We start from the raw sequence: 72,089 nt of genomic DNA on the forward strand, positions 1-72,089 counted from the left end.
CCGCCACAAAATTGTTGAATTCCTCCACTGTGGAATTCCAAAGCAACAACACGTCATCAATATATCTAATCCAGATACCTATTGATGAAGTCCAGTTGACAAATTTATCTCCAAAGACAACGGTCTCTTCCCACCAGCCAAGAAACTAGTTCGCATAAGTGGGACTCCCAATTGCTGTTCCACGTTGCTGGTGAAAAATACGGTCTTCAAAGATAAAAACATTCCTTTCCAAAACACAAAATGTAGTAATTGCCAAACAAGCTGATTATGAGCCACATATTGAGTACCCCTGGATTTTAGAAAATATTCCACTGCTTCACAGCCAAGTCTATGTGGAATGGAGGAATACAAGGCCTCTACATCTAAACTCGCCAGAAATGTATTTTGTTCCAATGTGATGCCCTCAATTTGTTTCAGAACATCCATAGTATCGCGTACATATGATGAAAGACCTAGCACAAATGGACGCAGCACCTGGTCTATATACGTACTCACATTCTGGGTTAGATTGTTAATACCTGACACAATGGTTCTACCACGCAGGGGAGGATAGCCTTTGTGGATTTTTGTCAGGCTATAAAAGCATGCCATAATGGGGAATTGTGGAAATAGAAAGTTAAATTCACTAGCACTGATCAAAGACCTGCTCTTTGCATCCCGTAGGATATCCAGAAGCTCTTTTTTGAACACTGCTGTGGGGTTCTCTTTTAGAATGGTGTAACAGTCAGGATTGAGCAAAATGTCCTCACACATTTTCTTATAGTCCTCTCGGCTCATTACCACAATGTTCCCACCTTTATCAGATGCTTTAAGAATGATATTCCGTCTTTTTCCAAAGTGGTAAGAGCTACACGTTCAGACCAGGACAGATTGTTATCCATGCCCCTCATATCCTGACTCAGGAAAGTGGGTAGACCTGTCCACGAGGGAGTGAGGCTCCTGGGATCAACTCTATAGGACAGTCATATGGACGATGAGGAGGAAGGACACCTGCCTCCTTCTTGCTGAAGACATCAGCGTAGCTGGCATACTGTGGAGGCAATCAACAGAGTGACTGAGGTAGTGGAGAAAGGGCGGTGAAGATATCTGGGTCCCCACTGAAGGACCTCTCCGGAATTCCAATCAAGGACTGGGGAGCCATGGTGCTGGCGGAGCCATGGCAATACCAGCAGCAGAGGGTTAATAGCTTTAGTGAAGACATAGAAGGCAATTAGCTCCGAATGAAGAACTCATATCTGTACTCTTAGTGGCTTAGTAATAGACAGAATAGGGTCCGGCAGGGGCTGTCCATCAACTGAAGCGACCGCCAGAGGTTTCTCCAGAGTGATAGAGGCCAACTGAACCCAGGGTCTTCACTAAAATCATCATAGTCCTGGCAGCAACACTCAGAATGCAAGGCATCCGTTTGTTCCAATACCTAGACAATTGTCTCCTTAGAGCTCCAACTGCACATCTTCTTTCGTTCCATCTAGCCACCACCCTCTCATGTCTAATGTCCATCAGCACATCCTGATCAACAGAAAGAAATCTCAGCTTGTTCCTTTTCAAAGATTAACTTACCTAGGGCTTCTGCTAGACACAAGGTCTTTTACCATCACTCTATCCAGAGAAAGAATCCTGAATATAAGACGATGTGTCAATTTTCTTTTACATCATTGGGAGGTCCCTCTAAGATCAGCAATGAGAGCCTTGGGCCACATGGCGTCGTCCATAGAAGCATTTCCCTGGGAGAGAATACACTTCAGATTTCTCCAGCCCAATATTCTGTCCCAGTGGAACAAACATCCCCAATCTCTGGACAATACAGTAAAGATTCTTCCACAAACCAAAATAGACTTAAGGTGATAGCTCAAGAAGATTATCAGTTCAGGCAGATCACTGGTCCCCCTTGTCCAGACAGTGGTAACCACAGATGCTTCAGCATCCGGTTGTGGAGCTTATCTCGGTACCCTTTGGATACAGAAAAATTGGTCTCCTATGAAGAGAGCAGTCTCATCCAACTTGAGAGCTCAGGGTGGTGAAAATAGCCCTTCAACATTTACAGTATCTCCACAAAGGGAAAGCTGTACTTATTCAGTCCGACAACTCTCCCACAGTTCTCTACATAAAGAAACAAGGGGCAACCAAGAGTGAACTTCTACTGAAGAAATGCTGAATCATCATGGCATGGACAGAGAAGAATGTGGCAGATCTCTCAGCCGTACGTATCAGAGGGGTCCTCACTCAATGGGCAGATTGGTTGAGCAGGAATTCTCTCCTACCGGGAGAATGGAGTTTAAATCGAGAGGTTTACTACAGCATAATCTCCCTTTGGGAGAATCCATCCATAGACATACCAGCCACAAGGAACAACAGGAAGACTTTGAAACTTGCATCTCTGAACCGTTTGGACTTCAACATTTCTAGACAGTCTCTTAGTTCCCTGGAGGCCCCCAGTTAGGACTCCTTTCCCTTTCTGGGATTTATCTATGGTCCTAAACCACCTTGCAGGCCCACTCTTTTTGAGTCACTGTCCAAAGTCCATTTAAAATTGGTGTCCTGGAAAACCTTACTCTTGGTCGCTATCTCTTCAGAAAGAGGGTGGCAGAACTTCAGGCTCTATCATGTAGAGAACCATATTTGAGGATTCTACCGCATTGTCTCATTATCCGAACTGTGCCATATTTCTTACCAAAAGTCTCTTCTGATAATAACATCAATCAGGAAATTCAGTCACCCACCATTTTTTCCAGATCCACAAAGTAAATAGGAGAGATTGCAACTTCTCGACGTAAAGAGGGCTGTTACTTCTGCTATAGTAAACATCATCATTGATCAACCCTATTAAGCTCCTTTTCTCAATAACAAAATTTGTCCAGGATTCATTCAAATTTACAAAAATAACCGATCGTGAGAGCTTGCACATGTACAGAAATCTAAAATGGCTGTGAACGGAACCTTTATTTATAGGTTCATGCTTTCATTTAATACACAACAACCAATCAGGTACTGACAAGTATACCATGTATACATTCAGTTAACACACATTAACCACTTAACGACGAAGGACGGATATATCCGTCCTCTGAAGCTGATAGTTCCCACAAAAGGACGGCTATATCCGTTCTCTGATCGCATGGGTACTGCCAGAGTACCAACGCGATCAGCGGCAGGAGCACAGCTGTGATACACAGCCTGGCTCCTGCCGCAACTGCTGGAATCGAAGCGCGCTCCGATTCTGGCAGTTTAACCCATTAGATGCCGCTGCCAATAGCAACAGCGACATCTAACGTGTTTGACTAAGGGAGGGAGCTCCCTCTGTCACCCCCATCGGCACCCCCGCAAAGAAATCACGGGGCACCGTCGGGTTTCCATGGCAGCCGGGGGCCTAACAAAGGCTCCCAGGTCTGCCTTCAGCAAATGTCTAATAGATTGCATGTCAGTTTTACACGGACAGGCAATAATGCTTTGGTATAGTAAGTATACCAAAGCATTATAAAAGCGATCAGCAGATCGCATGGTGAAGTCCCCTGGTGGGGCTACAAAAAAAATAAAATGAAAAGCAGTTAAATAAAGGTTTATGAAAAAAAAAAATATATATATATATATATATATATATATAGTATATAATTAGTCAAAATTAAATAAAACCACTTTCTTCCCCCAAAAAGTGGTTTTATTTAGTAAAAGTGTCAAAACAAAAAACACATACACATATATGATATCCCCGCGATCGTAACGACTCGAAAAAATAATTTAACACATTAAACCGCTGGATGAACGGCGTCCAAAAAAAAAAAAAAAAAAGCAAAAACCAACGGCTAAATTATGTTTTCCCCCATTCCCCCCATAAAAAATAAAAGTTCATCTAAGTCCTATGTACCCCAAAATAGTACTAAGGAAAACTACACCTTGGCCTGCAAAAATCAAGCCCACGTACGGCCACATTGACGGAAAAATGAAAAAGTTACGGCTCTTGGAATGCGGCGATGCAAAAACAAGTAATTTTTTTTCTTAAAAAGGTTTTTATTGTGCAAACGTAGGAAAACATAAAACCCTTACATATTTGGTATCCCCGTAATCGTGCCGACACAAAAAATAAAGGTAACATCTTATTTACGCTGCATAGTAAACAGCGTAAATTTATAACCTGAAAATCAGTGTTGGAAAAGCTGCTTATTTTCAATTCTCTCCTAAAATAAAGTTAATAAAATTTAATTGATATATCATATGCATCCAAAAATGGTGCAATTGCAAAATACAACTCATCCCGCAAAAAACAAGCCTTTATATGGCTATGTCGACTAAACAAAAGAAAAAAAGTTACTCTTGGAATGTGACCGTTAGAAAAGAAAAAATAATCCTTGGTCATTAACGCACAAAATGGCCTGGTCATTAAGGGGTTAACCAGAGGACGGCAAGTATACCATATGCACGTCCAATGTTACTTCTATACATTGTAAGGTTTCAACTAGGAAGCAAAGCGTTACGAACAGATCTGGGACATATCCAGTGTCGGACTGGGGTTCCTTGGGCTATGATTTTGAGGGCCCACCCTCCATCTACTATAGAACAGGTCTACTTTTTATTTCATCATAATCCTTGTTGTTATCATTGTACACAAAGGACAAACCATCAATAAGGTCTAATAGGTAATTTATGAATCAATGTATAAGAAATAAACACTAGTGGCAAGTGATTGCTCTAAAGTCACCTCCAAATGGGGTTGTCTTCTGCTGGACCTTTAAGGCCCATTACTGTGTTAGAGCCTGGGTCCACCAGAGGGTTCTCTGGTGGGCCAGTCCGGCTCTGTACATAGCATCGCCATACCCGATGAACAGTTTGAGGTATTTGACTTCAGTGGCACAAAATATTAGGTGTAGTTTCCAAAATAGGGTCACTTAGTTTGCTACCATGGATTACCTTTGTAACTGATCCTGCAGGATACGACAATTACGTTGGTCTTAGTTAGTACAACATAACTTATATGTACCTGGGTCTATGATTAAACGTTTTACATATTCTGGGTTCTTTCTACCTTCTGAGCACTTTATGTCCAGATCTTTTAATTATTCAACCTTTAGAAGTTAGGCTATGTTCACATGCTTGGCAAACTACATCTGTAAATACAGAGCTGTTTTCAAGAGAAAACAGCTCTTGATTTTCAGACGTTTTTGTAGCAACTCGCGTTTTTTGCAGTGTATTTTACGTCCGTTATTGGAGCTGTTTTTCAATGGAGACAATGAAAAGCGACTCGAAAAACGTCCCAAGAAGTGACATGTACTTTTTCGTAGGCGTCTTTTTACGCGCCGTATCTCGACAGTGACGCGTAAAATTATGCCTTGTGGGAACAGAACACCGTAAATCCCATTGCAAGCAATGGGCAGATGTTTGGAGGCGTAATAGAGCCGTTTTTTCAGACGTAATTCGAGGCGCAAACGGTCCAAATTACATCTGAAACCACTGCGTGTGAACATACCCTAAGGGCGGATGTACACGAGCGTGTGCGTTTTGCATGCGCAAAAGGCACTTAACAGCTCCGTGTGTCATCACATAGGATGTGCGGATGCGTGATTTTCGCGCAGCCGCCATCATTATGACACTGTTCGGATGTTTGTAAACAGAAAAGCACGTGGTGCTTTTGTGCACATTCATACTTTTGACTGCTGTTGCGCGATTCACGCGAATCTCACGGAAGTGCTTCTGTGTGGTGCGTGTGATTTTCACGCACCCATTGACTTCAATGGGTGCGTGATGCGCGGAAAACGCAGACATATAGGACCTGTCGTGAGTTTTACGCAGCGGACTCACACTGCGCAAAAATCAGACTGTCTGCACGGCCCCATAGACATTCGTGTAAATCCGCCCTATATATGCCTATCTTACATAAAGTTTAAAATTTCAACTTCACTCACCTACTGGAATTGTATACAGTGAGGACTTCTAATGTTTTACAATGTCACGTTGGCGTTTTATATGTCATATTGGTGGTGATTATATATTATTGCTGTATTTCTCAGCTATGCTCATATCTCTCATGCTATTACCCAATAAAAAATTATTTTCACAAAATGGGGTCACTTCTTGGGGGTTTGTTTTAAGATTTGATATCAGAGCCCAACAATTGGCAGCCAATGCTGCATAAATCGCCAAAATGACCTCAAATGCACATGGTGCTTTTTCACTCCTAAACCCTGTCGCATGTCCAGGCAAAAGATTAGGGCAACATGTAGGTTATATCTAAAGCCAGGAACTATGGCATCGTAATTAGAGAGCTGTCTTTTCTTAGTGGCACAAGCTGGGTGCCACATATTGGCCACTGAATCTACATACTGTATCTGTGGAAAAAATTGCATATTTGCTTTGCACCATCCATTGTGCATTAGTTTAATATATACAAAAAAACCTCACCGGTGGTGTCAAAATTCTCACTACACCCCTTAAAAAATTGCCTTCAGGGGTGTTTCCAAAGTAATGTCACTTCTGGAAAGGGGGGGGGGGGGGGTTTGTTTCACTATTTGACCTGAGCCCTAAAATTGTGGGCCAATGCTGTGAAAAACACCAAAATGGGACTCAAATGCGCATGGTCCTTTCACTTCTGAGCCATGTCATATGTGCAAGCAAATGATAAATGCCTTGAGGGGTGTCGTTTCCAAAACAGGGGTCACTTCTCGGGGGTTTCCACTGTACTCTGGTACTTTAGGGGTTTTGCAAATGTGGCATGGCACTCCAACAGCCATCCAGGAAAATCTGAGCACCATATGGAACTCCCTTTCTGAGCCCTGGAATGTGCCCAAACAGCCATTTACAAACATATATAGAGTATTGTCACAGTTGGGAGATCGAGTAACACATTTTGGGGTGTTTTTTTTCTCCTATAATACCTTACGAAAAAGGAAAAATTGGGAGCTAAACCTAATTTTTTTTGGGGGGGAAATAAAAAAAAAAAAAAAGTCATTTTCACTGCCTAATTCTATTACAATCTAGGGACCACCCATGCGGTCAAAATGCACACAAACAAACGTTACGGTTATCTACATTGCAGCGCCAATCACATGCAATAGGAGATAGGGATTTGAGAATCTGGTGACAGAGCCTCTTTAAAGGGTTAAGAAACTTTCTAAATGCGGTTTTGAATATTTTGAGGGGTGCAGTTCTTTAAAATAGGTTGACTGATGGGGGCTTTCTAATATACAAATACTGAACCCTAAAGAAATTAGTTTTGGATATGTTCTTCAAAATGTGAGAAATCGCTGCTAAAGTTCTAAGCCTTGTAACGTCCTAGAAAAATAAAAAAGGATGTTCAAAAAACTATGTCAACATAAAGTAGACATATGGGAAATGTTAACTAGTAACTATTCTGTGTGGTATTACGATCAGTCTTAAGGGTATGTTCACACGCAGTAGTTTCACACGTAATTCGGGCGTCTTATGCCTCGAATTACGCCTACAAGCATCTGCCCATTGCCTGCAATGGGTTTTACGATGTTCTGTTCCCACGAGTTTATTTTACGCGTCGCTGTCAAGATACGGCGCGTAAAATGACAGCTCGTCAAAAGAAGTGCAGGACATACCCTTACAAGTAGATACATTTAAATTTATAAAAATGCAAATTCTCAGTGTTTTTTACAAATAAGCAATTAAATAAAAAAAAAAAAAAAACATCTACCAAATTTATCAGGGTACAATAGGTCACAAAAAAACAAATCTCTGAATCGCTTGGATAAGTAAAAGCATTGCAAAGTTATTTCCACATAAAGGGACGTCAGATATGAAAAAAACGGTCTGTGTCCTCAAGGGATTAAGAATCAATCAAGCAGCAAACAATGGTCACAGATTCTCAATAACAGTCTCACTTCCAGAAATATAAAGAACTTTATTATTTTTTTTCCTAGATTCTGCAAATGGTAAAACAGTAGTTATGAAAAAAACAAACTGGACGCAATTAAACAGGACCACTCTGGCCTATTCAGTATAGTCAGGAACTTTTTCCACTGTCCCATGACGCATTATAAAGGCCATACATATATTTTCATTTAAAAACAGGAGAGTGATTTCTATATTTCCTTACAATGCGCTAGAAGAAGTGAGCAAAATCATGATCTTACACTCCAGCCAGGAAAGGGGAAACTGACTTGTATTGCAATAAATCACTTCTTATTACAATGCAGCTTTTCTTTGGCAGGGCACATGAATACCCAATCTGCGGTGGTAAAAAGCTGCAACGCAAAAGCCACAGCAAAATCTACATATAAAATACATGCTTAAAGAAGTAGTCCCAGGAGATTGCTTCTATGGAAAAACCACATTAGCAGTAAAGCGGTGCTTTTTCCCCAGTGAAGTTATCGGACGCATTGTGTAATTTTTTTTTTTAAATCCTGTTCATTACAACGCAGCAGAAAAAGTTACCGCAGTGGTGAAAATGGAAAAACAGCACCGGTGGACGTACCCCTAGAACATGTAACTATCAGGGTATGTGCACACAAGAACTGTGTTTTACGTCTGAAAAGACAGACTGTTTTCAGGAGAAACCAGCTGCGTCGTTTCAGCCGTAAAAGCTCCTCCTCGCATTATGCGAGGCGTCTTTGACGCTCGTAATCTTGAGCTGCTCTTCATTGACTTCAATGAAGAACGGCTCAAATTACGTTGCAAAGAAGTGTCCTGCATATAATGTATATAAGTGTCCTGCACTTCTTTGCCGAGGCAGTCAATTTACGCGTCGTCGTTTGACAGCTGTCAAACGACGACACGTAAATAACAGGTCGTCGGCACAGTACGTCGGCAAATCCATTCAAATGAATGGGCAGATGTTTGCCGACGTATTGTAGCCCTATTTTCAGACGTAAAACGAGGCATAATACGCCTCATTTACGTCTGAAAATAGGTTGTGTGAACCCAGCCTCAAGCTGCATACGGAGCCCACCAGCGAAAAGATTGTGACATTGTGGTACAAACATGATGCTAGCCAAGTGCTATGGATCAAGAACTGGTTAAGAACTCAGGAAAAAAAAGTCAAAGATCTGTTGTTTTTAAAGGCATGAAAAACTCAAAGAAAAAAAAAAGGCACATTTTCTCCAAAACATGAAAATCAGTGGTGAAGTAGACAGACTTGAAGCCGTGAGGAAAAAAAAAAAAAAAATATAGCTCTGATAATCTTACCAGTTTACCATAGTTTAGCCCATTATAGTTGGCCCTAACACAGCTCCATACAAGAGCCATATCTAGCGTCAAGAGACAGATATCAGGATAAAAGTAGGGAAAGGTTTTCCAGCATTGTTTTGACAAGTTCCTATCACATTCCTGGTGCTTAATACGACTCCCATATGGAGCTGTAACACAATGATCTGAATGTGACCTCCACTGCAGCACTGTGTGCCGTATGCCTGGGCTGCAGAAATATTGTGCCATATGAATTCTTTACATTAGATGTCTATTGTATCGAAATGGATCCAGATGTTGACCCTTTTCTACAATTTCCAAAATGTTTATGTTCACTAACATTCCACTTGAGTACCCCCCCCCCCCCACTCCCTTTAAAGGATCATCCAAGCGAACTATCTTACGTACAGTTTGTGTTGAGTATGAAAGAAAGTCAATGTGGAGGTAGAGGAGGGACAGCCGCAGCAACTCTAAAAAAAAAGTTTACATTACGGACAGGAGATTTAAGTCGCAAAACTCATGAATAAGGCTGGAACAGAACATGAGACCTTATATTAGATTTGTAGTCTTAACAGAGCAAAAATTTATGGGGAGGTGTCCGGGCCATAGGAAGGCTCTGCAAAAAAAAAAATAGGCCATGTCCTATTTTTTGATTTTACAGACCGAGCTCCCATACTTTATAATAGAACCACCCGCAACTGCGGGTGACCGTCCACAGCCAGCCGTGGCCACAGACCAAGATTACGGCTATGGCCATGTGCGGGGGGCCTAATTGCTGCTCTACAGAATTCTGATTAAATGCCAATGTGCCGTAACGTGGCGCCATTTTAGCTCCTATATTACAGACGCAATGCCCAATCCTCCAACAGTTCTACTGAACTAACCATGAATCATAAAAGCATTTGAAGATAGGTTTGGCACAGTACAACCGGGGGGAGGTATTTTGGCTGTAATGCGAAGATAAAATGCAGCCATCTGAATCAGTACCTAAAACAGACACATCAGCTTGTAATGGAGCAGCCGGAAAGCCAACGAGTATTACAAATTCCTTGACTTGATCTAAATGTGTAATGTTAGATTAGGGAATTGCTGCTTGAAGTTTAAGGTCGTGATATATTTCCAGTAATGGAATTCCCTAAAGGCGGTTTAGGTACTACCAACAGTATGACGGCTTTCTTGTTTTTTTTTTTAGTAAACCAGAGCTCAGACCCTACATTACTGTGATCTATTAAGTTTCCTATAACCATTTTTTGGAGGCTTGGTTTCCCCTTGGAAAATGTTCTATGCTTTGGACAATCCTTGCTTGTTAGAAAGTTTCCTTGAAAATAAGCTGATCACAATGCGCTCCCCTGCGACCACATGTAATCTGTTGGGAAACCTGGCAGTAAGTGTTCTATTTCCCTGCAGTGCCACCACAGGTGAAATTAAGCATTACATAGCTCCCATTCAAATCAATGTGTTGTCTGCGTAATGCAGGACAGGAAAAGAGATGCTCTTTGCAACTGCTCCCCACTCTGGCCTAGAGATATGTGGATCCTGAACAGAGGGACCCCCGCACACCTCTATTAACTCAGAATTCTCTAACAAGGTATATCAAAATGGGTTTCTAAACTTTACAACCCTTTTATGTAACTCCCTAATAAATCACAAAAAAAAAAAAAAAAAAAAAAGGAGAAGATAGTCCATGGGCAACACCCTAGTCCTCCCATCCCTGTATGTGGGCTAATATAAAAACAAAGGCTATATTTTTATTTATTTTTTTAAAAGGGGGAGAGAGAGAAGATATACCGACCAGATAGTTATTGCATTTTACAGTTATTGATAAGTTATTTGTTTTCACAGTTAAATTATCTGAAGCGAAATAATTTTAAAACAGACACAATCTTATCAAAACCTTTTTTGGTGTATTTTCTTATCTTGGAATTAAAAAAAAAACAAAATAATAATTATTCCATTTAACAATCAGGCCGGTCATTGGTGGACTTCTATGTTGCCTCCACAAATGCTAGAACAATTTAACTGGCCTTTTGCTTTAAAGGGATGATGATGATAGCTGAATGACCTTGAAGCACAGAACATTGACAAGCAGGTTTTGTAACTATTTTTCCAGAAAAATTCTGTATCTTCCTGTGTACACCAAGAGTTAAATAAAACACAACAAACACACAAGGTGTCAAAAACTCTATCATTGCTCTGACAGGACAGAAATATACATCTGAATAAGTTGTTTTTTTTCTTTTCTTTGAGGAAAAAAAAAACCTAAACCAAAAATAAAGTTCAGTTTGTCTGAAACCATCAGGTGTCCATTACAAAAAAGTAATGTCAATAAATATGAGTGCCAACATAGATGGAGGATGTCACAGGGTTATAACTCGGTCTTCGCATTCTCTTCTGCAGATTTCTGTGCCGTTGAATCTGGCATATAGCGGAACCAAAGAAAATGGAGAGAGGAGTAAACAATTAGAATTACATGACCAGAGAGGACTGAAACCATATGACATTCATACGTTGTATATACGGCATACCTGCATTAAGGCCTTATACCATTCCCTGAATTACAAAATGTAAAGCCAGGCTATGTACACCTTTGGAAGGAATGTCTTTAATTAAAGCAATATGTTTTTATGGACTATATATTGTTATTATTTTACAGCTTCTATGTATCTTGTATACATAGAAGCTGTATCATTCTCTCTCAGCCTATTCAGTCAGTTCAGCTCAACCAACAGCTCAGCTGAGAGAGGGTCACGTGGGTCTGACACAGGATCCAGCTAATATCTATCAATATTAGCTAGATGCTGCGTGCAGAGACACAGGACCCACTCTCAGCTGAGCAGTAAGTTCAGTTGAACTGATAGAGAACGATACAGCTTCTCTCAGCCGATTCCATGTATACAGGATACATATAAGCTGCAAAGTAAAAAAAAAAAAAAAAGCACAAAAACTGTTTAACCCCTACCCGCACGAGGAAGTAACTATACGTTGTCGCGGGAGGTTACTTCCCGCACGACGACGTACAGTTACCGAGTTTTTCCCGGTGCACACGGTCGGCGACAGTGTGCACCGGGATCCGGGAGGTCAGCTGTCGCCGACAGCTGACACTCCTCTTGCCGACCAGCGGTCCTTTGCCGCTGATTTCGGCGAATTAACCCCTTATTCGGTTGCAATCGCCGAATTTTGGGGGTTTAACATATCGGCAGACCCCGGTCCGAAATCGCAGGGTTTGCGATAGCTAGTATAGCAAACAGAAGACAAACAAACAATGGCTTCTGTTTGCCATGGACGGAAGCCCATCAGGACCATCCGTCGGCTAGTCCTGATAGGGAGTCACTGTGTCGTTCCCGATGCACACTGTCGGCGACAGTGTGCATCGGGAACTTGGAGATCAGCTGTCGGGGACAGCTGATCTCCAGTGTTGCCGATCAGCAGCTCATCGCCACTGATTTAGGTAATTAACCCGTTACATGCGGAGATCGCTTGCAATCTCTGCATGTAGGGGGTTTGTAGCAAATCAGCAGCCCCCATGCAATTGTGGGGGCTGCCGATGCTTGTGATGGCACCCGGAGGCCAGGCAACGGCCTCCGGGAATGCCATGTATGGAAGCCTATGAGGACCAGCCTCTGCTGATCCTCGTAGACCAACTGTCAGAGTGACTGTGACGTCACACTGACAGTTGGAATACATTACACTACCTAGGTAGTGTAATGTATTCTAGCAGCGATCAAAGCTGCGTGTAAAAAAGATAAAGTGTAAAAAGTAAAAAAGTGTTAATAAAAATGTTTCATAAAAGTGTAAAAATAAAAAAGGTTTTGTTTTCCTATAATAAGTCATTTATAATAGGGAAAAAAATGAAGACGATGAAAAAAAAAAGTGCTCATATTTGGTATCACCGTGTTCGTAACGACCCAAAACTATATGTTCATTTTTCTGCACGGTGAACGCCGCAAGCAACATAAACGGAAAACTGTGAGCATCGCTATTTTTTGGTCACCGCCCATCCAAATATATAAAATAAAAAGTGATCAAAAAGTCGCATTTACCCCAAAATGGTACCAATAAAAACTACAACCCGTCCCGCAAAAAACAAGACCTCCCACAGCTTTTTTGACGAAAAAATAAAAAAGTTACGGCTCAGAAAATAAATTATTTTATAGAAACATAATTTTATCGTGCAAACGCTGCAAAACTTTAAAAAAAAACTATACACATATGGTATCGGCGTAATCGTACCGACCCGCAGAATAAAGTAAAACGTAATTTATTGCGCACGGTGAACGCTGTAAGAAATAAAGACTTTAAACCACCAAAAATCGCTGTTTTTTGGTCACCTTAGCTCTAAAAAAGATCATGTGGGGTCAAAATGCTCACTATACCCCTAGAAAAATTCCTTGAGGGGTGTAGATTCCAAAATATGGTCAATTTTGGGGGTTTCCACTGTTTTGGTCCCTCCGGGGCGTTGCAAACCCGACATGGCACTGAAAACCAATCCAGCAAAATCCACGCTCCAAAATCCAAAAGGCGCTCCTTCCCTTCTGAGTCCTGCTGTGGGTCCAAACATCAGTTTATTACCACATATTGGGTATTGCCGTAATCGGGAGAAATTGCTTTACAAATGTTGGGGTGCTTTTTCTCCTTCATTCCTTGTAAAAAGTGAAAAATTCTATGTTTCCACAGAAAAATAGGTGATTTTCATCTTCACAGACTAATTCCACTAAATTCTGCAAAAAAACTGTGGGGTCAAAATGCTAACTATACCCCTAGAAAAATGCCTTGAGAGGTGTAGTTTCCAAAATGGGGTCACTTTTTGGGGGTTTCGACTGTTTAGGTACCACAAGACCTCCTCAAACCTGACATGGTGCCTAAAATATATTCCTAAAAAAAAAAAAAAAAAAAAAAAAAAAAGAGGCCCCAAAATACACTAGGTTCTCCTTTGCTTCTGAGGCCGGTGTTTGTCCATTAGGACACTAGGGCCACATGTTGGATATTTCTAAAATCTGCAGAATCTGGGCAATAAGTATTGAGTTGCGTTCCTCTGGTACAACCTTCTGTGTTACAGATTTTTTTTTTTTTTTATTACAAATCAATGTCAAAAAAAAAATAAAAATGAAATTTGTAAATTTCACCTCTACTTTGCCTTAATTCCTGTGAAACGCCTAAAGGGTTAAAATACTTTCTGAATGTGGTTTTGATTACCTTGAAGGGTGCAGTTTTCAAAATGGGGTGATTTATGGGGTCTATCTAGTATATAAGGCCCTCAAAGCCACTTCAGAACTGAACTGGTCCCTGAAAAAATGGCCTATTGAAATTTTCTTGAAAATATGAGAAATTGCTAAAGTTCTAAGCCTTGTAACGTCCTAGAAAAATAAAAGGATGTGAAAAAAAAAATGATGCAAACAAAGTAGACATATGGGGGATGTTAACTAGTAACTATTTTGGGTGGTATTACTATCTGTTTTACAAGCAATTACATTTCAATTTATAAAAATGCAAATTTTTTCTAAAATTGGACGTTTTTCACAAATAAATATTGAATTTATCGACCAAATTTTTTCACTAACATAAAGTACAATATGTCACGAGAAAACAATCTCAGAATCGCTTGGATAGGTAAAAGCATTCTGGAGTTATTACCACATAAAGTGACACATGTCAGATTTGAAAAAATCATCTTTGTCCACAAGGCCAAAACAGGCTGTGTCCTAAAGGGGTTAATAAAAGTCAATTTGAAAGTTGCTGTAAACCACATAACTCACCGATTTAAAAAAAAAAAAAAATACCTGCCAAAAAAAGCGTAGCCTTTAATGCAAACAGACCTATTTCACGCCCCATGTGGGTCTTTAGATTTATACGGTAAATAGTCTGTACGAGAGCGGAAAGCAACAGTTACTTATGGAATAACCTGGACACAGGTTCCCCTGCTCCATTCACTGCGGATGCATGGCTACATAACATACATACTCACAATCTTACAATGTGACCAGAGAGCATTAAAATTCCTGTGCATGGCCCGGATTACCTGCTTCAGAACCTTCAAGCTCGAAAACCTTCTCTTCTGTTTGAGGTTCTTTTGCAGGCTCAGGTTCACTGGGTGGCTCTGCTTAAAATAAAAAAATTATGTAAATCTATATACTTATAAAAAGTCAGAGATAGACTGTTCACACTTACATTATTTCTTTTTGGCAAACTTCCATTGCTCTTGCAGCACTATTTTACACAGTTTAAAGGGAAAAAACAAACAAAATAACCCACACTAGAGAAACCCGATGAACCCATTATAAGTTAATGCGATCCAGAGACTGAACAAGAAGGGTGCTGTGGTAACACCTGCTTACCGTCTGTGCTATCTTTTATGGTTTTCTCAGCACTCTCGGTTGTATTCTTCTCATCATTGTCGGATTTTGTGGTGTTACTTTTCGGCTTGGGCTTAGGTTTGGGTTTGGAAAACTTTGCCTTGTTGAGCAGGTACTGAATTTCCCTGTCCAAAGCCGCTAGCTTTTGCTCGATATCTTTGGACAACAAGACTGGTTTTTCGGTGGCAGGTAACTTTGCTTGCTCTGCTAGAGTTTCATTTCTCCAGATCTGAGGACAAATTGTGGAAAGATTAAATTAAATGATAATTACTGCGCTAGCCCTTTACTATCTGCTCAACATTTTTAAATAGCAGGCTGACAAAGTTATGGGCTGCTTATTAAAGGGTAACTAAACTTTAAAAACCTTTGACATGCCATAGCAACACGACAAGTTTTGATCAGTGATCAGCTGATCAGAAAAGAAGTGGCACAGAGCTCACTCAAGCGCTTCTTCTGCTTTGTAATAGTGATCAGCGGCAGTCTTATTGCTTGGACCCCCACCGATCAAAACTTCTGACATGTCACTGACTCGTCAAGTGTTTTCTGGTGCTGCGGATGAGTCGTCGTCCGTCACGGCTGGAGGCGATGCAGTGACCGTCTTCTTGGAGTGCCGCTACAATGAAGGACCTGCGGCCAGAAGGGACAACACAGTGTGATCTCGCGATTGAATCGGAGATCACCTTGGGCTGTGAAGAAGAGACCTGTATGACGCTGATCAGACAGTGTTATACAGAAGATATTACACGCCCAGAGTGAAAACAAAATGTAACCTCCTATTTGGCTATTAGCCATGTATAAAAAAAAAAAATGAAGATAACTATAGTGTGATCAGTTTTAAAAAAACTTTAAAAGAAAATAAAAAATTTATCAGCATTAAAGCGCCCATTAGATTAGTTAGGAGATAGGGAATTAATAAACTGGTGACAGATCCTCTTTAAGCACTTCATCAATTTGTGTTGCACACCATAGAAGATACTACCACATCCCAATGCATGCCCAGGGATCATCTAAACCACTATGATGCACAGAAGCAGCTTGATCTAAGGCCTCATGCACACGACCGTGTTTTTGCGTCCGCAATTCCCCCGAAAATCCACGGGAGAATTGCGGCCCCATTCTTTTCTATGGGGCCGTGCACACGACCGTAGTTTTTGCGGTCCGTGCACGGCCCGGGAGCCCGGACCGCAGAAAGTACGGCCATGTCTTATTACGGTCCGGAGTTGCGGTCCGGGCTCATTGAAAACAATGGCCGCGGCCATGTGCATGTGCGGGCGGCCTGCGGCTGACAGTCCGCAGCCGGCCGACCCGAAAATCACGGCCGTGCACACGGCTACGGTCGGGCTACGGTCGTGTGCATGAGGCCTAAGACATAGATCAGGCCATGTTCGCAAAACGTGTTTTTTGCAGTGACTCACTGTATAGGAAAGAAGTCTGCTTTGCTTATCTATACAGTTCGGGGGGGGGGGGGAGAATGGAATGGAAGCTTATGGCTACGTTCAGCGTACGAGTCGTGAGCATTACCACCGCATAAGCCGTACATGTTCACAACGTGACAAGAGCCTGAGCTATACCTGTAATAAATACAAGAGTTTATGTACAAGCATCAGCCCTTAGGGATTGTTCAGCTTTGGCTGCCTTTAACGCAGTGACCGATAAGATATCCAAGGTGCTTGTGTACCTATAACCGGAAATTGCAAGTTATAAAAGAAAATCCGTCCACTGGAAAAAAATCCCATTGCTTTCTTATTAGAATTTCTTTAAAAATGTCATGAAAAGCCTCGCTCCCTGTGATAACGCTTATAGGATGCAGTTATACTATGTTATGTTGGAGACCGAAATGTTCTGCCTCACATTTATGCAATGCTCCTGTTCATTATGTTTACACTTGCTGCTGATGTATACCGCCATTAACCCCTTAAGGACGCAGCCTAGTTTGGGCCTTAAGGCTCAGAGCCCATTTTTGAAATCTGACATATTTCACTATGTGGTAATAACGTCGGAATGCTTAACTCCTTAACGCCGAAGGACGGATATATCCGTCCTCAGCAGCTGCTAGTTGGCGCAGGAGGAAGGATATATCCGTCCTATGATCGCGCGGGTACTGACAGTTTACCCATGCGATCAGCGGCAGGAGCCCGGCTGTTCTACACAGCCTGGCTCCTGCTGCAACTGCCGGAATCGAAGCGCGCTTCGATTCCGGCAGTTTAACCCATTAAATGCCGCTGTCAATAGTGACAGCGGCATTTAGTGTGTTTGACAGAGGGAGGGAGCTCCCTCTGTCACCCGATCGGCGCCCCCGCAAACAAAATCGCGGGTCGCCGTCGGGTTTCCATGACAGCCGGGGGTCTAACAAAGACCCCCAAGGTCTGTCTTCAGCAAATGCCTGTTAGGCGATGCCGGAGGCATGACCTAACAGGTTGCCTGTCAGTTTTACACTGACAGGCAATAATGCTTTGGTATACTAAGTATACCAAAGCACTATATATGCGATCAATAGATTGCATAGTGAAGTGTCCTGATGGGACTTTAAGAAAAAATGACAATCCGTTAAATAAAGTTTGTGGGAAAAAAAAAAAAAATAAATAAATTACAGTCAAAGTCAAATAAAACTACTTTTTAGGCCCAAAAAGTGGTTTTATTTAGTAAAACTGTCAAAACAAATCACACATACATGGTATCCCTGCGATCGTAACAACTTGACCAATAAAATGAACACATTAATTAAACCGCCGGATGAACGGCGTCCAAAGAAAACGCAAAAAACGGCAATTCTCTTTTCTCCCATTCCCCCCATAAAAAATAAAATTAAAGTTAATCTATAAGTCCTATGTACCCCAAAATAGTACTAATGAAAACTACACATTGTCCTGCAAAAATCAAGCCCACATACGGCCACATCGACTGAAAAATAAAAACGTTACGGCTCTTGGAACGCGGCGATGCAAAAACAAGTAATTTTTTCTAAAAGGGTTTTTATTGTGCAAACGTAGGAAAAACATAAAACCCTTACATATTTGGTATCCCCGTAACCGTGCCGAGCCATAGAATAAAGTTAACATGTTATTTACGCTGCATAGTAAACGGTGTAAATTTATAACGTGAAAATTAATGCTGGAATAGCTGCTTATTTTCAATTCTCTCCTAAAATAAAGTTAATAAAAGTTAATCAATATGTTATAAGCATCTAAAAATGGTACAATTACAAAATACAACTCGTCCCGCAAAAAACAAGCCCTTATACGGCTATGTCAACGCAATAAAAAAAAAGTTACGACTCTTGGAATGCGACCGTGAAAAAACTAAAAATAATCTTTGGTCATTAACGTGCAAAATGGCCCGGTCATTAAGGGGTTAAACCTATCCAAGCGATTCTGAGATTGTTTTCTCGTGACACATTGGGCTTCATGTTCGTGGTAAAATTTGGTCGATATATTCAGTGTTTATTGGTGAAAAATTGCAAAATTTAGAGAAAATTTAGAAAAAATAGCATTTTTCAGAATTTAAATGCATCTGCTTGTAAAACAGATGGTTATACCAGCCAAAATAGTTACTAGTTCACATTTCCCATGTGTCTACTTTAGATTGGCATCATTTCTTGAACATTCTTTTATTTTTCTTGGACGTTACAAGGCTTAGAACATAAACAGCAATTTCTCTTTTTTTTAAAGAAAATTTCAAAAGCCTTTTTTTTAAGGTACTTGTTCAGTTCTGAAGTGGCTTTGAGGGGCCTATGTATTAGAAACCCCGATAAAACACCCCATTTTAAAAACTAGACCCCTCAAAGTATTCAAAACAGCATTTAGAAAGTTTTTTAACCCTTCAGGCATTTCACAGGAATTAAAGCAAAGGGGAGGTGAAATTAGCAAATTTCATTTTTCTTGCTGAATTTCAATTTTATTAATTTTTTTTTTTTGTGTAACACGGAAGGTTTTACCAGAGAAACACTACAAAATATGTATTGTCCAGATTCTGCAGTTTTTAGAAATGTCCCACATGTGGCCCTACTGCGCTCGTGGACTAAAACACAAGCCCTAGAAGCAAAGAAGCACCTAGTGCATTTTGAGGCCTCTTTTTTGTTAGAATATATTTTAGGCAGCATGCCAGGTTTGAAGAGGTGTTGAGGTGCCAAAACAGTAGGAATCCCCCAATAGTGACCCCATTCTGGAAGCTACACCCCTCAAGGAATTAATTTATGGTTGTTATCATTTTGACCGCACAGTTTTTTCACAGCACCTATTTCAATTGGGCTGTGACATTAAAAAAAATTATTTTCCAATAAGATGTCATTTGTGATCAAAATTTCCTATTTTCACAGGGAACAAAATAACCCATTTTGTTGCCCAGTTTGTCCTGAGTGCGGCAATACCCCATTTGTGGTGATAAACTGCCGTTTGGGCCCATGGGAGGGCTCAGAAGGAAAGGAGCGCTATTTGTTCTTTGGAGTCCAGATTTTGCTGGATTGGTTTTCGGGTGCCATGTCGCATTTGCAGAGCCCCAGAGGAATCAAAGCAATGGAAACCCACCAGATGTGACCCCATTTTGGAAACTACACCCCTCAAGGAATTCATTTATGGTTATTTTGACCCCACAGTTTTTTCACAGAACTTGTTTGAATTGGGCTGGGAGTTAAAACAAAATAATTTTTTTCCAATAATATGTAGTTTTGGCTGAAAATTTCTTATTTTCACAAGAAATAAAATACCCCATTCTGTTGCTCAATTTGTCCTGAGTGCAGCAGTACCCCATTTGTGGTGATAAACTGCCGTTTGGGCCCATGGGAGGAGGAAAGGACCACCATTTGGCCTACTGGGGATTTTCTGGTGCTAAGTCATGTATGCAGAAGCCCCTGAGGTACCAGTACAGTTGAAACCCCCGAGAAGTGACCCCGTTTTAAAAACTACACCCTTAAGGCATTCATCTAGAGGTGTAGTGAGCATTTTTACCAGAGACATACACCCCATAAACTGTCATGTGGGTTCTCACGGGTACGTCAACCTACATGTGGCTGTTATCAGCTGCCTGGGCACGCAGCAGGGCTCAGAAGGGAAAGATGAGGGGGGGGGGATGAGCTGTGCGGAGTGCATCAGGGTAAGTAAAACTGGGGTAGATTAAAAATCAAGGGATGTATGATACATTTTGAACCACTCTTTCATACGAAGCCTTAGTTTTTCGGGACACGTGTCACATTGATATATTGTGTCCTTCCTTATCCCCCTCTTATAGCAGACTTTGTACCTCTTTTGTCTTTTTCCTTTCTTGCCAGTTTGGGGAACTTCTCCTGGAAAGTGTTGCCCTGGTACGATGCGTGTGGCCTCGCTTTCAGAAGTACCTGGTGCCCCCTCTTCTTGGTCCCTAAAAATTAGTTTCTTGATAACCACGTCTTGAAATTCCAGGAAAGTTCCCGTCTGGCCTGCACATCGATGTAGCACGTACACATTGTACAATGCCATCTGTATGATGTGCACGGCCAGCTTCTTATACCACACCGCATGGCGCTGTAGGGCTTCAGGACTTGATCTGACAAGTCCATCCCTCCCATGTACCTATTGTAGTCCAGGATGCAGTCTGGTTTGGGGGTCTCTGTACTGGTACCTCGTACAGGTACATGGGTACTGGTGTGACATCTCTTGTCCTTGACACACAATATGTTGCTGCTAGAATGTGCCCTGCGCTCACCCCTTCGGAGTGTTTGCCCAAGCAGAATCTTAGGGAGGCCTCTCAGATTTCTTCTAGCAGTGCCGCATGCCACAGTACTTCTGTAAGCGAGACACTTGAAGAGCGGGACGCCGGTATAAAAATTATCCAGGTAGAGGTGGTAACCCTGGTCCAGCAGTGGGTGCACCAAATCCCACACAATTTTTGCATTAACTCCCAGTAAGGGGGGGGGGGGGCATTTTGGGGGCTGAATACTGGTGTCCTTCCCTTCATATATCCTAAATTTGTAGGCATACCCTGATGCACTCTCACACAGCTTATACATCTTCACACCATACCTTGCCCTCTTACCCGGCCGGTACTGGCGGAATTGAAGCCTCCCTTTTAAAATCTACCAAGGACTCATCAATAGAAATACACTTCTCGGGGGTGTATGCTTGGGAAAACCGGGCACTGAAATGGTCTAATAGGGGTCTCCGTTTATACAAACGGTCAAAACTGGGGTCATCTCGGGGTGGGCACGGCTCATTATCAGTATAATGTAAGAAGCGAAGTATTGCCTCATTTATTTATTTTTTTAGGTTCTAGTTCAGTTCTGAAGTTGCTTTGAGGGGCCCATATATTAGAAACCCCCTATGAAACACCCCATTTTAGAAACTAGACCCCTCAAAGTATTCACAACAGCATTTAGAAAGTTTATGAACCCTTTAGGTGTTTCACGGGAATTTAGAGCAAAGTAGAGGTGAAATGTAAATTTTTTTTGTCAGAAAATCCTTTTTATACCATTTTTTTTTTTATAACACAAAAGAATTTATCAGAGAAACGCAACTTAATTCGTATTGCCCGGATTCTGCAGTTTTGAGAAATATCCCACATGTGGCCCTCGGGCGGTAATGGACTGAAGCACCGGCCTCAGAAGCAATGGAGCGCCTAGTGGATTTTGAGGCCTCCTTTTTATTAGGCAACATGTCCGGTTTGAAGAGGTCTTGTGGTGCCAAAACAGTGGAAACCCCCAAAAGTGACCCCATTTTGGAAACTAGACCCCTTGAGGAATCCATTGTAGTTTTCTTGGGGTGCATGCGGCTTTTTGATCAGTTTTTATTCTATTTTTAGGTGGCGTGGTGACTAAAAAACAGCAATTCTACTATTGTTTTTTTATTCTATTTTTTTTACAGCGTTCACCGTGCGCTATAACTGACATTCACTTTATTCTGCGGGGCGATACGATTACGGCGATACCAGATGTTTATAGTTATTTTATTGTGCAAACGCCATAAGACATAAAAGAAGTTTGTTAAAAAATCATTTACTTTTTGTTACCTTATTCTAAAAGCCATAACGTTTTTATTTTTCCATCAATAAAGCCGTGCGAGGACTTATTTTTTGCGTAACGAACTGTAGTTTCGATCAGTACCATTTTTCGGTAAATGCGACTTTTTGATCTCTTTTTATTCCATTTTTTGGGAGGTGAAGTGACCAAACAATTGTTATTGTGGTACGGTTTATTAATTATTTTCTTTTACGGCGTTCACTGCGCGGGATAAATAACGAAATCATTTTGTAGTTCAGGCCGTTACGGACGCGGCGATACCAATTATGTATAGTTTGTTTATATATTTTTATTAATAATAAAGGACTGATAAGGGAAAAGGGGGATTTTTACTTTTAAATCTTTTATTTTCTTATTTTTACACATCTTTTAACTTTTTTTTAACTTTATTACTTTGTCCCACTAGGGGACATGAGGGCAGGAGGCCCTGATCGCTAATCTAATACACTGCACTACATGCGTAGTGCAGTGTATTAGAGCTGTCAGCTACTCACTGACAGCAAGCATAGTGGGTCCTGACTTAGTCAGGACCCACTAGGCTTCCGTCGATGGCATAGCCGGACGCCATTGTTTGGTGTCCAGTTGACATAGTTACAATCGCCGGCCGCTATCGTATAGCAGGCTGGCGATTATAGCTTAACCCCTAAAAAGCCGTGATCGCTATTGAACGCGGCTTTTCAGGGATCAGCGGGGACACAGCGATCGTACGAGACAGCAGCTGTCACAGCTCCTGTATGTGTCGGGAGGACGGCCGAAATGGCCGTTACTCCCGCGACGTACTATTCCGTCGCTGAGCGCAAACGTATTGGTTAGCGCGACGGAATAGTACGTCGCTGAGCGTGAAGGGGTTAATTATGGGATGTGATGTCCATCCTCTTGTTTGGGCTTTGCCCTTGTTATTTTAATTTTCACTGCGTGGCGGCCCTCCCTCCAAAAGTGTTTTATACTTGGTTGTTTAAAAACCATTAAAAAAAAATATGGAAAAAAAAAAAAAAAGTCATGAAAATAAAAGCCCCATATGTCGTGTGTGGGGGGGTGTGGAGAATAATAAAAAAAAAATATATATATATATATATATATATATATATATATATATATATATATATATATATATCTCAGATAGTAAGCAAATTAAACCAGCACCAAGCAAAAAAAATTGATAAAAATCATGTCACTAAGTGAGAAAATGTAAATAAACAAAAACTTGCTCCTCTCTTACCCAGGTGTCATTGATGAGTTTTTCCAGTGTATTCAGCTCAACTTCTGTGAATATAGGATCATCTTCAGGGAGCATCCGAGCGCTCCTAAAGGCAACACAAATTAGGGATTTAGATAAAGAGACAGAATTAACAAATCAGATATAGCACTGTTCACACTATGCGATTCTGGCAACCAGTACAGCTATTCCATCTCCAACATTGATGTATGTGCTCCACCATGCAACACATGCCATACACAGGGAGCAATCAGATAATCACTGTGCTACTACTGCAAGCAGAGGACTACTTTAAAATGTCATACAACACAGCTGTACTACACGAGTGCACTGTCACTCAATTAGTTAAAGTTGTAAAGTTGCAGTACAGAAAGTCTCCATGTAGCCTCTACCTGAGGCTTCATGCACACGGCCGTACCCATAATTATGGCCAGCGATTGCGGGCACGGCCGGCAGCAGGCCTCATTTTCGTGCCTGTATAAAACAATAAGTAGGACATGCTCCAGAATTCCCGGCACGGACACCCATCCGTGGCTGTGAGGAAAGTTGTCCGTGGCCAATAGAACCGAGCGCCTCCGTAACTGCAGGCCCTATTACCGTCCGCAATTAGAGATTTTCTTTTTTTACGGTCGTATGCATGGGGCCTCACTTGGAACAATGACGAAACCACCTGGACACCAGCCACATCTGAACAGGTGTGTGCCATTATCTGAAAACTGCAAAACCCTCCCACAAATTTCAGCTCATTGTGTGGACATCTTAATGTTCGGCCGAATTCAGACAAACGTGTGGAAACGGACGTGAGAAACAGCCTTTTTTCGTGTACAGGTAAATTGCCCCCGGGTCCCATTTTCACGGATCCCCACAGACTTGAGTCTATCGATGGATGCGTGAAATTGGAACAAAACAGGAAGTGTTCTATTTTTCACCAGGCCCTTCACACGGTTAGTTGAAACACCCGTATGAACGGCCCCATTGAAATAAATGCGTCCGTATGACGGACGTATACCACAGTGGTCTGAATATAGCCATAGGGATGTCTAAATTGTTAAGACTGCTGAATGGGGATCACCTGTTAGCCAGAGCCACTGGATCGCAACCAAAAATAAATAAAAATAAAAGTGGTATTGCGCAGGGAATGTTTTAACATGGGAGTCTATAGGTGACATATGCCACTGCATGGCATAAGTCACTAATGTAGGATTAAAGTAAACATCATGGGCTATTAAATAGCCTTTCATGATGTATAGATTCAATGTATACAATTAGTGTCTAGGCTATAATCGTATCCTTTTAATGGATACAGCATGAGCGCTCATGACCCCAGTTTATGACGCACCCGTTTAAAGGAAACCATTGAAGTCTATGGTGCTGGAAGCCTCTGTTAGGCATCAGTCATAGCCTACATTTAACTTATAACTAGCCTAACATCTTCCAGGCTCGATCTTTAGACAGGGGAGCTGCACAATCACTTTACAATGTTTTTTGTATTCATGTCTCCCGTCCCATCCTCCAGCCTTATGAGCACTGCCCCTCTACGCTGGTATTTATTGGTCATAGAACCATACCGAAGGAAGAGAGCTATAACGTCTAAGTATACAAGAATATATAAATTTTATTAGTAGAAAACAACATACATTTAAAAACACATCATAAGAAGACTCTAGTACTAATACCGTGGTATACAATACAGCACAGGACAAAATTCAACAAAGAAGTGGTATAATAGGGCAGACCCAAAATCACTACCCATACAATAAAGTACATAGAATATCTCAATCAAGTGGGTCATATACTGCTAGTTCTCAATGTCCTAATGTTTATGTGGCAACAATGGATAAATACCTGGCCAAAATATAGTGACATAGGGAAACTCAGTACTTGTATGGTAATCAGTTATAGTGATGCCGTCTTACCCATTAAAAGGTGGGAGTCTCACGATATGTCCGTGCTGGAAGGTCCAAAGTACAACCCCAACGCGCGTTTCGCTATCTTTGGTTGCTTCCTCAGGGGGTACTGTGGACCTTCCAGCACGGACATATCGTGAGACTCCCACCTTTTAATGGGTAAGACGGCATCACTATAAACATTAGGACATTGAGAACTAGCAGTATATGACCCACTTGATTGAGATATTCTATGTACTTTATTGTATGGGTAGTGATTTTGGGTCTGCCCTATTATACCACTCCTCTGTCTAATTTTGTCCTGTGCTGTATTGTGTACCACGGTATTAGTACTAGAGTCTTCTTATGATGTGTTTTTAAATGTATGTTATTTTCTACTAATAAAATTTATATATTCTTGTATACTTAGACGCTATAGCTCTCTTCCTTCGGTATGGTTCTATAATTATGGAGCAGTCTATTTGATATAATATGGGGGGAAGTTGGTTCTCCAAACTTTACCTAGCCTGTAACCAACATATGCTTAGAGTTTATCTATCTATATTTATTGGTTATGTATTAATCTTTAGTATTTTCCTTCCACAGTACGAAGCCCACGGTATCATTCCACACAGCTCACGTACTTCAGAAATATAGAAGAGTGATTAAGCAAACTGTCCAGTGCCGCTAGTTTGTCTGGCCACTTTCTCCGCTCTTCAACCTTGAAAAATAAGGACTTGCACGCCTTCTTAAGTTCACTTAACTTCTCCTTGAGCTCCTGCAAGGAATAAGACAATGTAATGAACGGAAATAATTCTAGTTGACAAATTCCAACTTAGGTGACCACAAAAGATTTTAAAAGGGTTTGGGCACACAGGATCATTGCCCGTGTTCTTATAGGAATTGAAATGGGCCCGACTCACAGCCACATACTTCTGTTATTCTAGAAAAAACATGGCTGTGCAATTCCGTTTCAATATGACACAAATTAATGCATTATAATGACTGCCCAGACAGGTGCAAAATACATTACTAAAGAGGTGGGATTTTACATTTTAATTCTCATTAGAAAATTAAGACTTTACCAGAACATAAATCTACTCCCGCTTTGTAATCCGGTACCTTAGTGGTTGCTGAATATCCCTCATCTTCTAGCCAGGTTGAGGCTTGGGCAAGCTTGCTTGAGATCTCCTCCCTCTGTTCTTTTGTAGACACTTTACGGAATTCCCCTTGTTCTAGTTTATCCTATAAGAATAATTTAACACCGTGTATTGTGGGCCACTCGGTAAGAACCACATATATTGCTAGTATTAAATACTTCCCACAAATTTATGGCACAGTGGAGGGGGGGGGACACGGCGTTCTAGCTCCTGAGCCCACACCATCAGCAGCAGGTGTCAGCTGCCTTGGCTGCCAGGAACCAAAGACCTCCTGGTCTGCCATGGACTTGAACCTTTTAGGCTGGATTCACACGAGGTCATTACGTCCGTAATGGACGGAACGTATTTCGGGCGCAAGTCCCGCACCGAACACACTGCAGGGAGCCGGGCTCCTAGCATCATAGTTATGTACGACGCTAGGAGTCCCTGCCTCTCCATGGAACTACTGTCCCGTACTGAAAACATGATTACAGTATGGGACAGTTGTTCGGCAGCGAGGCAGGGACTCCTAGCATCGTACATAACTATGATGCTAGGAGCCCGGCTCCCTGCACTGTGTTCGGTCCGGGACTTGCGGCCGAAATACGTCCGTCCATTATGGACGTAATGTGCTCGAGTGAATCCAGCCTTACACCCTGCCTTAATAGGATGCCTGTCAGTTTTCCACTGAAAGGCATGATACACTGCAATACTTCTGTATAGTGTATTATAGAAGTCCCCTAGTGCGAGTTTAAAAAAAAAAAAAAGTACAAATTACACAAAAAATGGTATCGCCTCACACTTTTAACAACCCACACTATAAAACTGTCCAGTATTGAATGGATAGTATATGTATGCCAGTATTGACAAGTTATAAAAAAAGTTGCAGCTACAAATGGTGCCAATGAAAAAAAAAAAAAAACAATACAGGCCATGGACTAGTGGGGAGGGGGGTGCGCTTGCTTGGCTGTTTCATTAACTTCCATAGAAAAAAAAATAAAGAGCCATGAACCTCCCCCTCTTCCCTAGTCCCCACCTGGAATCTGCAGCCAGGAGAAATGCAGGACTATAGGACATTCATGGCAAACCCTAAATATCTGCTGTAAATGTTTAGGTTGGGAATACCCCTTTAAAGGTAAGGTGTCACGAAAAACAAATTTTTTTTATATGTTAATGCTTTTAATAGGTCATTAAAATAAATTTTATTTGTGTTTTTGTGTTGTACTTTTTACTTCTTTGGGGGCTGCCATTATTTTTTTTTTTCATCTCTCTATGTGTCGATTAACGGAGATGGAATATGGCACATACAGCCCCATAGAGAATGCGAACGGGAGCCGTTCCATTCACTATAGTGTACGCCGTCTGTGTGGGAACGGCGCAAGCGCCGCTCCCACACAGTCCAAAAGGAAGGTCTTCGGCAGAGCGACATCCGGCACCATTTTCATGTGGACCGGAAGCCGCGGCCAGACAGTAAGAGGACTACTTCCGGTCATATGTTCAGACGCAAGGACTAGGAGCGAGGCAGCAGCGGAGACAGGAGCAGGTAAGTTATGTTTGTGTTGTACTGTGTGATTACAACTGTATCTAATCCTCCTACACTGTGCATTCGCTCAAAAAAATGGCGCCACACAGTGTAGGAGGTTTGAACATTCAACTGCCTCCTTTCTCCTGGCACTAGCCAGGATAAAGGAGGGGAGATTGTTTGAGGACGCTAGAGCGAGTGTGTCTTCTCCAATTTTGCAGCATAAAGCAATGAGGTTGCATTACCACATGCCAAAGCTGCAATTTTGGGAATTGCTCCCTCTAGTGACCAGCAAATGGAAATGTTATAAATTAGGAAATATTATAAGATTCTGACTTGTGAAAAAAATTAGAACAATGTGTAATCATTTATATACTAACTGTTTAACTAAAAAAAATATATATATATATTTTTCGAGCGACATATTCCCTTTAAAGGGTAAAAACTCCCACAAACAATCATTTAAATGTGTAGGATACCTGCGTCTCAAATATGAAAGCTTCTAAGCTATTTGCAGCTTTTTCCCTCTCGTGTTTCTCCAGATCTCGTTCAGTGAGTTCCTGCAGCCTAAAAGGCAAGATAAGAGACAACTCTTAATATTCACATTCTGTTAAATTAAAAAAAACACAGTGCAAATACTCCTGTTCCCAGAATAAAACTTGGACAAGATTGTAAGTCTAGCCTGAAATATCTGACTTTACTAAACTAGCAACAAGATCGGTCCCAGAAACTGATCATAAAGATGGCTCCTATGGTTTACACAGACAAAATTAGACCACCACCTTGACACTGCCAACATTTGAGGCAGGTGATCAGTCCTCAGATCTTTATTTAAAAAGCTCACACAGAATTTAAAAAAGGTCATATCCACCTTCGCAACCAATTTACAATTTTTATCGCCAACGCATCTAAAGTTTAACAACTTTAAATCTTTATAAATAGAGTAAAAATTCCCCATAGTTTTGTTTCTAAAGCAGACCCGTGCGTCGCCATGGTTACAGACTACACACAAACCCTGTGCAGTCTGATCCTGCAGTCACACATTCTTCAATTTGTCCCCTACGTTTTGCTAGTCTACATTAGAGTAACAAGAAGTAATTGACAGCTGGAAGAAAGTATGGATGTAGAATCAGACTTGTTGTCTGTTACCCTAGAGATGCATAGGTCTGCATAACAGCTGTGGAAACAAAATAAGAAATTTGAATCAATTATAAGTTGCTTCATTTTAGACATTTGAGGGGGGGGCAACAACAATACCACCACATGAATAGGAACTTTGGACTCCCTACCATGGAAGGAAATCTGTTTACATCAGCGTTCAAATCATTGGTCAGTTTCAGGTCTGACCTGGCATTAGGAATGCACGATGCATCTAAACTTCGATACGGTTTCGATACTCTGCACAGCTCAGTGTTGTAACACATGAATGTATGAGAGTGGGGCTGCGGCTGTGTAATACAGCCAGTGCCCCGCTCCTGAGTCCTGATAACAAGTGCGCGGGTCAGGATGATACGATGCGGCGGGCACTGAAAACAGAACATGGCGGGCGCACTACAAAACACCCCTATGTTCTGTCTTCAGTGCCTGAACCGCCGCTCATTAGTACAGCGCCGGCCGTATCGCCTCATGCTGACCGCGCACGCACTTCCTGTCAGGAGCAGGGCAATGGCTGTATTACACTGCTGCAGCCCCGCTCTATAACCGCGGAGATCAGAGAAACCTCATCTCCGCCGTTATTCCCATGAATGCTGCAATCACAGCGGACTGCAGCATTCAGGGAAAAATGAGAAGGGGGGGATGCCCCTTGGATCGCGTCACAGGGAAATCCTGTGACGCGATTGAGGGCAATACCATATATGGGCAGACAGCCCAGGGTCCATTGAAGGACCCCAGGGCTGTCTTACCATATTTCCTGTTAGGTATCTCTTAACTGCCTGTGTACTAAGTATACCCTATCAGTACACAGGCTAATGTACTGTAATATAGATATATGCCAGTACATTAAAGTTTAAAAAATAAAGTAAAAACAAAGTAATGTGAAATAAAAAAAAAAAAAACAAACATACACCTTTTTTACAATAAACATAAAAAAAGTCTCAATACATAAAATACACATTCGGTATTGGCGCAGCCGTAATAACCTGCACAGCTATTTTATTGCTTCATTTATGATGTGTGCGCTGTAAAAAAATTAAATAAAAAAAAATGCTTTTTAATCACTTATTGTGAGGCACGAGGTGTGTTGATGAATTTAACCTCCCTGTGCCTCACATTAATAGTAATTAACCCCATCATGTACCTTACATATTAACTCATTATGACTGAGAAACATGGGGTTAATTACTAATAATGTGAGGCACATGGAGGTTAAATGCATCACACCTCGTGCCTCACATCAGAAAATGGAAGAACTTTTTTTTTTTTTTTATTACTGTTGGCAAAGTATCGAATTGGTATCGAAATCGCAATACTAAACGAAGTATCGGTATCGAAGTCCAAATCCTGATATCGTGACATCCCTACCTGGCACAGGATTATTTTTGTACTGTGCTGAATTAAGGATTCACGACGCAGTGCTCGAGGAAAAGTTACTCTACATGGATCTAGAGTGCACATTTTTTAGGACTTTTGCCAATTAACTTATATGCTCACTTTTTAACAGATCTCTTCACCATTTCTTCTGCGAGATCTGGTAGATCATTAATGGTCTGATCTGCTGCTATTTCGTCAACAAGTTTCTGCTTCTTGGGGGCAGCAGGTTTAGGCTCTTCTTCCGGTGGCTTTGAAGACTCTGCTTCTTTTGAAGTTTCTTCTTTTTCCTTAGTGTCCTACAGGAATCATAAGATTATAGAATTTAAACAACCCAGCGCCTGATCTTTACGGCTAAGGCTGGGTTCACACGACCAATTTTCAGACGTAAACGAGGCGTATTATGTCTCGTTTTACATCTGAAAATAGGGCTACAATACGTCGGCAAACATCTGCCCATTCATTTGAATGGGTTTGCCGACGTACTGTGCAGACGACCTGTCATTTACGCGTCGTTGTTTGACAGCTGTCAAACGACGACGCGTAAAAGGACTGCCTCGGCAAAGAAGTGCAGGACACTTCTTTGCAACGTAATTTGAGCCGTTCTTCATTCAAGTCAATGAAGAGCAGCTCAAGATTTACGAGCGTCAAAGACGCCTCGCATAATGCGAGGAGCTTTTACGTCTGAAACGAGGCAGCCGTTTTCTCCTGAAAAGTCTGTCTTTTCAGACGTAAAAGCCTGCTACCGTGTGCACATACCCCAACACCTCCATGAGCAGTATTAATCACTACATGTTGTGGGTTACCTGGTTTTCTACCTTTTCGTCCTCCTTTTTCTCTTCTGTTTTTTTGTCCTCCGCCTTAGTGTCCGAATCTTTCTGATCGCTAGCTTGCGCTGGAGACTCCGGATCATCCTCTTTTGTGGCCTCAGTGGGTACCTCCTCTTCTTCCTGCAAACAATTAACATGTTTATTAGGAGGTGCAATTGTAGTCTGGGGCTATGCTTTATGGTTTGAGGAAACTTTTTCCTGAGGGGAGGGGGGTTGGGGGGAGTATGGAGCTGGCTCTCATAGGATGAGCCACTACATACTACATGGGAGCTGGCTATGTGAAACAGCCGACACAGGTGGGATGCCGAGGTAGGTAAATAGCAACCGCAGCATCTTAGCTGTTAGAAAGGGGGGCGGCCACCTTAGACGTCCCATTGTCCGACTCCCGCCCGTGGAACTATCAAGGGGTGCCTGATCATTGTCATGGCAGCCTAGTGACCTACTAAAAGGGCCCCCGGGTCTGCTTTCTTTGTACGGTCAGCACCACAAGCAAGATCCACAACAAATGGTTGGTCAACTTTGATGTGAAAGAACTTGACTGTCCTGCACAGAGCTCTAACCTCAGTCTATCAAACAGCTGTGGGATGAAATCTAGAGTAACGATAGAGCCGGTTGTGATCACACAACATACATGTCGGACCCACAATATGCCCTCATGGTCTGATTGTAGTCCGATTCCCACAGCCATGTTCCAAGATCTGATGGAGAGCCTCCCATAAGAATGTAATGTTATTACAGCATATAAATGCCCATCATTCATTTTGTAAGAAGATGTTGAACAACTAGCTATGGATGGGACATTTGGGTGACGACATCTTACCTGGACACCGTCTGTGGCATTTTCGTTATTTTCTGCGGTGGAACTCCCTCCTCCGAATAAACTAGATATAGTATTTCCCAACTCTGCAGAGGGAAACGTCAGATTTAAAAAAAAACAATACTTTACAATATAATATTTAAAAAAAGTTTACCACTGCAAAAGTCTAACGTAGAAACAAGGACTACAAAAACAGCAAATGCAAGACCACAACCTGTTACTGGAGTAAACTATCCTGCCTGTAATCCAGGGAACCTGTGACCAAATATGAGGTTACACGACCTACATATCATGCGGTTTGGAACAAAAAAAAATAACAAAAATGCAGATCTAAAAAAGGACCACTGAATGTAGAAAATAAAAATGAACACTTCAAAGCAAGAGAATGGATTAAGGGAGGAATTACTGGGATTTTTGATCATATTCGGTTTCAAAACTGAGAAATACATAAGATTTTTTCTATATCTATCCTAGGTGAGTTTTGAAAGCTTGAGGTTGTACATTCACACAAGTGCAGAAAAAGGTGTGAGGAGAACGGATCCGATGTTCTCCAAGGCCGAATTCAGACTAATGCGGTATACGTCCTTGTGACGGCAGTTAACACAATGGCCGTCACATGGATGCGTGTATTTCAATGGGGCCGTTCACGCGGCTGTTTCAACGGACAATGTGAAGGGTCCAATGAAAAATAGAACATGTCCTATTTTGTTTAATTTTCATGGATCCCTCTATAGACGCAAGTCTACGGGGATCTGTAAAAACGGGACCCACACGGGGCAACTCCGACATGAAAGACGGCTGATTTTCACGTCCGAGTTTCCCTATGTTCGTCTGAACTCGGCCTAACACTCGGAGTTAGAAAACCAAAAGGCTCTGCAGAACAAAATGCCAAATGTTTGCAGAGGGTGAAGACGCCCCCCCAGATTATCAGGAGGAAGGCCTCCATAAGTGCACTACACACGGAATTTATCATTTTATCTAAAACCCATCCAGAAAGCCCGACATAAAATAGAGTGTGAAACATGAAACGGACCCTACTAAAGTGGGTACATTATTCCAAAGTGATTTTCAGGTGCCCGCCCACCCTGAGCTTTCAAGCCAGCAGGCCTCAGGACATACACTTGTTCGAAGTCAAATGATAGATAAGCCTGTGTCTCCAGAAATTGTGATCAAAGCAGCTGAACGTCCACATAATTCTGTTTCCCATACTCAGATTTATTTCTATGCAGAGAGTGGCCAACCCTTTGTATGGTGTTGGGCAAAATGAAGAATCCAAGATGTCTGACTTTCCAAAACATGCCACGAACAAGAAAAATAAATAAATAGGGAGGGGGGGGGGGGGGGGGGGGGAGTGGTTTGCCATGGGCAACATTTAAATAACAAACACATTCATATGGTCTGGGAGAAGTAGCTTCACTTACTTGTTAATGTTGATTCTTGCTCTGGCTTCTCTTCTACTACAGTCTCAAAAACAGCTTCCACCTTACCAATAAAACACATTTAAAAAAATATATAAAGACATAGTAAAAGGCTTCACTACCCCCGCAATTGTGTAGCTTCCTCAGGGTATGTTCACATGGGTCGTAAATGACACAAAAGCCAGACACAGATTAAAGGAAATTCACTTGTTTACTTGTGGATTTTGGATGCCAACTCCCAGTTTGATATGCTGCGATTCCGCACGAGGATTAGCCCAATTCAATGGGGCTTAGCCACACATTGAAATCTGCAGTTTTTTTCGCATGAAATTCAGACAAACATTGGTGGTCATAGCGTGGGTCGTACTGAAGAGTGACTTTAAACGTAGCCGTGTCCTAGAATACTACTTTTGTCACAAGTTAGTTTGTACAACTTCTGATCTGCCCTGGTGAACTGTAAGCGCCATTATTGGGAAGTGGTAGCATCGAGGAGTAACAGCTCAGCTACAAACACAGTTCTCCGGAGTGATGAATCAAGTTTCATTATCTGGAAGTCTGATGAATGAATCTGGGTTTGGCAGATGCCAGGAGAACACGGCCTATAGAATGGCTTAGGGCTCTCACAAAAACGTATGCCATTCATCTGACCCCAGGTGCTCTCTATTTGGTAAACACAAAATGCCCACACTCCCCTACAAACAACCACTTTCTAATCCAAGATAAGCAGATGTGGGCAAGAACCCAGACTTGCTATGGTGATCCTAAATTTCACACCTATATACCCAATCGTGATGTGGTCAAGAAATTCAAGACTAGTCTAGCGCTACCCTATGGCGGGCACATGGCATATATTAAAAAGGGAAAATACAAATTTCCAAAAGGAAAAAAAAACAAAATAAAAAAGGGAGCACTAGATCCACGCTGCTTTTACTCTTTTTTTCTCAGTACATAAGAAAAGTTTTATTGAATGGTGAGTGCTGTGGAATTTCCCTACCCATATGTATATATATTTAGGGGGGTTAACTGGTGAATTAAAATTGATGGCCTAAAAAGTGGGGGTGGGGGGCAGATTCTAGGCACCCCTGCCCATCAACTGTTTGAAGGGCAGCTCCGCATAGCACAATGCCACATTTGTATCGGCTGTAGACAGTATTACCGCTACACAAATGGGACGGCGTTGTGCAGTGTGGAGGTTTGTACACCATGAAAGGGGAAGCAGTGCTCACTGGAGCACTGTGGCCCCTTCAAACAGCTGATTGGCGATGGTGCCGAGAGTTGGATCACGGTCAAATATCGATAGCCTATCCATCAATTTCACATCTCCGGATAACCCCTTCAAAACAGATCGCGTCCTCTGCCAAGCTCAAAATGTGTTTTTACACCCGTTCTTAAAAAATAAAAAAAAATAAAAAAAAGGGTTTGTTACACCTATGGATTATATTCCTATATTCCTGCCTAAGCAGTAGAATTGTGTAGAACTTCTCTAAGTGAGCTGTGGAATATGTGTTTAGGCCTTTTGTTATATTACAGACCTATTTTTTGCCTTATATTGTCACTACACTCAAAGTGCAATTTTACTGATTTTCATTCTGGACTTCAAGAAACGCTGAACTCCTTGTTGACTGTACTTCATGTGAAAAAATGTGGTGTCCATGCTTATATGCCCTTTCCATGGGACTGCCAAGGTGCCAGATCATCAACCACAAGTATGAAGCACTACAGTCTCCAGAAGCTGCTGAACCCAAACGGAGTTAAATTTCTGTGCATCCATCATGGGACTATTTTTGTTGCATGCTGGTTTGAGAATCTGTCAAACTTAACCCCTACGTCCTGGTGCGGGGCTTGAAGTATGGAGCTGGTTCAAGGGCTGAGCTCACTCTATACGCTGCAAATGTCAGCTCTGTATTACAACTGACACCTCACACCAACTGCCGGGAACAGAGATCACTCTGATCCTGGCCACGTAGCCACTTAGATGCTGCGGTCAATAGCGACCGCGGCATCTAAGCTATTAGAAAGAGGTGCGGCTCCCTCCGACAGCCCATAGCCCTACCCAAGATCGAAGGATGCTGATGGCTGTCATGGCAGTCTGGGGCCCTAGTGAAGCCCCCCGAGGTCTGCCTTTTTTCTGATCCTGCAGAAACTATAAATCCTCCTGCAAAAAAAAGGCTTCACACAACTCCATTGACAGAGAAAAATAAAAAATAAAAAAAGTTATGGCTCTTGGAATACAGGTAGTGAAAAAAAAAGCCCCCACAAAAAAAAAAAAAAAAAAAAAAAAAAAAAATGACTGACTGCAAGGGCTTAAAGAAATAGGAATTATTATGGCTTACCCTGTCAAGGCTCAGTATGCCACTTTCATCCATGTTGAAGTGTGCCTTGATACCTTTTGACTCATAGTCAGACTTCTTCTGAAAACTCTCCCCAACTCCACTGAGTTTAACAGTAGTCAGGTTCAGTGATCCAAAAATTCTGAAGTGACAAAAGTTCGACGTTTATAACAACTATCGAAATACGGCTGTACAAGACCATTCTCCAGCATTACTGCAATTGAAAGTCACGTCTAGATGTTCTAATGTGTAAGAAACAACTCAATGATATTACTTACTGCAGATCTGCCGCATCAAGGAAGCTCAGGTCTCCATAGTTGATGTTGAAATCAAAGTCATCAGTGTATCGATTAAAAGTGATAACTTTGCGCTGTGGGTACGGTGCCAGTCTCTGGAAGAGAATTCTCTTGTTGTGCTTTAAGCTTTTTACATTTTCTTCCTCCACTTCCCGAGTAAATTCCACCTTAAAGATACAAGATTTCATTTAACACAAGGACTTTTTCCCTCCTCTGCAAGGAAATTCAGATTATCCCTAAACAATCGCCAGTGTAAATCTTACCTGTATTGGAAAAACTGCAGCATCTCGGACTACAAACGGCTTGACTTTAAATGCTTTACTGAGAGCAGCCGCCTGATAAACGGCTCCCATTGCAGCGGCTTCGTCTGCATTTATGTTCTTTCCCAGCTCCTCCCTGTGACAAAAGTGGAAATTATATAGATTAAAATGGTTCAAGAAATTGCATCCCTTCATAGCTTAAAAGGGGTTTCCGCACTATTTAGGGCATATGGACGTCAAAGGGATGTCCCCTCTTGCATCAGTGGCTATTGTTTTGGCTGAACCATCCTGTCCATGTTTTACATGGACAGCCATTCATTTGAATGCCCACAATGTAATACTACATTTCTCCTGCAGTGGCCACTAGAGGGGAAATCTATGGATAGCCACATAAACAACTGATCACTGATGGATTTAGAAGCTGGATCCATGGCAATCAGCTGATCACAGACTGGCTTCAATGAAGTTGTTGACTTCATTGGACAACCTTTTTAACTATAGTCAGTGGAATATAAATTTTACTGCACAATACTCACTTGCCCACAGCTTTAAGGAGCAGCTCTTGAACTTTGGGAATACGGGTGCTACCTCCCACTATTATGACCTGATCAATTTCATCCTATGAACACAGCCCAGCAAAAACAATGCTTTAAATTCAGTAACTATACAGAATTTCACAATCAGAAAGAGGAAAGTCAACTAAGTATTTTGCCATGGGGTGATCCTTACCATGTTCATCTCGGAACTACTCAAAGCTTTCTGCACAGGAGAAGAAACCCTATTGAACAGATCTCCACACAACTCTTCTAGTTCGGGACGAGTTACTTTAGATTTAAAGTCAATGTCATCCATAAGACCCTCAATCTGTATACAAAGAAAATATGGGATGTGTGAGTACAACATACATTAGAGAAACGGGAGCGTATGACTATGCTAATTAAACACGTTTAGGATATTGTACCTGTGCCATGTGATCATTGTTGGCACTCAAGATGGTCTTCACACGATTTGCTTCTTTTAGGAGCTTCGCCATTGCCCTGGGATTCTCTCGAACATCCTTCTTTGATTTCTTTTGTTCATTGAAAAGCTTGGCTAAATGGTCCCGAAGCCTCAGGTCTATCTCAAAGCCACCAAGAGTTCGGTCAAACCTAATTTATATACAATTTGGAATTAAGTGAAGAAAAAAATAAAAAATGTGTCCGTTGTTTTTCAGAAATTAAAGTCTACCTTGCAGAAAAAGATCTTTAGATCCCCAAAACGGTTAAAAACCCCAAAATATATCAGGTTTGTTAGAGCACATTGAGATTTGAGTAAACACATCTACGCTCGACTGAGATTTAGGATGCATGTAAAAGTGGTGCAAATTACATCTAATTTCTCAAAATGCCATATATAGGATTTTTGTTTTTGGTGCAAATAGCTAGGAATTTTATACACATTTCTGTTCCTTAAAGGGTTACTGCCTCCTTAGACATTTATGGAATAACCACGGAATAGGCTATAAATGTCTGATAGGTGTGGGTCCCAGCTAAGGGACCTGCACGCATCACGAGAATGGGGGACAACCACTTGCTCCGCCATTTCCGTAACTCCCATAGGAATTAATAGGGGGACGCTTGCACATGTGCGGTCATTTCTCCACCCGGATATGTTGGCCACCTCAGCAGGTAAGATTCCCACCTATCAGACATACACGTCTAAGGTGGGAATATCCTTTTAACCACCTGATCGCAGGCATACATACCACTGTTTTGCATAAAAAAAAAAAAATTATGCACGTCTTTAACCGGTTAGTGACTGCCAATACGCCTTTTCACAGCGCGGCATCAGAATGAATCTGCGCTGACAAGAGCAGTTGAAACTCCCTGCTCTCAGAGGTAGCTAAGAATTTGGAGCAGCGCTGCTCAAGTGGGCGGATCGAAATCCGCCCGTTTAACCCCATAGATGCGGCGCTCAATAGCAAGCACTGCATCTAAGTGGTTTTGGAGGGAGGGGGCTCCCTCTCACTCAACCGGCACCCTGCTATGCTATTAGTAAGGCCCCCAGGTCTGCCTCTAGTTAATGCCTGCTAGGCCATGCACAGGGGTCCCCAACCTTTTTTGCACCGAGGACCAGTTTGATGCAAGAATATTTTTCCAGGGACCAGCGGGGGTTAGGGTCAGTTCACACACTGCATACCTGTATTATAATACCTGAATTATGCTGCGGAAAATCCACAGCATAATACAGTAGCAGCAAAGTGGATGAGAAAAAACTAGTCTCCTCCACACGCTGCGTAAATAGTGAGAAGAAAAAAAATACTCAGAAATGGACTTGCGGTGCAGAATTTTATTCTGCAGCATGTCAATTGTATTTGCATAAACGCCGTTTAGTTGTTGCAGGTTTTCCCCGTTGAATCACAACAAATAGCAGCAGGGTCATAGCTAAAGGATTGTGGGCTCTGGTGCAAGAGTTCAGCTTGGGCCGCCCTACCCAACACCTCCAGACCCCGGCCCACGCCTATGCCCAGCCGCCTTGCCCAACAGTCCCCATGGACACCCCCATACAGTGTAATGCTCCCATAGTTGCCTCCAAGGTATGCTGCCCTCATGCAGTATAGCGCTCCCCACAGCTGACCCCACGCAGTATAATGGCCGCTTAACTCTCCCATACAGTATAATGCTCCCATAGCTGCCACCATATCAGCCCCCCTCCCATACCCAGTATAATGCCACCATATGTGCCTAATAAAAAAAAACAAAAAAATAAAAATAAAAATTACTTACCTATCCCCGTTCCCTTGACGGGTGGAGGATCCTTCTCCTCCGGTCTGTGCTGTGAGTAACTCAGCACAGACAGGCGCGATGATGTCAGTACATTCCCCTGCCTGCGCCAAACCGCTCACAGCAGAGTGAATGCTGGGGAAAGGGGCCGTCACTCTTGCTCCAGTAGTCAATTCAACTGTATCTGCATCCTAAGGATGCAGTTGGAACTGGGACCAGCGGCGGTCATATGGGATGAAACATCATTCCTGAAGGCCGGCCTGGATGACGTTAGAGTGCTGGCCTCCTGAGATTACGTTTCATCCCATGTGACCCCTGCTGCAGCCAAATCACAGGCTAAATGCTCAGCAGTTTTCTGCAGCGGACAGTTTTCTTCCCGCAAAAAAAAAAAAAAAAGTTATAGCTCTTTGAATGAGGCAATGAAAAAAAAAAAAAAAAAAATAGCTGGGTCATTAAGGTTTAAAATAAGGTCACAAAGCTTTTAGCTTGATCACTAAGGGGTTAATATATTCAGGCATTGTACAAATCCTTTAAGCAATAACACTTTTTTCTAAATGCAGTCACAACAGTTAAGGTTTTGTTTACATCTGCGTCAGGGCTCCGTTCATGGGTGCTGTCAGAGCTTTCCATCAGGGGAACCCAGGAACGGAACCCTGACAGACAAACGGAAACCATAGGTTTCCGTTTGCATCACCATCGATTTCAATGGCGATGGATCCGTTGCAAATGGTTTCCGTCTGTTGCAGTTGTGCAAGGGTTCTGTCGTTTTGACGGAAACAATACAGTAGTCGACTGCGCTATTCATTCAGTTTGTCTCAGTCAGGGTTCCGTTCATGGGTTCCCCTGACGGAAAGCTCAGGCGGAACACCTGAACGGAGCCCTGACGCACATGTGAACATAACACATACATTAGGTGCACGGCCTGCACTCCATTATATTGTTGAAGTTTGAAAAATTTTGTTGAGGAAGATCTCCCCCATACTCATTTCTTACCCAACACCTCGAATTTGAAGCTGTGGCTGAATGCCGGACTCCTTAGTCTTCGTAGTCTGATAAGTCACAATAGTGCATGTAGTACTCCTCGATCCCATATCATAAAACATAATGCTCTGTAACACAAGGCATAAATACAATTTAAACCAGCTAAAACAATACTACCTCCAATTGAATTCTTATGTCTCAAAGGTTACGTAAACCTTTGAAGGGAATTTTTTTTTATTTTATAATAAAAAGGTCAGTGTGCTTAGTGAAACTTTATAAATCTTTATTAAAAATTATTTTTACTTTGAGATACAGCTGCTTTGGTTTCTGTATACAGAGCAGCTGTATCAATTGCCTGACACGCAGGAGTCACCTGTAATCTATCACAACTTCATTATGAACTTAGATGTGATGGATAACAGGTGGATCTTCGCTTTCAATGAACCAGTCAGACCTGCGGACCAGACGTGAACAGGATTTAGCGAACGATACAGCTCCTCTGTATAGAGAGTACAGAGCAGCCTTATCTTTATTTTTAATAAAAGCTAATTATAAAGTTACAATCACACGGATAGAACTTATTAAAAAGAAAGAAATAATCGCTTTCAAAGACTTACATAGCCTTTAGAAGGGATTTTGTGGGTAAGAAATAAAAACCTGGCTGCCACTTAAAACAAACAGGCACCTAGTAACCTGTTCAACCAGTGGTCACGTCAGTACGGGACATCATCTCATCAGCAATTTAAAGAGAGTTTGTCATCAAAATGCTCCTTTTCCGTGTCTTTGGAGCAATCATAGAATCAGATGTTCTGCTTTATGATTTTCTTCTAGCGACTCACACCACAGCGGTCATGAAGTCTATCCAAGTACCATAGCAAAGTGGCTGGGGATTCATTTTTATTTGGACTCGGTCCATGCTCAGTCCTCTTAGACTACAGGATTTAGCAGTGGATTGTTCGATAAGGTCACCTGACATTCTACGCTGAATCGGATCTGCTCAGACACAAGCCAACCCTGCAGACTCATTCACTTTAAAGTGCAAGTAACAGAAAAAGTACAAAAAAAAATAAAAGATAAATTTACCTGAAAATGTCCATTTGTTGCTTCATGCCATAAAGCAAGTTTTTTGTTTTATTTAAACAGAAAACCCCTTATATTATACACTCTTTAAGTTTGTATTTACACCTCTATGTGAGAGCTGCTGTAGTTGTTTTTTGGTAAAAAACATGATCTTCACACAGACTACACTACACGGTCATACAGAAGTGTGAAAAAATAAACATTTACAAACAAACCTGTGCAGTTGCGTTAATATCTTTCCTTCGGAAGACGCCATAATTTAGAGCCACTGCCGTGTTATCATTTATAAGTTGAAGCACCTTAAGACCGGCAAGTTTGGCAGCTTGGAGAACAGATCTGCGTTCTGCCTGATTAAAGAAGGCAGGGACGGTAATCACTAGATCCTTAACGGGCTGCTCTGAAAATTGAGAGAGAAATATGGCACGTGCATTTACTTAGAGGATAATGAGATATATATAAATAAATACATAAATAAAAATCAGCAGCTTACAATATTCTGACCATCAAAGAGCAACAGAAACATATAATCCCTGCCTGTGAACACTAAACGTGCCCACGTAATCAGAGCAACGAAATAGTGAGGCACTAAGTCCCTATTCACACGAACGTCAAATACAACCGTGTGACGGGCCTATGCAATACAATGGGGCCATTCAGACATGGCGTTTTTCACGGGTTTCCGTTGCGTGAAACTCACTATGTCCTATTCTTGTGCGTTTTTTGTGTTTACCGCAGCCATTGTAGTCAATGGGTGTGTGAAATTCAACACACACACACACACACACACACACACATCGGTGTGCTGCCCGTGATTCACGCACCAGTTCCTTGAAGCGCAGAGAAAAACAATAAAATAAAAGTAAAGAAATCTGCACCAGAACTGATGGCACACGGAACTGCAACGCATGAAAAATAAAAAATAAAAAACATTTTTTTGCGCACACAAAACAGAAACGCTCGTGTGAATCTAGCCTAATAGTGAGACTTCTGCCAGTGTTGTACTATTAATGTCACTAGTCTTTAAGGGGTTAATGCACACGTATTTTCTCTACAGTTTTACTTTCACACAAAGCAGCCAAACTTTTAATAAATATAGCAGACCTGACAAGATGAAACCAAAGGGTGCAAAATGAGTAAGGGGTGGGCCTCATTTACTAGGATGTATTACAAAAATAAAATATAAAAAACACTCCACAATTAAGACTAAATTGGCTATGCATCTTCATAAGTCAGAGAGGCATGTTCGAAGGATGAAGGCGATCGGAAAATTTTAATTTTTTTTGCAATTTACCTGCAAAATCTTCCACTAGATTTCTCGAGTAATTCAGCACCATGGCTAGCAATTCTTCAGGTGAATAATACATTTCTCTGGAACAATACAATAAAAACCAGGCTCAGAACAGCAAAAAAATCCAATTCACACAAAAGGCTTATAAGAAGGCAGCCTGCACCTGTCCAGGCATGCTGGGAGTTGTAGTTTGCCAACAGCTGAAGAGCCACATGTTGGGGAACACTGCTCTACATTAACGGGCACCGTACAATAATTACACTTGACTAAAGATGTTGAACATTTTTATGGCTAATTGAAATAATGTAGAACGTACGTTTTTGGTGGCAAAAGCCAAATTGGGCCTTCTATGAAAACTAGTACCATAAGTATATTAAACCCCAGATTAACAAAACTTACTCTGAAAGCTTGAAAAGAACTGTGCCCCTCTCCTCATCTTTCACAACATTGTACTCTGGGAACCTATTTCTAAAAGCCTCAATTTGGGGGTTCTCTTCCCGCTTTCCTAACAAGTCCTGGAAGTACCGAAAAGTCACTTTTGGATTCTTAGCTGCCTGTGGGAAGAATAAAACAAGAGTCATGAAGTCCAGATGAAATTTAAAAGGGAGGGATGTCCAGGATTAGGAAAAAAATAAAAAAATTGCTGCTTTCTTCCAGAAACAGCACCACCCCGGTCCACAGGTTGTGTGTGGCATTGCAGCTCATCCCCATTTACATTAATGGAGCGGAGCTGCAATACCAGATACAACACATGGACATTGCATAGCGATAAGTGCACAACGGCTAAAAGTAACTTACCATCCCTACAGCACTATCCCCAAAGAGACGCTCATTATCTTTCAAAGCCACAGCACAAGGTGTTTTTCTCCTCGACTCTCTGAAAAACAAAAATTGCCCAAAACATTAGACTACACGTCCGACAATATTTGTACAGCAACGAATGCTGGAAGAATTCAGCTGTGAAGCCTGCAGAAGTGTGAACGCAGCTCTGGATCATAGTACATACTGTATAGTATTCGTTTTCTCACCTGCAGCACTAATGCCAGTCATAGGGCATGCTATGGCCGCTCCTTTGAAATCAATGGGAGTTACAGAAACTTATTAACGCATTGCGCTAAATTGAACGGCTTTCCCATTGCAGTGTGTACCTTATTTAACCAACAGGACTTACTTGTTTAAAACTATTTCCATAGGAACTCCAGGTTTCACAATTGCAACTTTCATCCATTCAGAGCCCAAATCCACAGACATGACGGCCACAGACTCTGTGAGAAGAACATTATATTGTGAAAAGCACGCAACATGCTCTTAGTATAGGAAATACGGTAGGAGTTTAAATGGACAAAAATCATATGGCGGAAAGAACAGCTGCTCAGGAAATGCTTCTGTATAGCCTTTGTACGCGACCGTGGGTGCCGCCCGTGTCCCGTCCGTGATCCGTGGAAAGATGGGACATGTCCTATCTTTCCACGGATTGGAGAGTCGGGTCTGTTTTCACGGACCCGATGCACCTGCTAAAGTTAATATGTTCCATGAAAACTATCGAATGCTACTCGGATGCCGCGGAAAACAGCCCGAGTGGCACTCCGACGTGTGTGTGGCGATGCAAAATTTTTTAAGCACAGTTGCAGACATGCCCCAAAAAAACACTATTGTGAAATATAAAATATATCGAGACATTTGCCCTAACATCGTCAACAGGAGACTCAGTTGTCAGAAGCCACGTCCACCGTCTGTACATCTATAAGATGGACGTGCGTGCCCAGATCACTCGGGTCAGTACTCGGGTTCCCCTGATATACCATGTATGTACAGTGAGCATTAACATCAGTTTCAGTGCGGATCCCTGACCTGCTATGTACTACTGGATAGGAGTCGGACCACACTGGGCTCCGTCACTTTCCCTACTCCTATCTAATGACCGGTCATAATACTTTACCTTTTTCTTGCAAGTGCAGAGCCAGTTTTGAGATAAGAGGACAAAGACAGATTTCAACAAAACTTCTTATAACTTTTAGGGCTGTCACGATGCCAGAATTTGGACATAGATACCGATACTTCATGTAGTATTGCAATTCTGGATACCAAAACGATACTTTGCCAAGAAAAAAAAAAAAGCTCTTCCGTTTTCTGACATATGGTGTAGTGAATTTTGAGCCTCCATGTTTCTCAGTCATAATGGACATTAGGTTAATGTGTGAGGTACATGATGGGGTTAATTACGATTAATGGAGGTTCAAAATTCATACCATGTGCCTCACATTAATAAGTGTAAGAAGTTTTTATTTTCTTACAGCGTACACATCATAAATGACTAAAAATTTTTGTGCAGATTAGTCGCGACGGTTCCGAATGTGTGTATATTTCAATGTATTAACCCTTTCACGCCGCAGCCCTTTTTCAGATTTTCATTTTTCCCTCCCCACATACAAAAGGCCATAACGCCTTTATTTTTCCGTCTATACAGTACTAGGAGGGCTTGATTTTTGCGTGACGAGTTGTAGTTTTTCGTAGCACCATTTATTTTGCCGTATAATGTACTAGGAAACGGGAAAAAAAATATTTGTGGGGTAGAAAATGAAAAACAACAGCGATTCCGCCATGGTTTTTTGCGCGCCATTTTACGGAATTCACCGTACAATTAAAACATATTCATTTTATTCTATGGGTCAATACGATTACGCCGATACCAAATATGTGTAGGTTTTTCTATATTTTACTACTTTTACAAGTAAAAACCTAAGTGTAAAAAAGAAAATATATTTTGTTTCGCCAAATTCCGAGAGCCGTAACGTCTTTATTTTTCCGTCGATTAAGGGCTTATTTTTTGCGGGATAAGCTGTAGTTTTTAATAATACCATTTTGGTGTAAATGTAACAGTTTGATCACTTTTTTTTTTTCATTTTTTGTGGGAGATTAGGTGAACAAAAAAAGAGATTCTGGCGTTTACAATTTATTTTTTTTACGGCGTTCAACGTGCGGGTTAAATAATGATATATTGTGATAGTTCAGACTTTTACGGACGCGGCGATACCAATTATGTTTATTTATTTAATTTTTTACTATGCTCTAGGGGGAAGATGGGAAAAGGTTTTTTTTTTAACTTTTAATATTTTATTTTATTTTTTACACAAAAAAAATAATAAAACTTTAACTCATTTTTACTTTTTTTTATTAGTCCCCCTATGGGACTTCAACCAGCGATCGTTAGATCGCTTGCACGATATACTGCAATACTAATGTATTGCAGTATATCGTGATTCTGACAGTCTCCTATGAAGCCCTGCCGGAGGCAGAGCTTCATAGGAGTACCAAGATGGCGGACCTGGGGGACTTAGTCAGACCCCCAGGCAGCCGTGTGAACCAACGGCTACCCCCGATCTCGCCGCGGGGGGGCCGTTGAGACGTTACAGGGGGTCGCCCCCCTGTTTTTAGTAATTTAAATGCCGCAATCTCTATTGAACGCGGCATTTAACGGGTTCTCGTAACCCAGAAGAGTCGGCTGTAACACACAGCCGACACACTAACACACTCGCTCTACGGAGCGGACTCAGCCCGTGAGCCCGCTCCATATTCCCACACCCGGCGTGCGCCGTATATATACGGCGGATGTAGGGAAGGGGTTAAGCCTTATTTTAGTGTGTGTTTTTATTTAACATTACTTTATTTTTATTTTTTTACTTTTTTTAGTTTTAACCCCTTAGTGACCAGCCCATTTTAGGCCCTAATGACCAAGCTATTTTATTCGTTTTTCTATAGTCGCATTTTTTCATCTACATAGCTGTATGAGGACTTGTTTTTTTTGCGGGATTAGTTGTACTTCTTAATAGCACCATTTTAGGGTACATATAATTTTTTTATTCACTTTTTTGGGGGGGGGGGGGAATTATAAAAAAAAAAAAAACTGAAATTACCCCATTGTTCTATGCGTTTTTAAATGGACGCCTTTCACTGTGCGGCTTAAATAACATGTTGCCTTTATTCTATGGGTCGGTACGATTACGGCGATACCACATATGTGGAGGTTTTTTATGTTTTACGACTTTTGCACAATAAAAACACTTTTGAACTAAAATGATTTCTTTTTGCATCGTTGCTTTCCATGAGCCGTAACTTTTATTTTTCCATCAATGTAGTGATTTTTTTCGACTTGTTTTTTGTGGGACGAGACGTAGTTTTGATTGGTACTGTTTTGGGGTGCATGGGACTCGAGTCATTTTTATTATGACTTTTTTGGGGGGGGGCAATGGAAAAAAAATTGCAATTTCGCCATTGTTTTTTTTTATGGTGTTCACCTTGCGGTTTAAATTACATATTAACTATTAATTGAGTCCCTACGGTCGCGGTGATATTATATACGTGTACTTTTATTTATTTTTTTACACTTTTACTAAATAAAACCACTTTTTATGGAAAAAAATTGATTTTTTTACTGTAATTTTTATTATTAATCTTTATTTCACTTTGATGACTTATTTTATTAGTCCCACTAGGGGACTTTACTGTGCGATCTTCAGATCGCTGCTATAATGCTTTGGTATACTTCATATACTAGAGCATTATTGCCTGTCAGTGTAAATCTGACCGGCAATCTATTAGGACGTGCCTCCGGCACGTCCTAACAGGCATATGTCCATGGCAGACCTGGGGGCTTTTATCAAGCCCCCGGCTGCCATGACACCCCATCGGAGACCCGCGATTGCATTTGCGGGCCACCGATGGGTGACAGAGGGAGCTCACTCCCTCTGTAAACAAGTTAAATGCCGTGGTCGCTATCGACGGCGGCATTTAACAGGTTAAACGCCCGCGATCTAAGTAAACTTCGATCGCGGGTTTTGGAGCAGGAGCCCAGCTGTCATCAGACAGCAGAGCCCCGGCTCCTGCATGCACGGGACACCCGTGCAGGACTTAGGCTAGGCTGACACCTTTTCACGTTAGCCTAGTCTGAGGCCCCTTAGTGACCAACGTGAAAAGGCGTATTGGTGGTCACTAAGGGGTTAAACTTTAATTTACTGGAATATATTTATATGCCAGTACATTAGCCTGTGTACTGATAGGCATGTCCTAACAGGAAATATGGTCAGACAGCCCTGGGGTCCTTCAATGGACCCTGTGCTGCATGCCCATATATGGTATGTCCCTCTACCGCGAAACAGGGATACCCTGTGACTTCTCATTTTCCACTTGAATATTGCAGTCAGCTTTGATCGCGGCAATCGAGAATAGCGGCGCACGGGGTCAGTATAAGGTGATGCTGTCCGCACGCACAGACTTGTAGTCAGGAGCGGCTGTGGCAATGGCTGTATTAGACAGCCGCAGCCCCACTCGAACTACAATCATGTGTTACAATACTAAGCTGTGCAGCCGCACAGCTTAGTATCGAGATACACGAATTAACGGTATTGAACAGTTTGGGGATGCACGGCATAGAAATACTATCGACATTTTGATGCATCGTGCAACCCTAATAACTTTCCTTCCTGGTAGTGCAGGGACTGAGACACTGAATAGAGCTAATTTCCTCTAGATCAAGGGTACACAACCTGTGGCCCACGATGCCGTCCTGTGCAGCCTCCAATCATCAGTGCACAGACAGCATGGTTGTCACAAATGGCCTACACCTACATACACTTTATAAATATAGTACAAGGAAAAGGGAGAATCAGAAATAAGTTGCAGAGAATTTCCTATTACATGCTAATACTGTGGGACACTTTCCACCACCCTCTATATAAACTCAGCCGTACGGATTAGTAGGGGGAACGCCTTTACTATTAACAGAAACCGATGTATAAACCTCTAAACTTCTCTGTGCCAGAAGGAAATAGAAGGCCTCAAGCACACATCCGTTGCCATTAACGGACCAAATGAACAGAAAGGCTGAGACGGATCCGCGAAAAACGGACAGGAGTAGCACCGTTTCTATTCTTTACAGAACGGACGGAGCCGTTAAAATAACGGAAGTGTGCAATAGAAATGAATGGGTCAGTGCTTACCTGTTAAAAAAAACAACACTGAAGCAGCACACTTCATTTCACTGAAGTGTGCTTGAGACCTTATGGTGTTTTCAGCAAGTTTGTAATTGTTTTTTTATTTAAAACAAATGAGAATGCTCGTACTAAGCGGCGGCTACTTCGCGTAATAGGACGAGCATTCTCGCCCTGTGTGACAGCCAGTGTTTGCGTCAAATCAGGAGTGGGGCAACGGCTGTAATACACAGTCACGGCCCCACTGACGTCGGAGAGCAAATAAACCTTTTCACTCTGCCATTAACCCACTGAATGCCGCGATCAAAGCGAACCACGGCGTTCACAGGAGGGGGCAATGCCCTTTGATAGTGTCACAGAAAATCCCTGTGACGCGAACAAAGCCCAGTACCCCTTGAGAAAGCTACCGCGAAACGTGCGTTGGGGAGAGTGGTGTGGTGTCCACTTTTAGGCTGATTATGCAGTATACCGGTTGGTATAGGTCCTGGGACCGGATTTGATTTGCGGTTACCCCCTGGTCACTATATCTTTACACTCACACATATACCAGTGTGGGTGGGCTCTGCTCGCTATACACTCTGTTTGGCTCATTACTTTCTCTATTATGCAGGCACTGTGCATGTACCACATTGTGGTTTTTGAACTTCTTTATTTGCAAGTTGTTCTTTGAATTGTTTATTATGCTTTTCTTTGCCTCTTGAGTATTCTTTACTTGTTACAGCTCTTGTGTTCTCCACATCCATGCATTTTAATTGTATGTCTTATTTTAGGTCCTGATGGCCAACATGTTTTTATGTATATTTAATAAAGTATTGCCATTATTACAAGTCATACTTGTGTACTTGGTGTTTAATTTTGTCCCTTTTTGGGATGTGTGATATGTCCACACATACAGTCATGGATATTCAAAGCCCATAACTTTTATGGCCAGTCATCCCAGGGCCCAAATTTCCTGTTAGGGCATACTCAGGTATGCCCTAACAACTGCTTGTGTATGATCAGTACCCAGGCTAATGTACTGGCATATAGATCTACGACAGTACAAAAATAAAAAAATGTAAATCCCTTTATGGGATTAAAAAAAAAAAAAAAAAGTTAAATTCAATTCATGTAAAAAAAAAAAAAAAACAATTATGTGAAATATAAAAAATAACATAATACACAAAAACACACTTTTTTTTTTTACAATAAACAAACTATTTAAAACATAAGTCCCAAAACAAAAAATAAGACATTTGGCATCGCCGAGACCGTAACAACCTGAACAAACGTATGAAATTATTTATGATCAGTGTAAAAAATATTAAAACTGCAGCGGAACTGCATTTTCACTAAAATAAAAATATATAAATTAAACAATAATGTATTTGTACCAAAAAATTTAACCTAAAGTACAACTCATCCCGCAAAAAACAAAGTCTCATACAACTATGTCGTACAAAAATGTAAAAAAAAAAAAATGTAAAAAAAGTTACGAGCGTCAGGATGCAGAGGGAAATATAAAAAATTGTTCTGTCCACAATGCCAAAATTGTCCGTGTCCTCAAGGGGTTAAAACACCATATTTTTTTTTTATTTTTTTTTTTAGAGAATACAAAGTGTTCACAAATCTACATAGCCTTTTAGCTGTTTAAACATTGACAACACGGACATCCTGCCTGAATGTGTGATCAATGGGGAAACTGTGAGAACAGGACACCTGCTCCTACTGTAACCAATGAGATTACAGCACAGACAATGCACGAGCTCAAATTCTGACACCTTTAGGCCTCCTTGGTCCAAAATAATAATCTAAAAGAACTCACATTTTTTTTTTTGTAAAATATATGTTTTATATGGTGTTTGTTTTTGTTTTTTCCTTTGCAAATATGTTTAACTACCTGCTTTGTGTGCCATTTTTCAAATTGAAGTTCAAAAATCATGCGATGCTAAGATTCCACTTTGCGACAATTTAAAAAAAAAAAAATAAATGCCCCAAAAAACACTATTACTCACTAATACTGGTGAATTGTTGTGGATCAGTGAGCCCGAATGACATACGAAGGAACAACAAGGTTTTTTTTGCGGTCCGACGGATTGTAACGGACTTGTGGTTTTGTGTGCATAAGGCCTTACGCAGGGCTTAATACATGTACCAAGTTGGCAGAACTAGAGACCTTCACTGGGCCCTGGCAACCCATCAGAACACGGTGATCGTGTTGCGGGGAATAGATGGGTGAGATGCTGTGGTCAGCATTGACTGCAGTATCCAACGCCTCTTGCACACAATCAAGTTCGGGTCGTGAAAACCGGTCCGTGTGCCGGCCCGACCGTGGTACAGGTTAACGGGACTCCTGCCGTCAGACATTCATGATGCTAGGAGTCCCTGCCTTCCCACGGAACTGCTGTTCTGTACGGAACAAAATTACACAGCAGGGAACAGCAGTTCCGTGGGAAGGCAGAGACTCCTAGCATCATGAATGTCTGACGGCAGGAGTCCCGTTCAAGTGTACCGCGGTCGGGCTGGGAAATGTGGCCGACAGACCATTTTTCACGGCCTGAACTCTGTTGTGTGCAAGACGTGTAAAGAGTACATGGCTGGGGTTTGACTTGAACTCTCTCCGAATACGGCCATTAAAGCGAGGTGTCAGCTGTATAATACAGCGGATACCCGCAAGTGATGACACAGGCACGGGCTGGAGGCAGGGCTTCATAGGAGTACAGAGATGGCGGACGTGGGGGGCTTTCATCAGACCCCCAGGCCAAACAACGGCACCCCCAATCGCGCCGTAGGGGGGCTGTTGGAACGTTACACCCCCTGTTTTTAAATATTTAAATGCCGCGGTCGCTATTGACCGCAGCATTTAACAGTTTAAAACAAGCGGCATACCGCTCGTTACCTGGAAGCGTCGGTCGATGTCGGGAAGGGGTTAAAGGGGCTGTCGCACAACAAACAATTATGCCCCAACCACAGCACGTCAAATGTCTGATGGGTGTACATCACAGAGGGACGGCGGTCCCTTCACCCCATCCCAATGGTGAGGTGGCTGCTACATCCAGAGGAGGTGGCCGAGAACTCCGAAGACAGCGGAGCTGCGCTGTTTGCGTAACACCCATATAAGTGAATAGGAGCTATGTAAACGGTGTAGCAGTGAATTACGTGGTTTCCGTTACTCCCAAGTTACGAAAACAGCGTGGCTCGCGGTTTTACTCAGTTTAGATAGCAGCGATGTGATTTTTGCAATAATTTTTTGTGACCGATGCAGGTTTCTTTGCTTATACACAATTTTTGCTTTAAGCATTTTTTTAGGCTTATAGTATGAAAAAAATAAAAATAGTAAAAAATAAAAATATCTAATTTTACGGTACCGTATTTTTTGGACTATAAAAGACAGTTGTTATCTTAGACTCTGCACTGTAATATTCTACTGCGTCTTATCTCCTGAAGGCAAACAGCTGCCAGTGTATGAAGAAGCTGGAGACGGAGCTCCAAAGGTCCTTGCAGTGTAATGGAAGCTGCATGCCCGGCACTGTTCATAAAGAACCCGAGTTATCTGCTCACTGAACAGTCACATCTTACACACAGAGTTCTGTCATCTCACTGTTCAGTGAACAAATAACAGACGTTTGTACACACAGCAAAGTAAGGCCTCACGCACATGGCCGTGCCCGTAATCACGGGCCGCGGTTGCAGGCACGGCCAGCCGCTCGCATTTTCAGGCCGTGCTTCCCATACCAAGTATGGGAGGACGGACCATAAAAAGCAAAAAGATAGGACAAGTCCGATCTTTTGCGGTACACTTCTATGGCCCGGATACCTTGCCGTATATAAATAGGAAGGTGTCCACAATTACGGATGATTTTTACGATCGTGTGCAGGTACTGATCTGCAAGGACCTTCTAGCCACGCCCCCTCCTATGTGCAGAGCCGCAAGAAGAGCAGATTCAACACCATTAACCCCTGCCTCTCTACACCGCTGATGTCTAGTGAGTTCAGGGGTGGGTGAGAGCACTATAACTGCCAACATCTTGTATTTTTGGATCTGACATTGTTATGGGGCACAGTGGCTGGCATTGTATTGGGGCACTGTGGTACCCTATGGTCTAAATATTACCCAGGAAATGTACAGTTAAATGCAAAACCTTTTTTTCCCCTCTATGCTACAATTTATGTGTGCGTCTTATGATCCAGTGCGTCCTACAGTTTGAAAACTACGGTAATTGGGTCAGGGTTAGCGTGAAGAGTGTTTTGGGGGGGGGGAGGTAGATGTCATTTTTTACTTATATTATGGCCTGTCCCTCAAAAGATCAGACAGGACCTTTGGGGGACTTATTTAATTTTAGTATTTTTAAACTATACTTCCCATTGTAACTGGGGATGCACCATAACCCCAGTTACAGGGGGGATGGACCCTGATAAAGGGACTATGGTCACACTTAGGGCTGTGCTGGGTGTAGTTAGGCCCAGCGGCAGCCTCCTACTGGCGTCTCAGCGTTCACTCGACCAGTCACATTATTACTGAGACCATTAGACACTAGCCTACCGAATCTTACCTGTGTGAGAGGGCAACAGGATTACCACGAAGACTGGGAGGAGCACATGTAGCGTCCAAGTCCGAAGCCCCATTTTGCAGGGATCACTCCACAGATTAGCTAGACCTGCACAAGAAAAAAATAAAAATAAAAATGACCATCAAACATTGGGATTACAGAAGTAAACTGCTCTGACGAAAGAAGAAATCTGCCATGGCTTTCGGTTGCTTCCACGGAAGCCATGGCTTAGACTACAGAAGATTGTAAGATGATCTGTATCCTCTGCTACACAGACACCCCAAAGCAGCAAGGTTCAACAGGGGCAACCAATACCTTGCGGGTGAAATCACTAAAAGGCATCAAATGAGAAAAAAAAAAAAATTAGTGGAAGATACAGCCCAAGAAGACGTGGCCCAGAGCTCGGTCAAGGATGTTAGGCCTGGGATTTCCTGCATGCAGCTCCGCAGATACCGCCGTGGTGATCTATACACAGCAGACAAGGCGTTCTCCTTTAAAGAACACTGATCTGACACACCTGTGCCCATAAATAACCATCAGAAGGTGCCAGGCGAGACGTATTCTCCCAGGTGTGGGCCTGGTCATTGGCTGCCTGGAAAAGTAATCCAAACCGACCATGGACGTGACATTGTATCCAGATACTATCAAAACATCGGATATCATTTCCCAATTACAATTGATATAAATGACAGAGGACAATGATTACAGGTATCAGTCACCTACTGAGGACACGTGACCATTACTCGGACTCCATGATCAAGTACAAGTATGAGGTCACCTGTCTGGAGATGAACATCCTGGAAGCTCAGCTGAACTGGTCAGCACGGAGTGTCCATGATTGTTCACCTTTCTATCTGTGTAGGGCGCACTACACTACAAACGCTGTCATTACCGCTCTATAGAAACGTGCGTATCTATAGAATACGCTGCATGAAGCAGCCACACGTATAGTTACCCTGCAGCAGGTCAGGTGTGTATCGTACCGGTTATGTGAGGACTCGGTCCGTAGCTCGGTGCAGTGTGGCCGGTAGGTCAGCGCTCGCCAGTCACTCTGCAGCTCACTCACCTTTTTGCTACGAACCCGGAGTATCGCGCACAGGCCTGAACGCGGCGTGTGCTGATTGGTCCATTTACCGGCAGCTTCGGCGACAGCCAAGCGCGGACCTCCAGCCAATTAGGCTGCAGAGAATTTTTCGCCATCCTCCTCCCATTGGTCCACGTTTTTTTCGAGGCGCTGATTTGTCCACGACTCCATGACGTCATCCAGTCAGAGCGCGTTCTAACTGCCTGACGTGTGGGTGTTTACAGATGTTGAAGTCAGTGGCTGAAGCTTCCTGGTGATTAGTGGGGAGTGTAGTGATCGAGATCTACTGTGTGGTCGGGCACAGTTGCGCAAAAAAAACGCATGCACCTTGTAATAAATTAGCAGCAATTATCGCCAACTACTCTCTAATTTAATTGGTGGAAAATGTGCCATTAATTATATGAGGACGGCACGCTAAAAACACAATACACCGCACTACATAGGTATAATTCCATAATATAGGAAAAAAATTAAAAGTCGAAAAGTAATGTAAAGAAAAAAAAATTATTGATGTTGCTGTAGCCATAAGTTTAAACAATTCGTGTAAGTTGACATGTAGCATAAATACTGCAGATTTTCTGCAATGGGTTTAATTGTGGAAAATCCACAGCATAAGGGCTCGTTCACACGTAACAGAATTTCGGCCGGAAAAAATGCAGCAGAATAGTGGATGAGATTTAACAAATCTCATCCACACGCTGCTTAAGATTTCCGAGCCGAAATTGACCTGCGGTGCGTATTTTTTGGACCGCAGCGTGTCAATTCCTGCTACGGAAAGTGTGCAGAATTGCTGCGTTTTTCAGAGGAGACGTCTCCATCAATTTCCGCACCATTTTCTCCGGTAAAAACCGCAGGAAATGGTGCGTTTTTTGCCGCAGCGGAAAGCCTTTGACTTTCAATGGAATTGCTGCAGCAAATCCGTAGTGTGTAGATAAGCCCTTATACAGTAGCAGCAGAGTGGATGTGATTTAAACAAATCTCATCCACACGCGTAAATGATGAGCGTTTTTTTCTTGCGGTTTTTCGATCCTCAGCATCTCAATTGTATTTGCGTAATCACTGCTTTTGTCTTGCAGGTTTTCTTCATTGAATTCATTGGGGGGGATAAAACCAACAACAAGTAGCAGATGTTGGTTTTTTTGTAGCGGAAAAGCAGCGATTCCGCCGCAAGAAACCCAACTAAAAAAAATAATAATCTTATAATTACCCAGAATTCTCTGTTTCATCACAGGAGGCCGGCCGCAGGACGTCAGAGGGATGCGTTGTTTACTTAAGTATCAAACTATTTTTTTATGTGCAGTTTCCGCAGAAGACATTCCGGCTGAAAAACTGCACCGCAATTGCAAGTTATTGCATCTGTGGTTTGTGAGTGGCATGCGTTTTTCACGCACTCACAAAGCACATTATTATTTTTTTTAAATGGAATTGATGCGTAAACCAGAACCAGAGCAGTGCAATACACTGCAGCGGAGGCCTCTGAAAACGTCCCACAAGTGCCTGGTTGCAGGAGGAGGCCAGGGTCAAGTGAGCCCTCTGAAGGAGGCGCCGCTCCGGTGGACACAGCCGCCATTTTGAGCAGGAGTTTCCTGGAGGCCCCATTTCACCTCTACATCTCAATCAGCCAGTGGCTATTACTAAGGCGGTAGTAATAAAAGTTTAAAAGAAAATACAAAGACATAGAAAAAATATTTTATTAAAATAAAAACCCCCACACACAACCCTCATTAACCATTTAATTGAAAATTTAAAAAGCCGTCATTGAAGTAGTCCAATGACCGAACCTGTAAAAAAAGACAAACACGAAAAAAAAATTGTAACACGTGGTAGGCTTAGATACAGGGCCCATGTGTGATACTGTCTGTTAGACCATGTATCTAAGCCTACCACAAGGCAAGCTTAGATACAGGGCCCCAGCAGACAGTAATCTTATACTGTATAAGATTACTGTCTGCTGGGGCCCTGTATCGAAGCCTAACATGTGGTAAGCTTAGATACAGGGCCCATCAGACAGTATCATACATGGCGATACATACATACATGCCCCCATATAGAAGTTAGTCCGTTGCCTGTGCTCCCATATAAAAGCTAATCCCCCAGTTTGGTGTCTTTGCTACAATAAAAAGAATAAAAAAAACTCACCTAACACGTTCCCACAAAGAGCTGAACGGTCCCGTCACTGCCTTCTTACTGGTACTTGGCGCCGCTCGCATCCACAATAACAATGCATTGCGGCGCAGATGACGTAATCATGTGAGCGTAACATGATTACGTCATCTGCGCCGCAATGCATTGTTATTGTGGATGCGAGCGGCGCCAAGTACCAGTAAGAAGGCAGTGACGGGACCGTTCAGCTCGTCGTGGGAACGTGTCAGGTGAGTTTATTTTACTTATTTTTATCTGCTCCTCTCTGCAATCTACCACGAACGGCTATAGTTAATTTAAGCAGGTGGGCGGCGTTAAGCACCCGACGGCCGACTGGGCGCCTACATGAGCAGTGGGCCCTGGCATTTGCCCGGGTTCGGCAGGGGCTGATGCCGGACCTGCGTCTGACCATGTGGGTTGGTGATCTGATCCCTGGGAGTGCTGCAGTGCCTAATTCCCAAAGGGAGTGTGGCTTATGTATTCCACCCCTGGAGGCCCCCTGTTTCCATTAGCAATAATGAGGGCTCATGGGCTTATTGGAACTGACTCAGTCTTCCCTGTATATATTTTATTCATTTTTGTTCAATTTTAGTGAATTTTCCTGTCAGAAATAGGTTTTATGTAATATATCTTTCTATCTTTCATTTTATGTTCCCTGAAATGGTTAACCATCACTGAGGTACACTAGAAGGTGCTTGAGAATTCTGCCTGGAGCTTGTGAGCTGATGTGAACGTGTCCTGATTGGCTGAAGAGGTTTCTGGCGGGAAATTAGTCTATAAATACACCTGTTTTTACCTCACTGGTGTCTTTGCTGCCTCAACACTGATTTAAACACCCTCCCACCCTTCCCCATTGAAGAATTCCCTACCTATGTTATGTGCTTATTAGAGGGTTAGGTCACCCAGCTTCATGGCTGGGTGGACGTGATTATATGGTCATTATTATTATTAATATTATATTTTGGATCATAAGCTTTTTATGTCTGAGCTCCTAATTGTTAGGATCGGTGCATCGGACAGGAAATCTACGTCGGAGGTAGGCAAGGATCCAGAATTTTTTTAGAGATGGGTCCGGCACACGATATATTTAAAATTCAATGCTGCTTTATTGGTATCAAAATGTAAAACAAATAAATAAAATCCCGGGCACAGAACGCCTACGCGTTTCGAACCTCTCGGTTCTTAGAACCGAGTGGTTCGAATGACAAATTTAAACAGTCCTTAGTTTTTAATTTTCTCTCCACGTACAACCCACACATTATACTTTTAAAAGAGACTCATTTACTCGGTTCCAAATTGCGAGCTTTTGCGCGACCATGGGTCAGGTATGGTTATCATGCCTCTTATTCCAGTTACACCTGTGGGATCTCATTGCTAGTCCACAAATCTTTACAATGTGAGGTTACATCTGTTAAGACAGATCCTAGGGGGAGATTTATTGTGATGCTATGTCAAATCCATTTTACATCCTTTATTATTGTTAATGTCGGTAATCCTCCTCCGGCCGCTATCCACTTACTCACTGACATAATGCTGCTGGTAACTGAGTTTGGGCCTGCTCCTCTGGGATTTCAACCTATTGTTGTGCTCTGAATTAGATAAACTGGGGGGAGTCCCGGGAGGTAGTTCCCTTTTGGCTAATTGGGCTACCAATTATCACTTGCGGGAAATTTTGCGGACTTGTTGCCCTCATTCCTTGGCTTGTTCATGCCGCTTACCCGCCTATAGGTCCTTTTCCCCAATCGACCTGTCATTTGGAAATGATGCTTCTCTAGTATATACAGTGGCGGATTAAGTAGACAATCCGCCCTGGGCTGTTCCACAAACTTAGGCCCCTCTTCCCCACCGCTGCTCTGCCGTGTCTACAGTGAACACCACCTTTTTGTGCGAGCATTGACAAATGGGTGTTACGATTCCCCTTGTCAAAGGGCTGTGTCCCTACATACTGGCAGTCTCGAACCATCGCTGACAGTATCACACTGTTCAGGGACACGTCCTCCTGACAATGGGAATGGTAAGACAAATTTGTCTATTAGTCCTGGGTACACAAAGATATGTAGAATACAAGGATTTCCTACAAAAGACATGTCAGGAGAGGGTACAGATCCCCTATAGATCCAGTGACTCACAAGTGACGTCTTCTCTGATGGGAGTCTTCTTTTCAGACGCAGACCGTTATGGTGACTTCTCCTGATGAGACATCTTTGCCCATCACTTCTGCAGCCATTTCCAGCCTCTATAGAAACACACAAATTTAGAAACCAAGGCCTAGAACCATACATTAAAGGGGATGTCTGGGCATAGACTGTTTTTTATACTGAGGACCTATCGATGTGCCCGGACAACCCCTTTTACTCAGACTAATAAATTTGGAGCCCCAGACTACATCATAGAATACTTACAGACCCAGACCTTCTAAACTATTGCTAAATTAAGTGGCTTGTGGATCAAGTGGAGTTATTAATCCGGAGTTGAAAAGAGGCGTTAAAGTCCTTGTAAGTACTCTTCTTTTCTTTTACTTTAACAATTGTTCACAGTTTTTTTGACACTGGGGTAATGGACAGCAAGATTGGAGGTTTTCTTTAGTGCACAGTTTGCCATATTAGTAATAGTAAACCTACAAAACAGCCTCAAAAGAGAAAGAAACAGGGGATCCCCAAAAACTGGTAGCAAAAACCTAAAAGCACAAGAGCAAGGGGACAAAAACCCCAATAAATGATATAACACAAATGCCAGCCACGTATTGTAAAATAATATAGCTTTATTAGTAAACAATACACGGTATCACATAGAATATAATAAAAATACAAATGGTCACATGGAGAGCAGCAGCAACAGGTATAGCAATGAATATACCAAGAGGTTTAACAGACCTAACCCATCTCAACATGTAACGTCCTGTATACAATAAACCCCATACAAAAATATGGTAGAGAGTAATGTATGTACAAATAGGAAATGCCAAGCACAAATAGCACTAAAACAGCTGCATAGTGTATGTAGAATAATACATTAAGGTATAAAGTGTAACCTATATAAGTAAATTTACTTACTATTTACTTATATAGGTTACACTTTATACCTTAATGTATTATTCTACATACACTATGCAGCTGTTTTAGCGCTATTTGTGCTTGGCATTTCCTATTTGTACATACATTACTCTCTACCATATTTTTTTATGGGGTTTATTGTATACAGGACGTTACATGTTGAGATGGGTTAGGTCTGTTAAACCTCTTGGTATATTCATTGATATACCTGTTGCTGCTGCTCTCCATGTGACCATTTGTATTTTTATTATATTCTATGTGATACCGTATATTGTTTACTAATAAAGCTATATTCTTTTACAATACGTGGCTGGCATTTGTGTTATATCATTTATTGGGGTTTTTGTCCCCTTGCTCTTGTGCTTTTAGGTTTTTCACAGTTTGCCATATGTATGCACGACTGGAGCCGTAGTTCCAGGGTGAATACCCCTGTGGCAGATGTGAGCATTTTGTTCACCTGGAAGCTCGCATTAGAGATCTGGAGGAGCAAAATGCAAAACTGAGGGCGATAGACAATCTTGAGCGGAGCATGCTGCTCACTGAGAAAGCAGTTAGTGGGGTAGACCTGGAGGGTGAAGACATGGGTCAGCAGGATCAGGCAAGTAGCTGGGTTAATGTAGTTAGGGGCAGTAGAAAGGGGTCCAAGAAAAGGAAGGCCAATTCTGTTTCTGATATTCCAAGCAAAATTGCCAAGTTGGGTGATGATGCGAGGGTGTCGGTCTTAGAAATGGCAGCCCTAGTGGATACTGATCTCCCTAACAGCCGGGAGAATAGCCCAGCTAGTAGTCGGCGGGATGGTAATGCAGGTATGGCAAGACAATTGGTAGTTGCAGGGGATTCTATAATCAGGAAGATGGAAAGAATAATTTGTCGCCAAGACTGCCTCAACCGAATGGTTTGCTGTCTCCCTGGTGCCAGGGTTCGGTATGTGGTGGAACGGGTGGATAAATTACTGGAAGGGGCTGGTGATGATCCAGCTGTCGTGGTCCATGTGGAAACCAACGACAGAATAAATGGTAGTTGGAGGAGCCTTAATAATAATTTAAAAAAAATAGGCTACAAGCTGAAGGGAATGACCTCCAAGCCATGCGCATCACAGGAAAGACAGCGGGAGCTCAGGGAGTTAAATGCATGGCTGAAGTCTTGGTGTAGAGGAGAAGGCTTTGGATTCCTAGAGCACTAGGTTGACTATTCATTAGGGTACAAACTGTATTCTGCAGATCATTTGTGTCACGATGCGGGGTGTGGACCCACTAGGCCATACCGCGTAGCGGGATGGCAGCTGGGCAAACAGGTAAAGTACAGAGTCAATAGTTCAGAGAGGATACCTGAGGCAACGTAGACAGTAGCAAGGCAGCCATGTCTGGGACCAGGCGGCGGGTAGACGTCAGGCGTGGAAAGCAGCACAATATGGCAACAGCTCAGCACGGCACTAGAACAGGATAGCATAAAACAGGATACAGGATACAGGAACAGGGTACACTGAGAAACTGGAAGACACTAGGAGACCATTAGCACGACAAACTTCGGGTAACAAACAACGCTCTGGCAAGGAACAAGAGGGCACAACCCCTTTTATAGCCCAGAGCATCCTGGGCTAGATTGCAGACTTCCTGCAATATGCGCACACTGGCCCTTTAAGACCGTGCGCGCGCCCTCCGGAGACAGTCTCGGTATACGGAAGTGAGTGCCGGCGCCTCACAGGAGGACGACGCTGCACACAAGTTGGATGTCCATGGCCACGGCCGTCGAGGGTAAGTCAGAAAGACGGGCCGTGGCCATAGACGTTACAATTTGCACCTAATTGGAAGAGGGTCCGCTGTGCTGGGGGAGAATTCTAGCTGGGGTGGTGGAGTATTTAGGAGGGAGGTCAATGTGGAAAATAAAGGGGTAGTTAGGTTAGAGAGGGGTCAGACTAAATTGGTGGGGGAAGAAATAGACTGTGGGGAAAGGACTAGACAACAGGATAATTAGATCCTTTTGTTACAAAACAGCAATGAAAACAAAAATTGCCAAATAATGTCAAATAATCACATTTAAGATACTGAAAAATTAAAAGGCAAGTTAACCAGTTCAGGACTGGGCTATTTTGAGCCTTCAGGACCAGACATCGTTTAGCCATTTTTAGCACGCGTTAGTTAAATAGCTATAACTTTTTTATTTGTCAGGCTAGCGACGTGATGTTTGCGATGTTTTTTCCGTAGACAATGCAGGTTTTTTTTTTTTATAATTTTTATACACATCCTTTTTGCTATTTTAGAATTTTTAGACTTAAAGTTTGAAAATAATAGTAAAAAAATAAGCTTTTTTACTTTTCAGCTATTTTTTTTCTTGGTAATAACATAGTTTTACCCTAAAATAGACCTTTTATTTGTGATTGTCATTGTCTACCGTAAATTTTAATATTTTACATGTCTATATTAGGGTAATTGGCTAGCGTTACGACAATGATTGGCGGGAGAGAAAGTTTTTTTTGGGGTGGGTATTTTATGTGTATTTATTATTAATTGTTTTTGCACTTTACTTTTATTTTTTTATTACTATGGTCTGTCCCTCAAAGGTCAGAAAAGACATTTGGGGGACTTTATACACCATCTTTTCCACTGTAACTGGGGCTGCACAGCTACAGGGGAAATCAGCCCTCTCATAGTGACTATTGTCACTAATAGGGCTGTGCTGGGTCTAGTATCACCAGGACCAATAGAGACAGCGGCGCGTCCTCTATTCCTATACACAGTGCTCATTGAGCGCTGTGTAAAAGAGATCAGAGAAAAAAGAAGCAGCGAGACCCGACATTCAGCTGCCCGATCGCTCGGGCAGCAAGTTAAAACCCGCGCCGTAAATAGTCTATGGTGCGGGTTTTTAAGGACCCTGACTTCTGGCCGTAAAAACACAGCCAGCGGTCGGGAACCAGTTAAAGTCTATGTTCACAAATGCCAGAAGTCTAGCAAGCAAAATGGGGGAGCTGGAGGCCTTGGTACTGGAGGAACATATAGATATAGTCGGTATTGCTGAAACATGGCTAGACTCTTCGCATGACTAGGCTGTAAACCTACAGGTTTTACACTGTTTCGGAAAGGCAGGACAAATAGGAAAGGTGGTGGTGTATTTCTGTATGCGAGAAGTGATATGAAGGCGGTGGTGTATGTTCTGTATGTGAGAAGTGATATGAAGGCGGTGATGTATGTCTGTATGTGAGAAGTGATATGAAGGAGAGTGTGAAAGAGACAATAGTGGGTGAAGATTGTGAGGAGGTTGAAACCTTGTGGGTGGAATTACAAAGGGAGGTAAATACTGAAAAAATAACTTTTGGTGTAATCTATAGACCACCCAATATAACTGAGGAGATCGATGATCAGCTATATAAACAAATATAGCGGGCTGCTCAGGCTGGCACTGTAGTGATAATGGGAGATTTTAATTACAGGGATATTAATTGGTGTCATTGTACGGCTTCAACTGCAAAGGAGAGAAATTTCCTCAACCTGTTGCAGGAAAATTTTATGGGCCAGTTTGTGGAAGACCCGACTAGAGGTGAAGCTCTGTTGGATCTGGTCATTTCTTGTTGGGAATGTCAATGTTCATGAAAACCTCGGTAACAGTGATCACAATATAGTTATATTTTACCTATACTGTAAAAAACAAAACACAGGCTGGGAGGGCAAAAACACTTAATTTTAAAAAGGCTAATTTCCCCAGGATGAGGGCTGCAATTCAGGAAATAGACTGGGAAGAACTAACGTCAAATAATGGTACGAATGATAAATGAGAGATCTTAAAATCTACTTTGGGTAATAAATAGTGAAAAAAATTTATTCCTATAGGTAACAAGTATAAACGACTAAAATTAAACCCCACATGGCTTACACCTTCTGTAAAAAGGGCCAAATATGACAAAAAAAGGGCATTTAAAAAATACAAATCTGAGGGTACAGCTGTAGCTTTTGTAAATTATAAGGCGCTTAATAAAATCTGTAAAAAGGTAATAAAAACAGCAAAAATACTAAATGAAAGGCAGGTTGCCAATGATAGTAAAACAAATCCCCAAAAATTCTTCAAGTATGCATATGATAAAAAGCCAAGGTCTGAACATGTAGGTCACAGGGGATCAAGTATAGGCAGAGTTACTAAATGGGTTCTTCCGCTCTGTATATACAACAGAAGAAAGAGCAGCTGATGTAGCCGGTGCAAGTGCTGTTAATATATCAGTTGATATACTGAATTGGCTGAATGTAGATATGGTCCAAGCTAAGTTAAATAAAATAAATGTATACAAGGCCCCAGGACCAGATGGGTTACACCCTAGAGTTCTTAACCCCTTCCCTCTTTAGCCACTTTTGACCTTCCTGACCGAGCCTCATTTTTCAAATCTGACATGTGTCACTTTATGTGGTAATAACTCCAGAATGCTTTCACCTATCCAAGCGATTCTGAGATTGTTTTCTCGTGACACATTGGACTTTAAGATACTGGCAAAATTTGCTCGATATGTTCAGTATTTAATTGTGAAAAACACCAAAATTTAGCGAAAAATTGCAAAAATTAGCATTTTTCTCAATTTAAATGTATCTGCTTGTAAGACAGGCAGTTATAACACACAAAATTGTTGCTAATTAACATCCCCCATATGTCTACTTTAGATTGGCATTGTTTTTTGAACATCCTTTTATTTTTCTATGACATCACAAGGCTTAGAACTTTAGCAGCAATTTCTCACATTTTCAAGAAAATTTAAAAAGGCCATTTTTACAGGGGCCAGTTCAGTTGTGAAGTGGCTTTAAAGGCCTTATATATTAGAAACCCCCAAAAAGTCACCCCATTTTAAAAACTTCACCCCTCAAAGTATTCAAAACAACATTTAGAAAATGTCTTAACCCTTTACACATGTCACAGGAATTAAAGCAAAGTAGAGGTGAAATGTACAAATGTCATATTTTTTTGCAGAAATAAATTTTTAGTACAATTTTTTTTATAACACAGAAGGTTTTACCAGAGAAATGCAACTCAATATTTGTTGCCCAGTTTCTGCAGTTTTAGGAAATATCCCACATGTGGCCGTAGCGTGCTACTGGACTGAAGCATCGGCCTCAGAAGCAAAGGAACACCTAGTGGATTTTGGGGCCTTATTTTTGTTAGAATAAATTTTAGGCACCATGTCAGGTTTGAAGGGCTCTTGCGGTGCCAAAACAGTCAAAATCCCCCAAAAGTTACCCCATCTGGGAAACTACACACCTCAAGGAAATTATCTAGGGGTACAGTGAGCATTTTGACCGCACAGGTTTTTTACAGAAATTATTGGAAGTAGGCCGTGAAAATTAAAATCGACATTTTTTCAAAGAAAATGTAGGTTTAGCGATTTTTTTTCTCATTTCCACAAGGACTAAAGGAGAAAAAGCACTGTAAAATTTGTAAAGCAATTTCTCCGGAGTAAAACAATACCCCACATGTGGTAATAAACGGTTGTTTGGAGACACGGCAGGGCTGAGAAGGGAAAGAGCGCTATTTGGCTTTTAGCAGGAATGGTTTGCGGAGGCCATGTCGCATTTACAAAGCCCCTGAGGGGACAAAACAGTGGAAACCCCCCACAAGTGACCCCATTTTGGAAACTACACCCATTGAGGAAATTATCTAGGGGTATAGTGAGCGTTTTGACCTAACAGGTTTTTTGCATAAATTATTGGAAGTAGGCCCTGAAAATGACAATCTAAATTTTTTTCAAAGAAAATGTAGGTTTAGCTATTTTTTTCTAATTTCCACAAGGACTGAAGGAGAAAAAGCACCGTAAAATTTGTAAACCAATCTCTCCCGAGTAAAACAATACCCCACATGTGGTAATAAATGGCTGTTTGGACACACGGCAGGGCTTCGAAGGGATGGAGTGCCATTTGGCTTTTGGAGTTCACATTTAGCAGGAATGGTTTGTGGAGGCCATGTCACATTTACGAAGTCCCTGAGGAGACAAAACAGTGGAAACCCCCCACAAGTGACCCCATTTTGGAGACTACACCCATTGAGGAAATTATCTAGGGGTATAGTGAGCGATTTGACCCCACAGTTTTTTTGCAGAAATTATTGGAAGTAGGCCCTGAAAATAAAAATCAACATTTTTTCAAAAAAAATGTAGGTTTAGCTTATTTTTACAAATTTCCACAAGGACTGAAGGAGAAAAAGCACCACAAAATTTGTAAAGCAATTTCTCCCGAGTAAAACAATGCCCCACATGTGGTAATAAACGGCTGTTTGGAGACACGGCTTGGCTTAGAAGGGAAAGAGCGCTATTTGGCTTTTGGAGATCACATTGAGCAGGAATGGTTTGCGGCGGCCATGTCACATTTGCAAAGCCCCTGAGGGGAAAAAACAATGAAAACGCCAAAAAGTGACACCATTTAGGAAACTACACCTCTTGAGGAATTCATCTAGGGGCGTAGTGAGCATTTTGACCCCACAGATGTTTCATAGAATTTATTAGAATTGGGCAGTGAAAATAAAAACAATCCTTTTTCTTCAATAAGACGTAGCTTTAGCGCAAATTTTTTCATTTTCGCAACAAATAAAGGAAAAAAAAGAACCCAACATTTGTAAAGCAATTTCTCCCGAGTACGGCAATACCCCATATGTGGTCATAAACTGCTGTTTGGGCACACGGCAGGGCTCAGAAGGGAAGGACCGCCATTTGGAGTGCAGATGTTGCTGGATTGGTTTCTGGGCGCCTGTGGGCCCAAAACAGTGGAAACCCCCCAGAAGTGACCCAATTTTGGAAACTACACCCCTCAATGCATTTACCTAGGGGTGTAGTGAGCATGTTAACCCTGCAGGTGTTTTGTAGAAATTAGTGTGAACTCGATGTTGCAGAGTGAAAATGGGATTTTTTCCACAGATATGTGGACAATATGTGGTGCCCGGCTTGTGCCACCATAACAAGACAGCTCTCTAATTATTATGCTGGGTTTCCTGGTTTTAGAAACACCCTACATGTGGCCCTAATCTGTTGCCTGGACAGTCGACCAGGCTCAGGAGTGAAAGCGTACCATGTAAAATTGAGGCCTAATTTGGCGATTTACAAAGTATTGGTTCACAACTGCAGAGGCTCAGATGTGAAATAATAAAAATAAACCCCTGGGAAGTGACCCCATTATGGAAACTGCACCCCTCAAGGCATTTATTAAGGGGTGTAGTGAGCATTTTCACCCCACAGGTCTTTTCCATAAATGAATGCGCTGTGGATGGTGCAAATTAAAAATTTATATTTTTCCCTAGATATGCCATTCAGTGGCAAATATGTCGTGCCCAGCTTATGCCACTGGAGACACACAACCCAAAAATTGCTAAAAGGGTTCTCCCGGGTATGACGGTGCCATATATGTGGAAGGAAACTGCTGTTTGGGGACGCTGTAGGGTTCAGATGGGAGGAAATGCCATTTGGCTTTTGGAGCGTGGATTTTGCTTGGTAGTAGTTTTGTTTGGAGTCTTACAGGTGTTTCCGTTTATAATGTAGGGCATATGTAAGCCGGGCGGAGTATATAAGGGGCATAGTCAGGTGGTATAATAATGGGGTAAAAAAAAACAATAAAATGATCCATAGATGTGTGTTACGCTGTGACACAATCATTTCTGCACAGGCCGGTGTCGCACTGATATATGGCGTCCTTTATTATCCCCCTTTTGATCCACACTCCGCGCCTTTGTAGTTTGGGGAATTTTGCTAGGAAGTGTTGTCCTGGTATAATACAGGCACCGTCGCTTCCAGCCGATATGTTTGGGCCCTCCCTTTCCTGGTTCCCTAATTTTAGGTCCTTGATAAATCGCCTCTTCAAACAGAAGAAATGTTCCCCTCGGGCACAACTGCATATTTTTTTATTTCCTGACTTATTGGAGCCATAACTAATTTTATTTTTCATAGACGTAGTGGTATGAGGGCTGGTTTGTTGCGGGACAAGCTGTAGTTATTAGTGGTACCATTTTGGGGTACATGCAACTTTTTGATCACCTTTTATCCTATTTTTTGGGATGCCAGGTAAACAAAAAAACGCAATTCTGGCACAGCTTTTTTCATTTTTTTTATACAGCGTTCACCATGCATTATAAATTACATATTAACTTTATTCTGCGGGTCAGTACGATTCCGGCGATACCTATTTTATAGGACTTTTTTTTTTCTCGCCAAGTTGTGAGAACCATAACTTTTAAATGTTTTTGTCGACGGAGGTGTATGAGGGCTTGTTTTTTGCGGGACGAGCTATAGTTTTTATAGGTACCATTTTTGGATACGTGCGACTCTTTGATCACTTTTTATTCTAACATTTGTAGGGCAAAGTGACTAAAAAACAGAAACTCTGGTAAAGTTTTTTAAGTTTTTTTTTTACGCTGTTCACCGCGTGCAATAAATAATATAATATTTTGATACCTCAGGTAGTTACGGTCACGGCGATACCAAATACATATGGTTTATTATTATTTTTCAATAATAAAGGACTTGATAAGAGTAAAAGGGGGATTGTGTTTTATTTGATTACTTGAAACTTTTATTGTTTTCAAACTTTTATTATTTGCACTTTTTTTTACACTTTTTTATACTTTTTTTACACTTTTTCTCAAGTCCCACTAGGGGACTTGAAGGTCCAACGGTCAGATTTTTTTTTTCTAATACATTGCACTACCTATGTAGTGCAATGTATTAGATCTGTCAGTCATTCACTGACAGCAAGCCGATTAGGCTTCGCCTCCCGGCGGGGCCTAAATCGGCTTCCGTAATGGCAGAGCAGGAGACCATTGTGTCTCCTGTTGCCATAACAGCAGTCGTCAGTCCTGATTGCCTGTCAGGGCTGCGATCTGCTAGTAACCGCTACGATGAAGCAATCGCTTTCGATTGCTGCATCGAAGGGGTTAATGGCAGGGATCGGAGCTAGCTCCGGTTCCTGCCGTTACAGGTGGATGTCAGCTGTACAGTACAGCTGACTTCCACCGCTGATGACGCCGGATCAGCTCCTGACCCGGCACCATCTTGCCGGCAGCTACGGAAGCCGATCAGGCTCCGCTGCCGGGCGGATCTTGACCGGCTTTGGTGCTAGGCAGACCGGGAGGCCAGTATTAGGCCTCCGATTGCCATTGCAGCCACCGAAACCCCGGAAATTTCATTACTGGGGTTCCGATGAGCTGCAAACACCTTAAGTGCAGCGATCGCGTTTGAGCGCTGCACTTAAGGGGTTAATGGCGGGGATCGAAGCTAATTTCGGTCCCCACCGTTACAGCCGGATGTCAGCTGTAAGATACAGCTGAGATCCGGTGATGATGGCACCGGCTCAGCTTCTGAGCCGGTCCCAAACATTCGGCGTATATGTACGGCAAGATGCGGGAAGTCAATGCTTTCCATGACGTACATTTACGGCAAATGTCGGGAAGGGGTTAAAGAGCTTAGTTCAGTTTTTTCTGTCCCCCTCTTCATAATATTTAGAGATTCTCTTGTGACTGGTATAGTGCCAAGGGACTGGCGCAGGGCAAATGTGGTGCCTATTTTCAAAAAGGGCTCTAGGTCTTCCCCGAGTAATTATAGACCAGTTAGCTTAACATCCATCGTGGGGAAAATGTTTGAGGGGCTATTGAGGGACTATATACAGGATTATGTCACAAAAAAATAGTATTATAAGTGACAGCCAGAACGGTTTTACTAAGGACAGAAGTTGTCAAACCAACCTGATTTGTTTTTATGAAGAGGTGAGCAGAAGCCTAGACAGAGGGGCCGCTGTGGATATAGTGTTTTTGGACTTTGCAAAGGCATTTGACACGGTCCCTCATAGACGTCTAATGGGTAAACTAAGGACTATAGGTTTAGAAAGTATAGTTTGTAATTGGATTGAGAATTGGCTCAAGTACTGTATCCAGAGAGTTGTGGTCAATGATTCCTACTCTGAATGGTCACCGGTTATATGACAGGTGTAACCCAGGGTTCAGTGCTGGGACCACTATTATTCAACTTATTTATTAATGATATAGAGGATGGGATTAATAGCACTATTTCTATTATTGCAGATGACACCAAGCTACGTAGTATTGTTCAGTCTATGGAAGATGTTCGTAAATTGCAAGCTGATTTGAACACACTAAGTGTTTGGACATTCACTTGGCAAATTAAGTTTAATGTAGATAAATGTAAAGTTATGCATCTGGGTACCAACAATCTGCATGCATCATATTTCCTAGGGGGGAGCTATACTGGGGGAGTCACTTGTTAAGAAGGATCTGGGTGTACTTGTAGATCATAAACTAAATAACAGCATGCAATGTCAATCAGCTGCTTCAAAGGCCAGCAAAATATTGTTGTGTATTAAAAGAGGCATGGACTCGCGGGACAGGGATGTAATATTACCACTTTACAAAGCATTAGTGCGGCCTCATCTAGAATATGCAGTTCAGTCCTGGGCTCCAGTTCATAGAAAGGATGCCCTGGAGTTGGAAAAAATACAAAAAAGAGCAACGAAGCTAATAAGGGGCATGGAGAATCTAAGTTATGAGGAAAGATTAAAAGAATTAAACCTATTTAGCCTTGAAAAGAGACGACTAAGGGGGGACATGATTAATTCATATAAATATATGACTGGCAAATACATAAAATATGGTGAAATCCTGTTCCATGTAAAACCCTCTGAAAAAACAAGGGGGCACTCCCTCCGTCTGGAGAAAAAAAGGTTCAATCTGCAGAGGCGACAAGCCTTCTTTACTGTGAGAACTGTGAATCTATGGAATAGTCGACCGCAGGAGCTGGTCACAGCGGGAACAGTAGACGGCTTTTAAAAAGGCAGATGGCTACAGTTACTATACTCACAACCTCTAGCAAGTATTAAAAGCAATTGTCATATTTCCCCCTCATTTACGCTGGCCCGAGGGACTAGGCTAGTTTTCCCGCTATCTCCTTCCCTTTTTGCACTGGCCATTGAGCCACTAGCACAGGGGTCTCAAACTCGGCCGGGTAAGTGGGCCGCATATAGAAAAAATGGGAAGTTGACGGGCCGCATTACTTCCAAATTTGATACAATACAAAATTATTGTTAATCAATTAGTTATTTGAACTACTATAATACTACATTACTATAATAATACCGCTAGGTTTAAAATTTGAGATATTTCTCCACGTGCTTATTTCAACAATCCAGCTTTCCAGTTTAAGTGTCGCTAAATGCAGATGCTGCCGCAGAGTCCTCCGTAGATGCTGCCGCAGAGTCCTCCGTAGATGCTGCCGCAGAGTCCTCCGTAGTTGCTGCCGCAGAGTCCTCCGCAGATGCTGCCGCAGAGTCCTCCGCAGATGCTGCCGCAGAGTCCTCCGCAGATGCTGCCGCAGAGTCCTCCGCAGATGCTGCCGCAGAGTCCTCCGCAGATGCTGCCGCAGAGCCCTCCGCAGATGCTGCCGCAGAGCCCTCCGCAGATGCTGCCGCAGAGCCCTCCGCAGATGCTGCGGCAGAGTCCTCCGCAGATGCTGCCGCAGAGTCCTCCGTAGATGCTGCCGCAGAGTCCTCCGTAGATGCTGCCGCAGTGTGCCCTCCGTAGATGCTGCCGCAGTGTGCCCTCCGTAGATGCTGCCGCAGTGTGCCCTCCGTAGATGCTGCCGCAGTGTGCCCTCCGTAGATGCTGCCGCAGTGTGCCCTCCGCAGATGCTGCCACAGTGCCGTCAGGGGCTTGCCTAGAGCTGGCATCCCGGAGCAGAGCCGCTTCTGGCACTCTGCCTGGGATTCCAGCTCTGCTCCTGACATCACTGTCCATATATAGACAGAGATGTCAGGGGCAACCCCAGAGCTGGAGTCCCGGGCAGAGCGCTAGTAGGCTTTTCCTGGGACTCCAGCTGGGCTCCTGACATCACTGGGACTCCTGCTCTGGGGAAGACCCTGACACACTGTCCACATATGGGCAGCGATGTCAGGGAATTCCACAGAGTCCCAGAGCAGAGCCGACACCAGCACTCTGTTCGGGACTCCGGCTCTGGGGAAGCCCCAGACATCGCTGTTCATATGTGGACAGCGATGTCAGGGAATTCCACAGAGTCCAGGAGCAGAGCCGACACCAGCGCTCTGCTCCGCTCTGGGGAAGACCCTGACACACTGTCTATATATGGGCAGCGATGTCAGGGAATTCCACAGAGTCCCGGAGCAGAGCCTGTACTAGCGCTCTGCCCGGGACTCCGGCTCTGGGGAAGCCCCAGACATCACTGTTCATATGTGGACAGCGATGTCAGGGAATTCCAGAGTCTCTGAGCAGAGCCGATACTAGCGGCTCTGTGTCCCGCGGGCCGCAGTTGACAGCCCCAGGGGCCGCATGCGGGCCGCGTGCTTGAGACCCCTGCACTAGCACTAGCCATAAGAGCCTCTCCTGATATAGAGGGTTTTGAGATGGGGGGACAGGAGGAGCGTGTGTCTCTCTACAAGGATGATATGCTACTATTCCTCCATGATCCAGGTCGATCTCTACAGGCGATGTAATCT

At 42.4% G+C, this 72,089-nt stretch overlaps 1 protein-coding gene across 5 annotated transcripts; it reads right to left on the bottom strand.

Moving 5' to 3' along the window:
- Window positions 1-7,835: 7,835 nt before the first annotated feature.
- HYOU1 (hypoxia up-regulated 1) lies at window positions 7,836-54,504 on the bottom strand. 5 transcript variants are annotated; one of them, XM_075840132.1, is made up of 25 exons: window positions 54,410-54,504; window positions 53,347-53,451; window positions 43,999-44,092; window positions 43,626-43,704; window positions 43,227-43,381; window positions 42,831-42,907; window positions 41,755-41,936; window positions 40,472-40,587; window positions 37,678-37,864; window positions 37,446-37,580; window positions 37,253-37,335; window positions 36,720-36,852; window positions 36,439-36,623; window positions 36,164-36,302; window positions 33,834-33,894; window positions 32,416-32,498; window positions 31,584-31,715; window positions 30,889-31,064; window positions 28,716-28,803; window positions 26,698-26,820; window positions 26,220-26,353; window positions 23,693-23,777; window positions 15,471-15,717; window positions 15,155-15,232; window positions 7,836-11,553 (listed from the first exon to the last, which is right to left on the bottom strand). In XM_075840132.1, the coding sequence occupies exons 2-25, from the start codon at window positions 53,417-53,419 to the stop codon at window positions 11,504-11,506; spliced, it is 2,895 nt and encodes a 964-aa protein (XP_075696247.1). In that variant the 5' UTR covers window positions 53,420-53,451; window positions 54,410-54,504; the 3' UTR covers window positions 7,836-11,503. The 5 variants fall into 5 exon arrangements, with proteins under 5 accessions (XP_075696247.1, XP_075696243.1, XP_075696248.1 ...); XM_075840128.1 differs by having other exon boundaries at window positions 31,572-31,715; XM_075840133.1 differs by having other exon boundaries at window positions 15,101-15,232; window positions 31,572-31,715.
- Between the last annotated feature and the right edge of the window lie 17,585 nt (window positions 54,505-72,089).

Source organism: Rhinoderma darwinii, chromosome 10, assembly GCF_050947455.1.
Source record: "Rhinoderma darwinii isolate aRhiDar2 chromosome 10, aRhiDar2.hap1, whole genome shotgun sequence".
NCBI classification, from domain to species: domain Eukaryota; kingdom Metazoa; phylum Chordata; class Amphibia; order Anura; family Rhinodermatidae; genus Rhinoderma; species Rhinoderma darwinii.

Excerpts from the sequence above, each read along its gene's own strand:
- HYOU1 (XM_075840128.1), bottom strand. The coding sequence starts at position 53,419 with ATGGGGCTTCGGACTTGGACGCTACATGTGCTCCTCCCAGTCTTCGTG. Across the intron at positions 37,581-37,677 it reads ACAATGATCACATGGCACAG|ATTGAGGGTCTTATGGATGA; the intron begins GTACAATATCCT and ends CTTTGTATACAG. Across the intron at positions 33,895-36,163 it reads GCATACTGAGCCTTGACAGG|GTGGAAGCTGTTTTTGAGAC; the intron begins GTAAGCCATAAT and ends TTTATTGGTAAG.